General features: G+C 39.8%; 5 protein-coding genes and 1 long non-coding RNA gene across 10 annotated transcripts in view; 4 read left to right on the top strand and 2 right to left on the bottom strand.

Moving 5' to 3' along the window:
• The first annotated feature begins 31,142 nt into the window (after positions 1-31,142).
• znf740b (zinc finger protein 740b) lies at positions 31,143-37,226 on the top strand. Of its 3 annotated transcripts, none has more exons than XM_077603040.1 (7): positions 31,143-31,258; positions 33,062-33,213; positions 33,386-33,607; positions 33,959-34,084; positions 34,182-34,311; positions 34,484-34,602; positions 35,540-37,226. In XM_077603040.1, the coding sequence occupies exons 2-7, from the start codon at positions 33,169-33,171 to the stop codon at positions 35,711-35,713; spliced, it is 816 nt and encodes a 271-aa protein (XP_077459166.1). In that variant the 5' UTR covers positions 31,143-31,258; positions 33,062-33,168; the 3' UTR covers positions 35,714-37,226. The 3 variants fall into 3 exon arrangements, with proteins under 3 accessions (XP_077459166.1, XP_077459184.1, XP_077459174.1); XM_077603048.1 differs by lacking the exon at positions 31,143-31,258 and adding an exon at positions 31,272-31,697; XM_077603058.1 differs by lacking the exon at positions 33,062-33,213 and having other exon boundaries at positions 31,164-31,258.
• Positions 37,227-46,836: 9,610 nt separating this feature from the next.
• Positions 46,837-49,708, bottom strand: copz1 (COPI coat complex subunit zeta 1). Its single transcript, XM_077597558.1, has 9 exons — positions 49,575-49,708; positions 48,914-48,982; positions 48,746-48,827; positions 48,552-48,643; positions 48,029-48,084; positions 47,875-47,952; positions 47,734-47,785; positions 47,625-47,663; positions 46,837-47,229 (listed from the first exon to the last, which is right to left on the bottom strand). The coding sequence occupies exons 1-9, from the start codon at positions 49,590-49,592 to the stop codon at positions 47,182-47,184; spliced, it is 534 nt and encodes a 177-aa protein (XP_077453684.1). The 5' UTR covers positions 49,593-49,708; the 3' UTR covers positions 46,837-47,181.
• Positions 49,709-53,347: 3,639 nt separating this feature from the next.
• nfe2 (nuclear factor, erythroid 2) lies at positions 53,348-57,208 on the top strand. The gene is made up of 4 exons (XM_077597554.1): positions 53,348-53,789; positions 55,009-55,087; positions 55,168-55,287; positions 55,788-57,208. The coding sequence occupies exons 2-4, from the start codon at positions 55,040-55,042 to the stop codon at positions 56,976-56,978; spliced, it is 1,359 nt and encodes a 452-aa protein (XP_077453680.1). The 5' UTR covers positions 53,348-53,789; positions 55,009-55,039; the 3' UTR covers positions 56,979-57,208.
• Positions 57,093-60,925, bottom strand: LOC144072197 (heterogeneous nuclear ribonucleoprotein A1-like). 3 transcript variants are annotated; one of them, XR_013299815.1, is made up of 12 exons: positions 60,756-60,925; positions 60,137-60,253; positions 59,901-60,047; positions 59,608-59,818; positions 59,433-59,522; positions 59,249-59,359; positions 58,921-58,971; positions 58,719-58,832; positions 58,507-58,635; positions 58,377-58,440; positions 57,264-57,326; positions 57,093-57,162 (listed from the first exon to the last, which is right to left on the bottom strand). XR_013299815.1 is itself a non-coding variant. In XM_077597556.1 (11 exons), the coding sequence occupies exons 1-10, from the start codon at positions 60,765-60,767 to the stop codon at positions 58,388-58,390; spliced, it is 1,035 nt and encodes a 344-aa protein (XP_077453682.1). In that variant the 5' UTR covers positions 60,768-60,925; the 3' UTR covers positions 57,888-58,227; positions 58,377-58,387. The 3 variants fall into 3 exon arrangements, 2 of the variants coding, with proteins under 2 accessions (XP_077453682.1, XP_077453681.1); XM_077597556.1 differs by lacking the exons at positions 57,093-57,162; positions 57,264-57,326 and adding an exon at positions 57,888-58,227; XM_077597555.1 differs by lacking the exons at positions 57,093-57,162; positions 57,264-57,326 and having other exon boundaries at positions 57,888-58,440.
• Positions 60,926-61,192: 267 nt separating this feature from the next.
• Positions 61,193-66,628, top strand: cbx5 (chromobox homolog 5 (HP1 alpha homolog, Drosophila)). Its single transcript, XM_077597557.1, has 5 exons — positions 61,193-61,606; positions 61,981-62,161; positions 63,654-63,876; positions 64,024-64,124; positions 65,565-66,628. The coding sequence occupies exons 2-5, from the start codon at positions 62,031-62,033 to the stop codon at positions 65,704-65,706; spliced, it is 597 nt and encodes a 198-aa protein (XP_077453683.1). The 5' UTR covers positions 61,193-61,606; positions 61,981-62,030; the 3' UTR covers positions 65,707-66,628.
• A 2,967-nt stretch (positions 66,629-69,595) lies between these two features.
• Positions 69,596-71,008, top strand: part of LOC144087254 (uncharacterized) — a 3,474-nt gene continuing 2,061 nt past the window's right edge. Inside the window, exons 1-2 of the long non-coding RNA XR_013304676.1 lie at positions 69,596-69,627; positions 69,753-69,861. This is a non-coding gene — a long non-coding RNA (uncharacterized LOC144087254). The remainder of the gene's footprint in view (positions 69,628-69,752; positions 69,862-71,008) is intronic.

The following is a 71,008-nucleotide window of genomic DNA, read 5'->3' as shown; positions in this document are numbered from 1 at the left end:
TTTCTGCTATGGACAAAAATAATAACTATAGAAACAATCAATAACAAGTAGAGCAGGATGTGAGATAAGCCATCGTCTGTATTTATTGACTTGTCAAAGTGTCCCCTAACAACACTTTCCCTGTTTAGTCTTCGTGTGCATGCATGTGTAACACCATGTGTGAGTATATATAATCAGCCTATTGTGGATTTTAGTACATCTTTGCCTGACAGCTAATTAGTTTTGTTGTCTCAGGAGACAACTCAATAAGGGCAAAATGCAGGAAACGGTGGGTCATATTCAGTTGATACTGATCCTGTGCTGGGATCATTAAACCTAACACTAAATGGCTAATAAGATTGAATGAGATAGTTAGCGTCATAAAAGTGATTATTGTATAAGACCAGGTTTGCTGCTACCCCCTTGGGTCCCCTAAGATGAAAAGTCAGATGGTTTTGATAAACAGCAAATGTCATGGTACTTTCAGTAACTGATCTGGACTAAAAATGATAACAAATGTTTGGAGTTGCACCTGGAACAGATATTTCCTAATTCTTGCTTGGACAGAAAAGAAGCCGTGAAGCAAAAATGCATTTATATTGTTTTAACAAAAAAAAGTAAGCAAATTGTCTAAGAAATTTAAATAACTTGTATGAGTTGATTTAGTCATAAATCAAAGTATTACTGTAACTAAAGTCGCTGCCACATGTTCAATTCAAAATGTCACTTGTCACGTCAAGCATGTCTGTGGTTAAGGCAATTGTGCCACAGCTGTTCCTGATTTACCTGGCTTCCAGCTGCGCTCGTACAGAAAGGTGATTGGCTTCAGGTGTGCCTCATGGGGCTGCCAGCTGCACCTTTTAATTGTAATCAAGACCCTTCCATTTAAGTCTCACTATCAGGTCGCCTCTGCACTCCACTCCCACCCATGTCTTTCTTCATTAGTAGCTGGTGGAAGACTTTAATTCTTGTTTGTCTCTTAGTGCCTTGCGATTGGCTGGCAACCAATTATGGGTGTACCCCACCTACTGCCCATAGTTGGCTGGGATAGGCTGCAGCCCCGTCACTCTTGTGAGGATAAGCGGTAAGGAAAATGAATGAATGAATGAAATTTTTTAGATTTTCAATCGCCAGTTTATATTGTAGAGTTGAAGTTGATAAATGTAAGATATTTACTATTCAGTTGATCGTATGAGAATGGAGTCAGAGAAGCATCCGTGCTGGCACTGTCTCTCCTTTTCTGTCACAGAAGCTGTGTTATTGTGCTTCAGACTCCGGTTTGAACTTGTACGGTGCAATCTCATGTTTTCGTGATTCATGACTAGCCTTCAATTTTGTATTCCATGATGAAACCGAAAACCATCCACATACTCTGTTTCTCTTGAGGGATAGCCTCTGCTGGCTCGTGTACTCTTGTTACGACATTGTTTTTTAATAAAGCTGGTGGAAACTTTCCATAAATGATTTTTTTGTACAATTTCAATAGATGGGAATCCATGGGAGTCTTGATCGTTAATTTTTGAATACTCTTTGACTGGATTCTATCATTTAATTGGTGTGTAAAAAGACATAAAAGAGTGTCTTTTTTGTTTGCATTAGGCTACAGTGTATTATCCTTTGTTTTTCTGCACTGCTTTTTAGATCCAGGATCACAAGGGTAGAATCTCAACTTCTGAACATTTAAGAAGCAGACTTCCTTCACTTTGGGTACACTTGCACTGCTGGCATTCAGTATACAACAGGCGTGCCCACACTTTTATGCTTTACAAGCTACTTTTCAAATTCCCATACACAGTATTTTAACTACAATCTAAATTATCTTTAAGATATACCCATCGACCACGATCAATGTATTGGGCACCTATGCACTACAACAACTGACAACGATTCACACCTACTGCCAACTGAAAATCTCCAACCAACAGAGCACACACCTTTTGGACTCTGCGATAAGGTTAATTACAGTTGTCTGTGGTCTAATTAATCAACCATGCTCACCAACCAAAAAGATTTGGAGTATTAGTATACTCTAAATACCATTTTAAGATGAAAACCAAAAACCACACTAACTGGTAATGTATATGTTTATAATATCCTTCAGTTTGCCTAAACATTCTGTTCAGACTGAAGAAAAGCAGCTCTAAAGCATGACACTGGTACCACTGTGCTTGACTGTAGGCATGGTGTTCTTTTGGTGATAAGAAATGTTGTATTTGTTCTGAACATAGGTTTTAAAATTATGGCCCAAAGGTTTAACCTTGATGTTATCGGACCATAGCACATTTCTCCACATGTATCTGGGAAAGAGCTTTGTTTCAGCAATGCAACCCAAGCTTAAATTGTTTTCCTGGTCAGACAAGGCTTCCTTCTTGAGTCGTATCTCAAAGGCCCAGACAGGAGGTTGGTGCTACATCTACCAAACAGGCAGCACACAGAAATTCCTGCAACTCCATAAAGGTTCCTGTCAACATCAGATTATTCTTATAATCAATATTTTGTAGTCTTTGCACACGTTAACCTGATAGAAACTTTTGAACAATGAGAACCCTCAACACATTCTATGGTTCCTGTGTTCTTAACCAGGTATACACCCACTTAAGATGGCATTTTGGCACACTCTTTTGCACAGATCTTATCTGGACCTGGGATGTTTGAGAGGTGTCACTTGGAAAGCAACTCCCTCCACTGGTTTTCAATTGGGCTGATGTACTACAACCCCTATGGTACGCACTGGCATCATTCTTCCAGGGCCAGTTTGATCTGTCTCCAAAGTTGTAATTGCGCTCCGCAGGAGAGAGCCTGCTAAAAAAAAAAAAACGCTGAGCCCGAGATTCTTACTCACCAAACACTGGTTAGAAACCACTATCGTAGTAGAACACCTGAACTTTATTAGGAGTTAATCAGGCACATCTTAAATTGTGGTAGGTGTTGATCTCCATTTAATATAAACTTGAATGTCTAATGCTGACCACAGTGATTGGCATTATTTTTATAGTGTGAGCACATTTATCCAACCACATTGTAGTTGTAAAGTAGTCATACTGTATTTACCCTTTAATGTGGGTGTGTGTGTGTGTGTGTGTGTGTGTGGGTGGGTGGGTGTGGGTGTGTGTGTGTGGGTGGGTGTGTGTGTGTGTGTGGGTGGGTGTGTGTGTTTGTGTGTGTGTGAATTGTAGAGCCCCTTTTGCCTGTTTTTAAAAGTGCTTTACAAATACAGTAGGATTTAGATATACACAGAAGTTCCTTGTTGTCATGCTACCAGCGGTAAGAATTTATGATTAGGTCATCTTGATGGCATTTATAAAAGAATTCTGACCCTCGGGTTTGGCTTACCAGCCAGTCAAAGCCACAAACATTAAAAGCAATGCCTTATAAATGATTTTCCTTCAGTGCATTTTACCCCACCCATGCTCTTATGATATTTCTAATGTGGGAAAGCTTCAATGGATTTTCCTGTTGGCAAGGCTCCAACACCACAGCAACAGTACACTACCAGATGAAATGAAACAAAAGTAGTTCAAACAATATCACTCCATCAAAGCTACTGATGGTGTTGTGGACAACATCCTCTTTGCTATTTTTACTCTATTGAAATGCCATTATAAAATAATGAGCCAATCACATTAAACAATGTCTAGAAAGTTCTACAGCAAAAGTCCTTAAAGTTTCCAAGTTGCTGGTGCCCAAAAAATTATAACTCTCAAACTCGTATGTATTACCTTGACCTCGGAGGCTATGTTCTCAAAATAGATTAATAATATTGGCTTCCAGCCATATAGTAGTCATGCATTTTCAGTGTGGAACACACACACACACACAGTGAAGAAGGAAAGAGCCACATGAGAGGCTATAAGGGAAAGATATTAGTTGCATCCCTCTATCCCTTACCTGTCTCATCAAAAATGATGTGGCTGTATAAAGACCGTCTGCAGACATGGTAAAGGACTCCTGAAGCTCAGAGTTATCACTTGTTGTAACAACGGGCTTAAGTGTGGGAGGCAAAAACAGAGAAATGGAGAAAGACTAAACAGGATATTTGAAGGTAAAAAGTTTCAAAACATAGAAAATCAACACATAGGAAGGAAAATTATAATAGAAGGAATGAAGGCAGAGCTATAATCGATGATGATAAATTTGGACATCTATTAAACTTGGCTCAATCGCAACTATGCTTTCAATTTTTTTCAAAACGCACAGGCACCAAGAGCACTAGATGTAGATAGTGGAAATGCAACTGTCACAAAAAAACTACCCTATGTTGTCTGCGCATCATCATATGTTCTTTTTACACCCTACTGTTACCCACCCAACCCACCAAACACCAACACTCCACCAAGACCTGCACAGACAGAAAATACGTCCAATCACCTCAATTCTTTCACCAAATATAGGCTGTTCTTTCTAGAAAACAATCATGTTCTTCCTTCTTTTTACTAGCAACTTAGTTATGAACTTTAAAAAGATGCAAAGCTATGCTCGTATTTCTGCGTGTGTTTTCCTGAACACTTTGGGGCACTATTTCATGGTGTTACTGAGTGTGACCAGGCTAGGCAGGGAGCAGTAAATGTATGGCTTTTCCATTATAGATAAGAGCCGGCGAGAGACAGGGAGAAGCAGTGTAGTGCATGTCCTTGATTTAGCAACATTGATCTCTATCTATTCTCTGGCCTCTTTCATTTAATATGAGTAAAAGTGTGTGCATATATATGTGTGTGTGAGGGAGGTTGGGATGGTGTATTAAGGGGTGGCCTTTGGCTATGCACAGCTCAGGCAGAGATAAGGTTATCACAATCCTCCTGACTGATATGATTGGCAAGGTGATGAGAGGCCAGGGCAGACCCTTGGGGTTTATTTAACATACACGAGCACACAATGACTGATTGACCTTAAAATAAATGTAATCTTTTGTTTATCCCCATCACAAATGAAGGTAAGTAATATCAGCATGAAACAGCACACATCGAACAGCACGAAGTGACTTCAAAAGCTGCTGCTGCTGCTCCTTGTTATTTTCAGTTGGTGAGGTATGGCTTTTGATAACAAAAACTCTGAAGTGAGATGGCAAGATACAGAGCAAGGGGAGTAGGAAATAAGAGGAGAATGCAAACTCAGGACGTGAAGTTGGGTGCTGCTCCGCGGAAAACAACTGAAGCAGAGAGAATGGGCGCAGGAGAGATGGTTACTCATTGTATACTCAAAAGTTAAACAAAAATATTGGAGAGGAGCGCAGGGCAAGGCAAAGGATCTGTCAGCTTTATCAGCAACAAAAATAAAAAATGATGGCAGAGCGAAATGAGAGGAAATTTCATCATGAGTGATATGATAAGAAGGTAAAATAAGTAGACTAGGAATGTGAAATCAGGAAGTTGCATGCAGCATAAGTGAAAAAATAATCATGTCATGAAAGCCATTTTAAATTATTCATGGTAATCTTAAAATCAGAGAGGGTTCTAATTGAATGTCTTTTCTCTCCCTGGATTAAGAACTAATTTTAGATCTTCTCGGGGTCATTCGGGATCCTCCACTTGTGGTTCTTCCACAAAACAGGTTAGAGGTTTTAAAACCATGGTGTTGGCTCCAGTTTCATGTGGATTTATCGTCTTGAAAGTGATGGATGTGTCAGCAACTTCTTTGCTCTTTTATTGCCGGTGAGACAAGCACTGAATGGGCAGGACAACACAGACAATCTTGAGTTCTGTGCTTGACGTTAGCCTAGAGCACTTTTGGGATATTTATCCTGAGGGCAAATAAGAGAAGCTGTCCATCTAAGTGGGTAATTTGAGCAGCACATTTAATAAGATATTCATGTGAAGAGTTTCACTGAGTAGAGAGCTGCTTCTTGGATACCGAATTCAGCGAGTTTAACTTTGGAAACTAAGTACAACAACGAAGGTAGAACAAATGTAAATGAAATTAGCTCAATGAGAGGCTCGGGTCATTTATATCATCTCCTCAAGTCATTGATATCTAAATGACATCAATTTAAAAAAATCAACAATTAATTTAGTTTGCTCGTATTTATGGGAAAGCTAGATACTTGGTATTGATTATTTTGGATCTTTGTACATTCTATTAAAATTGCATATTCATTATCTAAATGTTCAAAATGATTATGGTGACAAGGGGCGTTATCTCAATAGCACGACCAATGAAGAACTAATGATTACTAATACAAAGCTTTAAATTTTTGCTGCTGAATGGGGGGGACATTAAGTCCTTCCTACTACAAGATTCTTGACCAATCCTTGTGACCTTGAACTTGAATTTCATCAAAAGTTGAGGCTTAAAACCCCATGGAGCCTAGTGCCGTTTGTTAGCTTAATCATCCATTTGTTAAGGCTTTCACTATAAGCTTAAACTGAAAAATGTATTTTTTTCAATATCTTCTTGGTGTGTGAAATAAAATTGAAACTATAAGGCTGGTAGCTTATTAGTCACTGCACTATTCCAATTTTTGTAAATATTTACAGACAAGCAAGATTTGGGAAAAAAATATTTTTAATTGAGGTGCCTAGTGGGTGTTAAATTATAATTTTAGCTGTGGGTTTGGGTTTGCTTTTTGTTCCAGAACTGCACCCTGGTCCTCCAGTTAGTCAACTCATTTTTAGGAACTGCTGTCAAGATCAGTCAAGTGTGGACTCTCTTGAGATTTAATGGTAATGACAAAACTTTAAACACAAGAGTTTATTTCCCTACAAGAGAAAAAGGAAGGGTGTCAGATGAGACGTAGTGAGAAAGTTTGAGGACACATGACACCATATTAATAGAAGGTGTGAAGGTCAGAAGCATCAGGATTGTGCTGTAATTGTGGAAGGCATTTTAATTAAATGGTTTTGAGAAGACTTTCAAGGGTTACAGCCTGTAGGCATGTGGCAGGAACCTAATGTCAAAAAAAACTCACAAAGACTAACGAGACAAGACAAAGAGAGTGCCTGGGTGCGAATGTGTGTTACTCAAACAAACAACTGTACTCCCTTTTCACTGTCTTGGCCAGTTTGTTTAAAATTGTAAAAAAAATATTTTTGCCTTCCTTTTGTCGCCCTATCGCTTAAATAGCATTTTCCTGCTCCCAGGCGACTCATTCATTCCCAAATAGAGAAAATATTTCAGTTTACCATATATTCCAAGTTAGCAAGGTGAGCTTTAGAAGATAAGTCATTAGAGATATGCCCCAAGCAGCACTTTCTTATTTTTTTATTTTATCACCCATGTTAAATCTTGAAGTTAAAGGTCAAGGCATTTGTAAAGGATGTTCATTTAGGCCATTAATGGTAGCGATGAACCACTTGATCTGCCCTCTATGTGGAGTGGGAGTATTGCCTTTCAGAACAGCTGACACAGCTGATAGAAAAGTAACCTATCTCTATGTATTCAAGTTCCCCTTTGTTAGTTCGCCTCCAAGTCTTTTCTTTGTTTGTTTTGATACTCTAGCTTTTTGTTTAGTTTGTAATTCTTGGAAGACCTGCCTTTGTTTGCACTTTGTTCTTTTGTTTTTTTTGGTCACTTTGATTAAAGTTTTGATGACAAATTGAGTTGCCACTACCATACCTGGCCTCCGTTTTGCTGGAATAGGGTTAATACACTTTCCTTGCCCGATCGTGACAAAAAAGAGATTTGGAAATTATAGTATGATTTTAAATGAAACCTAAGGGTAATTCCATACAAAAATTATTTGCTCATTGTTCGCCATTGGAGGCATATCTCCCCCATTGGAAAAGAAATTGCAGACAATGAATTAAAGAACCCTGTAGATTGTCCACCTTATTGGAAAGAACTACACAACAAACAAAGTTAAAAAAAAACAAGAATACCAAATACAGGAACATTTTGAGGCTGCAGTTTTATTTTCGGGTTAGTCATTATTTCTGATAATAAACACAAACGATTGGGCAAGGTCCAAATGGACCCATTCATAAGGATATAGAAATCCCTCTTTGGTGAAAGCAGCAGTGTCACTGCATGTGCCACACAACAAAACGAGACAAACACCCAAAAATCTAAGGGACGTTTTTTTCATGTTGAAATTGCTCAATGATTCAGACAATAAACATAGACGATTGGGTAAGTCAAACATTGACCCATTTGTAGGAAGAAAAATCCCTCTTTGGTCACAGGAGTGTTGCTGCATGTACCTCTGCATTGTTCTGTATGCCCACGCACAACATGCCTTAATTCACAACACAGCTTTGGTCTTGCTTTCAGCACTCACCGCAGTATTGATTGGAGATGGCCAGAGGCTGTCTGCCTATTGATCTAAGTGCTTCCACAAGCATGTGCAGATGACTGACTCACAAAGTCTGTCCACCTCTATGATGCGATGATTAATGCAGAAGATTGCCACGCAGTAAAATACCAGCGCAATTTTACACTCTTGAATTGTTCGTAGCAAAATGTGCCTCGTGAGTGTTCTGCCTGTATATTGAAACGCCGGTTGAAGTAGAAGCCATTCATTTGAAAGAGAAAAAAAGACTAATTAGAGGCCACTTGAATGAAATGTGAGGTAGTCTTTGTGGGCCAGATGATTGGATAGTCATAGTTGACAACAGTAGGCCGACTTTCTGCATACAAAACATCCACATATACAGAACATGAGGCTACGAGCACACGCGGAAATGATCTCCAAAATAGGATTCAACAAAGGCAAAACAAGGAAGGTTCTGCAAAGCTAGATGTGTTGAGACCTCTGACATGAGCAACCATCTTTTGATCATCTGCTCACCAAAATGCAGTAAACACCAACATGCACTTGTACTAAACTGTGTCAAAAAGACTGTCTATAATGCTGTCTTTACCGCATGTGGTAAAAGTGGAATATACAGGCGTTGCGTGTCTCATCTCATTAAAAATCGATAAACAATAGATGTAAGTAGAGAGAGTCTGTGTACATCCAAGAGGCGATCCTTGTGTTTGGGTGTTTACTCGTTACCTGTTGCAGCCCCGGGTGTTAGGTACATATTTAAAGTGCACCTCAATGGGGGAGCTTATTGATGTGGAGAGAAACCTGAGCTCTGTCTGGAAAAGAAATTACGTGTGCGGAGAGACGCATGCATATGAATGTTTGTGGGAGAAACACAACAGGAAATTGAAGCTAATTGCCTCAATGAAAGGAGTATAGATCATTTCCAGCACATTAATCATCTATCAGCAAGAGCTTACATTATGTAATAAATTTTCTTATGTCACTTGTGTTCACATTAAAACAAACGTAAGCACAATATCCTCTCTTCTGTTTTTTTTTTAAATAATCTTCACGTAGCCAATGTGGAAGGGACATTTTTAGAGTGGGTCAAAATTAATCAGTTGGACAAAGAGGGCGGCCCGGTGACCAAGTGGTTAGCGCGTCGGCCTCACAGTTCTGGGGTCAAGGGCTTGATCCCAGGTGGGTCCTCACTGTGGGGAGTTTGCATGTTCTCTCCGGGCCTGTGTGGGTTGTTTCCAGGTGCTATGGTTTCCTCCCGCATCCCAAAATTATGCAGGGTAGGCTGTTTTAATACGTTAAATTGCCCCTAGGTATAAGTAACAGCGTTAATGGTTGTGTGTCTCCTTGTGCCCTCCGATTGGCTGGACACCGATTCAGTTTGTCCTGAAGTAGGGCCAAGTTCTAATCTTCACTAATCAAGAGCAATGGTCTATCTTCATTTTATATCCTATTAACCAAAACAAATAATGCCATTTGTGTCTTGGTTATCTATCTGCTCGACACATTTTGAAAGTTGAAACCATTGATGCATATATAATTTGCTGAAGTTATAAACTATATTTTTCCTTCTCATGGAGCAACGACAACGTCATACTGGCACCTTCATTCAGTGGGTGTTTGTGACTTGTTTCAATTAGCTTGAGCAGGCTCCACAGATCGGAACCAGCATTACTTGCTGCATAGACACAAGTAAGCAAGTGATGCAATGTTGGAGACATGACATTTAACCACCCACTCTTGTTTTAACACTTGCACAAATAAATGCATGTGGCCTCTCTTTAGAAAACAGGATTGACACGTTCGCCTGCAAGAGGTAAAAGAAAAGAAATGGAATCTTTCCTCCTCCCACACATGGTCTCTTTATGGATGGTGTTTGTGCTTTAGAACAAGACCAAGCGCTGCTGAGAGAGATTACTGCATCTGTATGAGCGTGTGTAGTCTCTCTCTAGCCAAACAATATAGCAAGGCTGGTGGAGAGGAGGTACCAAATCCTCGCTTTAGGCTTGCACAGCTGTTTATTTCCTGCGAGTTAAAGCAAAGAATTAAACTTCAGGTCCTTCAGCGTTTCATTCTCAAATAAAGTTAGGACGTTTCCATTGTTGTAAAAGAAAAAAAAAACATCTTCCCTTATAAAATAAAATAAAAAGACTCTACAATGAAATTAAAAAAAGTACTGGGAATTGAATGCTGGAAAAGAATGAAAGTAAAGCAGAGTATTCATTATTTTATTCGTTTTCTGAACTGCTAATTCTCACAAGGGTAAAAGGAGTGCTGGAGCCTAACGCAGCTATCTACGGACGCCAGGTGGGGAACACCCTGAATTGGTGGCCAGCCGATCGTAGTACATTGCAGGGTGTCATTGACACACATTTTGGCTTAGTCATAAAATGAAAAAGTAGGTAAAAGCAAGAAAATAATTGTCGCATCATGGTTGGGAAAATGGCACTACTTTGCAATTGTGACTTAAACTTTAGTAAAGCATAATTTACACATACAGTTATTTGCATTGGTCTTTAGATGCATTACAAAGCTTTCTGTTGTAAAAATACACATTGCCTGTCTGTTGCCGATACTACACCCAAACCAACAGCATAGTTACCAGGATACTTCCTATTTGTTGTCTTAGCAGCCAATGTTGTGCTTCTTTTCAGCTAATTTCTCCCTCATGGTAGGCACTTTGAAAAATAAGTACTATAGTCTCAGTACCTTTACATGGAGCAGGAGTCTACACACCCTGTGTCAGATGCACCAAAGCATCAGAAAACCCATGAGTAGAGATTAGAGGCAGCTCTCCAAATGTGTTATCGCCCTACGTCACATGGAAAATTGAAAGATGAAAGTGGTTAAATTCCCCCTTTTTAAAATGATCCAATGGCAAACATATTTAATACTGATGGTCGAGGGGATTTGAAATCCTTCAACTTGGTTTCAGTCCATGTATGTTGTTGAGTGTTTCCTGTAACGTGACCAAAAACCACATGCATCACTAAATGGATTCCTGTGGTAAAACGCAAATGCCCCTACTCATACATCTTGCTGATTATATGACACACACTAATAGCCATAACAGGAACGTGCTATTATTGGCACATAAGTCAATTGCTGTGTCACTGTCTTAGAGGCAGAATTATCTCAATCATAAGCAACACATGTACGTCATTAAAAAATAAGCCTGAAAATTCATATGGATTTACACAATAATTTTTAGGTGCTATTGAGTTTTTATGTCACAGACTAGCATAGGCTTTTGCTCAAGAATATTATTATATTTAACAATATTTGTTCCTTTCCATTTCTTTGGAAAAACACTTTGATTCATCTTAGGAAAATGCTCATCTCCAAGATAAGGCTCCAGCACCGTATACGTACCCCAAAATCCCCCAAAATGTAGACTGAAGTGTTTTTCACTTGATACTCTTGTGTACATTTACAATGTATGTGTTTCTGATTTTTGATTAAAATATTTTGTAAAGATACTTCCTCAAGGGGCTTTATGTTTAGGTTTGTTTGATATGTAACAAATATTTACTACAAGTGATGAAGCTGGAAGACAATCTCAGAGAAGAGCTTTTTAAGCTGATTAATTCTGCTGCATTCTAGGCTCCTCGCGAACTTCATGCTACTGTGTTTCTCACACTTTCATCAATTTAGCTTCTATCCTCTGTACATTCTATCATATTACCATATTCATTCCCTGTGGTAACATCAGTGACATTGAACTTTTCAAATCTAACTAGGAGTGGTACTTTTGGTAGTGCTGTGCGTGGTCACAAAGGTGGATCCGCTTGAAAGCATAGAGCTCACGTCTGTAGTCCACAGAGACCTGCTGCAAGGATCACACCTTTAATTAGGCAACTTGTGTTCAACGGAGCTAAAGTGGGCACCTTTTCATGTAGCTCAATCTATGTGTACGTTTCTTTAGCCTCATCCAGGTTAAATGACCTATTAGAGTAATTGGTAACCCTTCATCCAAGCTCAAATTGTAATGCAGTTTCATTGATTATAGGGTGACAAAGATATTGGTGGTTCCGCTAGAGACGGTAATCTTTAAAATATCTTGTCTTTCTGGCACCTCAATTTTCTTGGCAGCACTCATACTTTTCAGAGGTTCCCCGGGGAGAACATTAAAACTCGACACAGGAAGGTCAGAACCCACCAGGGATTAAACCCTCAATCTCCGAACGGTGAGGCGGACGTACCAACCACTGTTCTACCGGGCTACCTTTCACAAATAGTTGAAGGGTAATTGGAATTTTGATCTGATCTGTTTAAATGTGTACGCTCTACATAAGACTTGAAAATACTGCACAAATAATTATGCATTTTCATGACAAAGTCTAGTGTGTATAACAACAACAGTAAAATCTTTAAATATTTAATATTAATTTATCAAGATCCTTGAAAATATGTGAATAAAGCGTCAACCTAAAATTTACAGCTGCACAGAATTAAACCAGCAACAATTTTGAAAGATCAACAACTGATTTCAGTTATGGTGCAGAGAGTTTTTTTTAGATCATCCTTTAGTCGGACAAATACACAGTACGTATAACTTTTTTCCTCCACTGAGCAGAAAGTGGAGGGAAGGCAATGTTTGCATAGAGGAAACAGAATGAAACTTAAAAAACTGCAAGGAAGATGAAGCAGAGCAGAATGGAAGATGGAGGTCAAAGACAGGACAGTGCTGTATCCTGGGAAAATATAGGATTAGGGAGGGTGAGTAGTGGCACAGATCAATATGACAATAAAATAGAGGACACGTGGGTCTGCTGAAGTCAGTAGACTTCGAGAACATCGGACAGAAACATTAAAGAGACGATGCAATGATGGCAGGCGGTCTTGAAGAGTCCGCTATTTGCATTCTTAAATTATACTGTTAAATCAGTTCACGCAGTTAGTGGGAGTCCCTGATGCCCGAGGCTTGCTTGTGAATGCCTCCAGTGATACAATGAGTCTTGCTGTTAGTTTTGTTTTTCATTTCAAGCCGAGCCAGACTGGGTTTTAACCTGTGCCCGCAGCTCGCTGCAAGCAAACAGCGTGAATAGACAACTGCTGACAAGAGTTGCACTAGAGAAACCTCTAGATGTTCATTTGAAATTTATAACAAAGCAGCTGTTTTCCTAGCTAACGACAAACAATATCCAAAGTTTTATTAGGAGCAGTCACAGACTGGCGCTGCTTGCAGCAGAAGACTCGCACTGACTTACTTTTAGAACAACTCAAGGAAACTCCAAATAAATAAGCTTCAGCAGATAATGCTGACTTCAAATGTGTACATTATATGAATCTGAAGCCTGATGGTTGTAGTTTTTTCTTATATGATGTTATTTTGAAAAGTGACGCTATATCTTCCCATAAATCTACCATTATTTTGATGTTCATCTACTGAGTTTCAAATCTTTTAAGCACTTTTCTCTGAAAATTTGCATCGTATATTGCTGAATAGAGACTTGAATCACACCCACTCATGTCACACAAATTTTTATGAATGAGACATTGGCGTTCAGTACACACTTTTTTAATATTGCCAATAAAAAAGGATGGCCTAGAGTTCTTATTCAAACTATACACTGTTTGTTGTTTGTGATTACCAATAACCAGTGCACAATCTTAAGGCGTTAATCCACAAAGTTTTTATGAAAACTATTAATTAACTCTAAAATAATGAGTCCACTAAAAAAACACTTGTTTACTCACCATGGTAAAAGATTTAGAGAACATAATCTCGTTGCAGACAGGTTGTTTTAAAAATAACACCTATTTTGAGCAAAAACGCATTGGTTGTTAACATGTCAACAGATATTGGTAGCTGCTGACATTTTCTGTACGATGCATTCAATTCAGGGTCAATGCAGAAATTGGTTTTCATCCAAGCGGATTGCACCCCCGACTTGTCGCTTGACTGACAAACACACTAAAGTAGCACTTGATCCCATGACAGCAAGACAAAAACAGAGAGGATGTTATTATACTCAATGCTCACTATTCACATGCATGGTCAACAATGTTGGGAAGAAATTTGAACTTTTTCTCTTGGTTGCCATCGGGATTCGAAATTTCAACGCTCCACCGGTGATGGCTTTTTGTGGGGGTCGCTGTAAACAAATTCAACTCAACATAGAACAGATGATCTAATTTGGAATGAAAGCTCAGAGTTCATCAATTTAAGAGTTCAGACTTTGTGGAACCTACTTTCTGGAACATACAAAGAGTGTATGCACTCTTTGAGTGTGCTTTGTTGCTGTTGAACTTATCATAGTGGAGTGCCTGAAGAACTCACAAAATGGTCTTATTTAATTTCTTTTTATGATTGCAATCCCACTGCACTCATCTAGTACCAATGATCCGATTGAAAACAGTATTTGGATTGACTGATAGATTTGCCTGCTTCATTCTGCTGTTAAGAAGTCCATCCTTTATCTTGAGCCATAGACCAATGTGAGGTGTGGATGGAAGCAATTGAATTAGCCCCACTCACTGTGGCCGGCGGCGAGTGATGTGCGGTTGGATTCCATTACACAAACTCTATCTAACCCAGACAGCGGCCTACCTAAACCTCATATCCCTGACACAACTCCATACATCAGCCACAGTCTAATACTCCCTAATAGGCAAGTAAGGGCCGTGCCCACAAATTTACCACATAACCAATCCGTCAGATTCACAGTGGTGACAATTTGGTTGTCCTTTTCTCAATGCAAACTGCATGCATTTAACTGTATTGCCACTGAAATGGGTGATGAAGATACTCAGTATGATTTTTTACTTCAACAACCCAAGCATTAGAACAATTCCTAATGAGCAATTGAGGTTGTTCTTTTTTTGGCTCACATAGAAAATGGTGAAATGCTGGCAGTGTTCAAACACTGTCAATAGTATTCAATAAATCATTGGTATATCTGCAAGGATAGAATGAAATACACCACTAACATCATGCATAAGGTTAAAACATGACCTATATGTACAATTGGTGACAACACTAGTACAAGAGCAGACCTGTGGAGATCTTTATGATCTCACTTTGTATAAGTCATTTTTTGCCTATTTACTGCTACCCGGATGTCAGCAACTCCTCACCAGGAGCACATTAAACCTCCATCGGTTTACACACATATACGCCCAAATTCATGCACATCTGCCTGTGGCTTAATCGTTGTAACGTCTCTATGTGACGCTGTGCTCATTCCTCTCATTTTGATCCCGTGGCCTTGTTGGCACTGGCATTCAATTTAGCTGTCATCCAGGCGTATGCCTCAGTCACACACTGAGGCCATCTACACACAGATACACACAAATGGATTTCCCGTCAGGACAGTTTGAGACCAATCAGAGCGTGGTACCGTAGCATGCCCTGATGGGGGGCTAAAGGCCATCAAGGGACTGACACACACAATGAACTACTCACTTTGATCCTCTCCACACACACGAGGACCCCAATTGTGTGTGTTTGCTCTCTTCGGCGCCATCAGGATGTCACCCAATATGGCTAAAGCGAAGTCCCAAAGGAACTAAATAGCATCTACTCAGTTTTCTCGAGATCAGCAGAGTCCCGAAAAGAGAACTGGAAGGAGCAAGATACTGGAGAAATAGCAATAAACAGAGACTGACAGGGATTGAAAGTGTGTGTGAGGGATTAAGATGTTTCTCTAGACTGGAGAAGAGGCGTAATGCAGAAGGGAAGAAAAAAAGAAAAGTTTTAATCAATGTTTACACATAGATTGTGTGAATTTTGATTTGGTTGATTAAACTCAGTCTAGAGGTGAGATCTTTAGCCAGAGCCCAAAACTCGAACTAACCTGAAATTGCTGCAAAAGAAAAGTATACTAAAACAATGGGTGGATACTAAACTAAGGAATACTTGTTATAAAATAAATAATTTGGAATTTTGGATAAAACAGAGAAGGCGCTGTAATGTCATTGCAATTGGAGGCGGAGCCGCAGAGCCACAGCATCTGTTCTGCCAAATTTTTCACATAAACAATAAGTACAGAAACTTTTAGGGAATGCATTTTTATTTTTACACTAAATATAGTGCCATTTCTGGCATAACCACACTAGCCAACAATAACCAACATGCCTAGTATGTAGTGTACTTTTTCAATTTTCAAACACTTTTCAGTTTGCAACATCAACGCGCATCCTGTAGAAGTGGATATGTGTGGGTGTGTAAGCCTGAAGTCATTCACAAGTCTTTTCTTTGGTGTGCTAAATAGCACCACCAATTGCTGTATAAAATGATCATAAATCATCTTCTTTACAAACAAATTCAATTAGACTCTCATCAAGGGATGATTATTTATTTCTCAGCACTCAAAAAGGAGAAAATGAATATCTAAAGTCATACTCCTGAAAGGCCTACGCTAATGGCCATTTTTCTCCAAGTGTGCAATTTTGTATATTACAGGAGGCTAACACGGCTTATTGCCTGTTGACCGCAGAGCTATTTTAGGGTATGGTTTAATTTGTGGTGAATGATTGTGATAATTATTTTGCTGTGGGTAGATGATTGTAGTAATTAATTTGCTGCAGCTGGATGATTAAGGGTTGCCCATGTCCCGTTGTGACACGCACTGTTCGGCCGATTAGCACCATTGCGGAAAACAGACCTTACCCGTTTTCATAACTGCAGCCGAAGCTAAGTATCACACTGTAAAAAATGTTCTCAGGTATAGAATTGCTGTCGTTCTCCGCCCCATCACAACGATCCTAAGCGGCCCGCACCGATGTTCAATGTACCACTACACTATCAGCTGGAGTTATTATATCAGTGGGGAAAAAGAAACCACACTTAAAATCATATCCTTCTTTATTACAAATCCTGTGTCTGGCAGAGTTATTTGAACAATTTTGGGTTAACTGACATTCACACCAATTGATGTCCAATCCATTGTAATTCAGCCCCCTCAGATTAGCGTTCTATCGGCGCCAATAGCAGCCAATGAGTTCAAGAAGTGTTAGGTGTAAACATGAATTCATGTCTAGCCCTAACTATAGAAAACTGCTCAGGAGAGGCATTGTCTTTTTGGAGAGTTCTCCAACACAGGCATGGTAAGAAGCTCTGCAGGCTTAAAGCACCCACTTTTATTAGGATCACATGGTAAGCATGCATCATTTCCATAAAAGAATCAAATTTCACAAAATGATCTAACTGGGTTACCCCAGGCATCAAACTTCAGGCAGCCAAAATGGCTGCTCATTGCTTATCAAAATGTAATTCAACGTTAACGAATGACATAGTATAAATTAGATAATTCGTTTAACACAATAACTCCAACAATTTCCTCCTCAGTAATATGAATTTTGCCCCAATTAAATCTTCCCTTGTTTCCAATAGCGCACGAACGTCCTCAACGTGAAGGTGTGACATAGCATAAATTAGATCATTTGTTCCAACAAGAAACCAAAGCTTGCAAGATGCAGTATTGCTTTTGTGGAAATATTTTGTGCGTAAAGGTGTGTTTCTGTTTTTCTCGGTGATATGAATTTTGCCCCAATTAAATCTTCCCGTTTCCAATAGCGCACGAACGTCCTCATCGTGAAGGTGTGACATAGCATAAATTACCGTAATTACTCGAATATAACACGCAGGTTTTTGCAAAATAATTAATTCCAATAGTTGGGGGTGCGTGTTATAATCAAAAACTTTTTTTTTTTTTTTTTTTTTTTTTTTTTTTTGTGTCTTGTTACATGGCCCTTAGCCTGGTGCTTTTTCTTGCCAAATAAATTGAATTGAAATTGAATTGAATAAAATAAATTACAAATTTTCGATCGAAAAAAGCATTGTCAAACTCACTTTGACGCACGGATTTTACGTCATCTCGTAGAGCCGACGCACGGATTTTACGTCATCTCGTGAAGCCGAGACCACCACTGCCCCCCTCTAGCCTCGTACCCGTCTCAGTTCACCCTCTCTCAGTTCAGTGTTATAATCAATAACTAAAATAAATTACAAATTTTCGATCGAAAAAAGCATTGTCAAACTCACTTTGACGCACGGATTTTACGTCATCTCGTAAAGCCAATCGGATGATGTGTTGTGGGAGGAAGAGGAAGTGGATGAAGGAAGCGTGGACGTTGATAGGATTCTCAACGAAGAGATGTATGAGAGGACAGACAAAGAGAGAGAGGAACTTTTCATTTGAAGGATTCTAATGAATAAATTTGTTTGAACAAAACAATCGTGAAACGAAGAAAAAAAGGTAAGATTTCTGATTTTCGTCAGCGGGAAATTTTAGGTGCGCACTATATTCGAGTACTGCGTTTTTCCAGATTTTTTTGGCCCAAAGTTATACCTGCGTGTTATTTTCGAGTGCGCGTTATATTCGAGTAATTACGGTAGATAATTTGTTCCAAAAAGAAACCAAAGCTTGCAAGAGGCAGTATTGCTTTTGTGGAAATATTTTGTGCGTAAAGCTGTGTTTCTGTTTTTCTCTCAAGATCAATATTCAAAGCTCTCTTATCAGTCAAATTCATGCTGACTTCCACTAAAAATCAGGAGAGTTAATGTCTTGTATATTAAGATAGCAAGAGAGAAATATAATGACAGCTTTTCAATATGAGAGGAAGCTCACGTCAGTCAAATTCGCCTTACTAATTTGTTTCCCCGTGACAGCCCCTGCACGTAGACAAGAAAATGTGTTGCATTTCTTGTTTTTTGCCTGAAGCACTTCAACTTCTCCAGTGCCACTAACTTACTTGCAAAGGTATGATAACTACTAAAAGCCAACTCTGAAAAGAGTACAAAATACATTGATGCCAATGGCCTGCATGGACTTGACATGCTCTGTGGAAGTAGAATGGATTAAATCGGTTTTACTCAATGTCTTAAATATATTCTCTCCATATATTTTATTGACAATTTCCAGCTCGGGCCCTCTTGTTCTTTCTACTGGAGAATATAGTAGAAATATTGCCATTTCCATCCTTCATTGGCGTTTCATTCCCTGCGGTCTGGGCAGGATTGGTGAGGGGGAAAGCTACTCCGTTCAAGCAAATGAGACTTGCTGCTCAAATGAGAAAGAATGGCTTCTCTAACAGCAATATTATGAAACATACAGCAATGGTGTTCCAGGCACATTAGCAGGACTGATATGACGTTATTCGTCCGACTGGCGGAAACAATGAACTCTGGCTAACATTATTAATCGTTATCGTGAATCTATTTCTCATCTGCGCTATCAAATGAGGTGGGAGAAAGGAGGCAAGATATTTTTATTAAGCTGTGAAAAGCCTCATGGTGCTCCAAAGTTCGCACATTCATTCAAAAGAAGAGAGAAAATGGGAAGGAAAACAGCACAAGTCAATGGCGGGCGGCTTTTTATCACCCTTCTGTATGAGAAATGTATTAATGCGTGCAATCGGTGATGGACCTGCTTTATTGAGAAAGGGAGAAAATAGGAATTGGGCTTTCCCATTTGCATCACTTCATCAGAGCTGAAAAATATAAGGTGGCCCCATAATGAAAAGGACAGACAGTTGGAACGAATATTTTCAGAGGACTGCAAAGAACATTTAACTGCTCAGGAGTAAAAATATTCTGATCGCCGAAATGCGATTCTTCAACTGCAAAAGCCTGCTTTTGTAATAGACACTTTACTGTAATTACAGATAAAGGTGGTATTTTAGGGTTATTTTATGACCAATATAAACTTGTCTCAGCCAAGCCTCTTTAAAATTAAAATTTCAAAAATGGCCTTTTCTTTGCAGAATAAAACTCCACATTTGTTGCATATATATATGCCTTTATGGGGGATGTCTCATCATAAAAGAGTTCTCAAGCATCATTTTAACTTTCCTGAATAAGCAAAATAATTTTAAGATCGACCGACAATCTACAGAATTAAATCTAAAGAAGCCTTTTGTTTCAACATTTTTGTATGTTTTGTTTTGCCCTAATTCAATGGACATTGTGCTGATCCTCTTTGTGTGTTGGCCTTGGCCATCTTGGGGCAGTACATACCCAGAAAGAGACACGGGGCTCTATTTGGGTAAATAGAATAAGGGTTAAAACCTTCCTAGAAAAATGACATCGAAGCTTGACATGGCATTAACTTGTATCCATGGATGGTTGCAAGCACACATGGTCCAACTTGTCAAATGACATGATGAGGTTGTTATAATTAATGTGTGAGAAAATCACTTGCAACCCGAGGAGAGCGTTGGACTCCTCTAATACCTTTAACACACACATCACATGGCGTGCACTCGTGCTTAATGGAGCCCTCATATGGGTTATTGATTGGGCGGACCGCGGCTGGATTAATTTATTCTTCCAATCAAGCTTTAATTAATAGCAGGACGCTGGTAAGACCTCCATTAAAAGTGGTGGTCATTACTCACATCAAGACTATAGAGGAAACCAATATTCCAAATCGGACCTTTGCTCTCTTGTCCTTATTCATGAATCTTTTTTCTCTATTCAACCAAGGACAAACAAGAAATGTCTTCTATTTGAGAAGAAAAATACAACAGTATTACAGTCATACATCAGATATTAGAATAATCATAAAGGAAGGCCTATAAAAAACAAGGTGCCAAACATAGAAAATAGACAATTGGAACATTTGCCAGCTTACATTCATAATATAATGAATCTCACCATGTACGTAGTAGACATGAACGGTGAATATTAGACCTTCCTTAGGTGGGTGCCATTACTCGGTCGGGTAGTATTTAGAAACACAAACACAACCGTTCTCTGTAACTGAGATGGGCTGTGAGTACTAAGTGCAAGGAAGAGAAGAGAGAGAATTTAACAATTAGTGCTCCTAATGAGATCAGGGTTATCAGATGACTCGCCAGTCACGGATGATAAAAAGTACACTAATTCAGTTTGTCTCTTCCTCTCTTCCGCTGGTTCTCATTGCTTGCAAAAAGATTGATAGGAAACAAAAGAGACAGGATAACCTTTATCTGATGCTCTCAGTTATATTTGTAGCATAATTCTATTTCTGTCATTGGGTACACTAATAGTATGGAAGAGAGGCCATTAGGGAAATAGCGTGAAAATCTCTCACAGATCTTTGTTTATGTTGAGATGTTTGACTCGCAAAATTATGCAGGCATGAACAAAACTACTTTGGAGGATCTTTTTCATTTTGCACATGATAGAGAGAAAAGTGCACTTCTCTGGCTTTTCCCGAGGTTTGCTTTATAGTGGTAGAACATGAAATTACAGAGTAGACCAATCATTAATTTTTACATCGGAGTTAAATTACGGAAAAGAATACTTTATCCAAACAATCATACTCGGGCACACCACTTTGATGACTATGAAATATAAAGTTTATTTCAGCATAAACTTTCAACAACTGAGGCATGCTAGAAGACTGCTGGAAGAAAATATCCCTCAGCATTACAAATAACTGCACAAAAACGCTTTAATTAGGTGCAAGCTAAAGTTAGTTCCAGGGTAAATCGTCACGCGTTGCACCATTCTACTACTTTAAGTATTTCCATTCAGTAAATGATGCAAGAGTATAAAAAAGTCAAGCTCTCTGAACGTGTACAATTACAGTGTCCCTATACCCATCCCAATTTACAAACCATTTCTCATCACTGACCTCATTAAAAGAGCCTAATCATTAAAACAGATTAGGAGACATTCCAGTTGAGAGGAGAACATAACTTATCTCATCACTAATTCCACCAAACACTGCTTACGCCATGGCATTAGCTGAAACATAAACACACACTCGGTTTATAACAGTTAGGCCCTGTAGTTGGCCTATTTGAGGTCTCAGTGATGAGTTGCTCTGCCTGGCTGGCTGAATTATGAAACACTGGCCTTTAGCACAGGTGAGCAAGGTAGTTTTCTAGGGCGTAATTTGATAGAGGGGGCGTTCTGGGAAAAAATAGAATACTTTGGATTATGGTAATTTTGCTATGCTTCCTAAACATTTTGTAACATATGTGCATTCCAATATGGTACATTGAAAAAATATAGTATATTAATTATTTTCAAAACCGCAGTCATACGATATTAAAAACTTTTAACATGAAATGGTCCAAACCTTCATTTGTATTTTATTAATCGATGAAAGGAGGACATATGCATATAGACTAAACAGCCTTGAGCCTACTTGTAAAGTGTGCTTTTGTTGACATGGTAGATGGAGTCCTTGCAGAGAAGATGAAGAAGTCTTTGATTCGCTACTATTTTGCTTTCTTTGTTTGAGAATTTATGCAGAGAGTGGTATTACAATTAAATATAGAAATTTAGTATACATTAAATGACCTCAAAATATTAACATAATGTCATGTTTGACAGACAAAATGATCAATTATATAGTTTAGGTATTTCAAGATTAATTTATAAATTATTAATCATAGATGATAAAATTACTACTAAACAAAATATTGATAATCGATCAATCGGTTAGAGCCATTACCGAATACAAAATTATTCAAATCTTGATTCAGCCTCTTATATTAAACATTTGATTTCCTTCTTTTAATCTTTGTCATTAAATAAAACGTGGCATTGGCAAATATCTGCTTTTGCTTTGATCAATACATTCCCCTTTTTCCTGACACGTTATGAACCAAACCTGTGACTGAATCGCAATCGCTTCATTTAGAATCGATAAAATAATCAGTTTTTTATTTTTTTCATTTGGCAGTCCTTGTTCAGTCAATCAGAAAACACAAAGTAGAGTACTTATCTCCTACAAGCTTTGTTAGATCTTTATATTTTCAACTATTATTCCACTCAATGGAATAATAGTCCAGTAGACAGGAGGCTAAAACAACTGTCTACTGTCAAAGAATAAAAGACTATGAGTTGAATAATTGATAAAGCTGGGTCGATGATGATATGTATATATCATAGTTTCGTATTAAGGTGAAGTATCATTTGAAAATAGCCCAAAAGAAACTGTATTGGTAATGGTACACTATTGATCAAAGCATATCTCTTGTTAGAAGTTCCACTATTGTCAACAAAGCCTGTGTTGCCAGAATGCAAACAACGATTTCTCTTATCATAAAAATCACTAAGTAATACTGCATTAAAAAAATTCAACATAATCACATTCTTAATTCATCATCCAAAAAAAATATTTCTTGGCAAATCAAATCAGACTGTATAATCCCATTTCCAATGAAGTTAGGACATTATGTTGAATATAGAAACAGAATGTTTACAGCTTTACAAATCACGATCAATTCATATTCATTTAAATAAACTAAAAAGGCAATATACTTAATGTTCAAGCTGACTAAATTTGTCAAATAATCATTCACTTAGAATTGCGTTGCAACATCTTCCAATAGAGCTGGAAAATGTTAAAAGAAAAGAAAAAGAAAAACTGAGTTGAAAGTTGAGGAATGCTAATCAAACACCATTTTGGAATGTCCTACAATTGAGCAGGATAATTGAGAACAGGTGAAGGGCATGATTGAGTAGAAAAAAAGGCTTTTTCCTCAGTAATTGGTTGTTTTTGTATTATGTCTTACATAAAGATTAAATCAGCCTTCTTGGCAAAAATGGTTGGTGGCTAGGATTAACAGTACTTTAAGCACGTCTTCGAGTCCTGTGTAGTAATTACTTTTTTTCTCCATTTGTTTGGCCTCCAAATGTTATCAATTTGTATCTTTTCCACATTTTGATTCCAGCGATAATGGATGATGGACAAAGGCTGATCTTAATCTTGTAACGCCACTGGAAATGATGGAAACAATCTATATTTCTTTTTAACAAAGGTTTAGATTATCTACGATGTTATTTAGACCCAGGCGTCATTAAAAACTAAAGCACCGCGTTAAAATAGCAGACAATATGTCCCAATGGTGGTTGTAGGACATAATATTGGAAGCACAAATTTAAGAGGCCATCTGCTTCGTCAATAATGACCAGTTTGGGAAAGCACTTTGGTGGAATCTGGCGCTACCAGCGTGTAGCAGGACACAACAACCTTCTGCCATCTGCATGTTAAAACAAGTCTGCTTACCAAAACATCTGTAACACCCGAAAGACAAGGAACACTGCAATGCAAGGCGATTGATGATTAGTATTTTTCTATCGTGTTAGGTGAATCGTTTTGCATTCACACCACAGCCTTTTCATTGAACCACTTCCGACATTTAACTGCATAAATTACTGAAAATATTCTCATACATTTATTGTCAGGTCTGCAGTCGGCAGTATTGGTAGGGCGTGTTTAGTTTGTTTTTTTAATAAAGATCTTAGTGAATCAAATATACACACGTGAGTATTGATAACTTAAAAAGATTTATTTAATTACATTTTCATACAATACAAAACAACATATAATAAACAGCCAGATTTAATAATTGTAACTTTTGGCATTTAGTCACTAAAATGTTTCGTGATTATGTTAGGTGTAATTGCATTTTTTAACAGATCTTGTGCACAATCAGGACCTTTAACTTTCGAGCTTTTGTACAGTGTAAGTAAGAATTATTCCTGTATATGTTTTTTGCCTTTGTTAGCGGCTAATTCAGTCGCAATTTAATTTGGTAGAAGAAGCAGCAATGTATTAACAACCTCATAATGTAATAATTTTCAGTAACGGTTTTATTTCCCTCTATAAATGATAAAACTATGGTAAGTAATAACAGCCTTGATTTGCAGGAGATTTATTGTGTGACAATTCTGCCAGACTGTGAAATAAATCTACATGTCAGAATGCTGTAAACAATACAGTTCTTTAGTAATTATTTCTTTGGCAGTAGTATATGCCAGCAAGTAAGAAAAGTTATATACCAGTGCCTTTCACAGACGGATGACAAGGAGCTTTTCATGTTTCACTAATCACGGACTCATTCATTCACCAATGGTTCTGCTGCCTTGCAGGCCACTGCCAACCCATTGGGAACATTTTAGAGTTCAGTGTCTTGCCCAAGGACACTTTGACAATGGGCAGTCGCAGCCAGGAATGGAAAAGCTGACCTTTTGGTCCCCATATGACTCGAACTAACAACTGTGCCATCCCTTAGCATTCTGTCAGGGAGAGTACGAAATCTAATGGGAATTAAAATCAGTAAACAAACTCATAATCTAAGGGAGAATCTGAAAATGTGAACACGATGCACACATGCTTTCTATTATGAAAATACACCATATGTCGTGATTGAGACCACATGAGGATTCAACACACACTGCATATGAGGTGCAGCCACGCAAACATTGGTCACGGAGCAAATTAAACTCTATACTCAGTTTTCTGCACATTGAACTCCTACTAGATGGGAATTAACTGCAATAATGTCTCCTCTGGAGAAAATGGAAGGTGCTGTGCTTAAGCAGTGCGGCCGGGTCGACCATTTTCCTCTCATCTTAACTTTGTTACGCGGAAATATAAAATTGCAGGGCATTAGGGCAGACACATTCAGCAGCCTTTTATTGAGAGATGCTTTTAGAGCAATCTAATTCCTCACAAATGTTATAGCACTCGAACAGTCCATGCACACACTCACTTTTTCAAATCTGACTGGACTACGAGGGGAGGAGACGGTTGGCATGGCATTTATGACAAACAGGCCTCTCAAATGGGTCCGTCTGTTCCCTCTGCGCCCGCTTTATTAAACATAGAGAAAGAGACTAAAAAGCAATAGACAAGCAAGATTGCGAAACAGACAAATTTGCACCTCACGCTCGTTTTTCTTTGGGCCATATTTCATTTAGCAAGCTCTCCCTTGAATGCTTCTCTTCTCTGGATGTGCTCTTCCATCGCTCTCCTCCCATCCCTCTGTGAATTATTAGGGATGAGAGGAAGTCATTCTCTGTGTGTGTTTATTAGTATTGATCTAAGCACCATTCAGCAGACGTTTCTTGCTGATTTGCTCGCATTGGTTCTCCCTCTCCTACTTATACAGACTGTGTGTTATAGCCCCCCACCCTTGCTCATCCATCTTTGCTCTCCACGCCCACCCCCGACAAGTTTGGACATTATGCTTTGTCTGCTGTGTCATACTGATTTACTGAATATTGTGGCTACTATTAATACTGCCATACACACAGACACACAACTAACTGGCCAAGACAATCATTAAATTTAAGTCTGACCGGCCAGAGTATTTTATTGACCAATAAAAGATTGAACACCCACACACACTTCATTCTTGCTGTTTGCTTGCTATGCTCGGACTCATATGCATATATTTATTCTTGAAGGGATCACTTTTTTTTTACTACAGCTCACATGCAACATTTTAATTATTGGGTTGCTTGGAGGTGAGCACAATGGAATAATTCGGACTGAAATATATGACAAACCCTAAATGACTGAAATGCATTATCATATTTTGTCATCCTCCTTTCTCAGTTTTGCTACAATTTTACATTTTTTCAAACCAAGGGGGATCATTAAGAAAGCTGACAAATTGTATTGATATCTACTTGTATCTCTATGAAAAGATGTGCTTTCCTTCCAATACATACCGAATGTTTTATTTGACAAATCTACATGTTAAAACATAATGTATGCTTTTTACCAGGACTGCGACTGATTCAGAAAATTTAAAGGCAAGAAGAAAGGAAAGAGCAGATAAATGGGGGGAAAAGATCAAGAGAAAACATCAAATTCTCTTACACAAAGGAAGGCTTTTGAAAGGTGGTTTTGAGGACAGGGTATTATATATGACTTGATATTATACACGGACAAATTACAGTTCATTCATTTTCGGTACAAAGGTCGCGGGGGGTGCTGGAGCCTATCCCAGCTGACTTCGGGTAACAGGCAGGGACCACCCTGAATTTGTGGCCAGCCAATCGCAGGACACAAAAAGACAGAAAACCATTGACACTCATACATACGAAATATTTAACCAGCCTATGCTGCATGTTTTGGGATGTTTAAGGAAACCAGAGCACCCAGAGAAAACTATGCAAGCCCTGGGAGAAGCCCGTGAGTGTAACAAAACCAAGCATCCATCGCAAAGAAAGCCACCCGTATGGCGTGATAATGCAGCAGACCAATGACAAGACAAACTGATTAAGTATGGTCATTTTCTCCAATCTGCACACACAAATCACTAACCTGAATCCTCCCAATCCAATATGTCGTTAACTTTGGGAAATCAAGAGTTATTGGCATCTCTGACCTGCGTGACCATATCAGTTAGTCTGGGCTAATCGAGCGGCCATTGATGATTAAGATGCCTGATGTGGGTGCCTAATAGGTTGTGGAGAGGATGAAGACAAGGTGAAGAGAAAGAGGAGCGCTGCAACCAGCCTCCCCCATAACTCACATCAAGCATCTCCAAGAGGCACATGGGGGAAAAAAAGATAGAAACAAGCTGATGTCTTATCACAGAGACTTGAACGTCCACTCAGAATACTCTAAAACCGCAGGCAGGAACTCTCTTTTGACAATACTTATGCGTGAGTTAATAGATAAGATATCCATTAAGTTTGCTCTAGTCGTATACATTCTGTGCTGGGAGTACAACACAGTGTCACAATAAAGTATTAGACTACCTAGCCCTGGATTTATTTGGATCTCTCTTGAGATTCATTTTTAACTCCTTAATATTGTAATTTCTAGCTAGGTAGTGTATAATATGGACCTAAAACTATATGTTTTACTCTTCTGTACTAAGTCACTTGCTAAGAAATACAAGATTACTGTATTAACTCTTTCAGGTAATAAAGACGCTCTCTTCTGGCGAAGTATGACCAAAAAGAAAAAAAAAAGAGGTTTAAAAGAAAAATTACACTGGAGATGGGCGCAAATAAGCCACCTGATGGTTTTTCTCATCTGAATTTGATGCAAGCAGTGTGGGATCGTTACCCACTTGATGACGGTGTAATTGTGAGAGCGAATGGTTGTCTCTCTCTATACGTGTCCTACGACTGAGTGGCGGGGGAGACTTTTTGCACCGGTGAATCGTAATATAACATAAACAAATTTAAATGAACTAGGATTATGATGCAGACACACTCAAAAATAAGTTTAATCTAACCTTACACTAAACTTAATTCTAATTTTGTTTTACATTTTTATACCTTCTTCTCCCGGCCGGGTTGGCTGTTTGCCCCGCCACCACCCTGACTTTCACTATCAATGGGCTGTTTGCTTTTGTATTCCCTTCAAAATATTCCGAAAACGATGCACACAAATGTCCTCACAATAGGATAACGCACGACCACTTGCCAACGAGAAGTAATATATACTCCTCGTACTAGCGATCGTTACACCATGCGCGCTGAGTGACGGGAAAAAAACACTGAAAAAAATGCAACGCTCCTCCCAGTGCTTGTAGATATCTGTTATACACGAAAGAGATGCGGCAAAAAAGACAAACAGCCTCTCATGTCTTGGCCACCTGGTTTTCTCGTATCTCGAAATTTGTCTCGTATCTAGAGATAATTATTTTCTCTAAATTTTACTCGTATCTCGAAATGCTCGTATGTCGGGGTGCTCGTATGTCGAGGTACCACTGTATTATATAATACATTGTAGTCCTTGTTTTTCCCCTACTATTCCATCTTACTTGGTGCACACACTCTCTCGGAGGTGTGGTGTGTAATAAAAATCACCATAATGAACTATAATCATGAACCATATTAATAGTATGTTTTACAGGTCACTATCTGTTATGGGCCAATACTGCCATATATGCTCTCTCCCCTCCACTTCCCACTCCTTGTGAATGTGAATTATATGCAGTTGCGTGTTAATCTGTCCTGGATATTAATTACATTTCCCATTAACATTTAATAAATACTTCCTTGGTGGGTTTGCTGCTGAGGGAACTGGGAACCTCATCAGAAATTAGGCCCTTTAATTGGCCTTCTACTGCACAAATGGCTTTTTAATTAGCATCCAGTTATCATGTCTGCACCAACCACACAGCCTGGGTTGATCACTACATGCAGATGTGCCAGTTTTTGCTGAGTGAGGGCATGTTTAATGGCCTGAGGTAGCCCAATCGTTGCATAATGTTTCTCTTTCATAGCTGAGGGAGGCAATCTGTGGGCTGCGGGCTTGAGCTCAATAATAAGTGATTGTGTTTTACTTGCAGATAGTTCCACACTTGACTTTTAAATATATTCTGACACAGGAGTCAGCTCCCTTTCTTTAAAATATGTGGAGTATATTTTAAGCTTCGTTTACGATACTTATACAACGTATGATAGAAAATTAGCCTGGAGAGAGCCAGAGTTGAAATCCATGAAATTGAAACAGCATCTCCTGGCAGCCTTATATGACTTGTAGTGCACCAATGGCCTCACTAAGATAAAAAGCTTTTGGCTGTTGTACAATAAGGAACATTTCCCATGCCTACCTCCACTGGGAATGATCGTCATTATCCTTTTTCTCACACCCCCAAAATTCTGCTCAGTCAAAAATCTAATGTCATCACTTTTGTCCATACTGAAATGGACAGCCTGTCTTCCCCTATTCAGATTGTTCATATTCTTCTATCTCTTTTTATCTATTAACAAACGTATAACTTGCACTGACGGCACGGAGATCAAGTGGTTAACAGGTCCACCTCACAGTTCTGAGAATGAGGGTTCAATCCCCAGTGGGTTCCGACCTTCCTGTGTGGAGTTTGCATGTTCTTCCCCTACCCGCATGGGTTTTCTATGGGTGCTTCGGCTTCTTCCCACTTTTTAAAAGCACACATGCTAGGCTGATTGACCACTCCAAATTGTGTGTTGGTATGAGTGTGTGCGCGAATGGCCGTTTGCCTCCTTGTGCCTGCGATTAGCTGGCAACAAATTCAGGGTGTCGTCCTACCAACTGCATGCATCTGACTGGGATAGGCAACCCTTGTGAGGATCAGTAGAGCAGAAAAATAATGATTAACTTATAACTTACAAATGGGCTAGTGCATTACATTTGTGGCCCAGTTAAACAAGTCTGTGGGGATTGCATATACATTCGATTTAATATTTAGCTTGCAATCAATGTATCTGTCAATTGTAGCTGAATTATATTTCCAAGAACATTGAATATCATCAATACATTCCCAGTTCCTGCTATTAAAAAAATGTAGTTGGTCTGAATGAGGAAAAATAACAGGTGCCTGCTACTAGCTGATTATCTCAGTTACATTTAGTCAAAACATGTCGAGGAAATAATTCTGCGATAAAAGAGAAGCACATAGGCAAATGCTGCATTTAATAGGAAACTGTGTGATGTTGACAAAGGCCAATTTAGAAGGATGAGAGCTCCCTCTCGAGGTAAATTTGAGTTTGCACCAAACACATGATGTCGATTAACTGACGTGTATGTACATTATTTTGTGCTTTAAAATATGCGTAACTTCTTGACAAATTAATTGTAGTAAACTATGGTTGTTTCCACCTTATCCAATGTATTTGCAACTTCTTTTTCTCTTCTGTCTTTTTGTTTTTATATTTTAATCTTTTTAATTCACTTTTTTCGTATTATGCATCATGCACACCAAACACATTGTCTAACGTTTAGTCATGCATCATTTTACAAAATCTGGTGAAACTACATGGAAACGAATTAACTTACAATTATCTTTAAAGCAAACTTTTTCTTTACTCTCACCTCAAAATACCTAAATGATGACCATTTAGTCTGTATGTCCAAACTGCATAAGTTGCATGAAAGATGGATGAATGTATAATATAAATGATGACTGAAAGAAGTATATAAGAAGATAGAAAGACAAATCTGCTTCCTTTTTTTTTGCTTTAACATATACTTGAAGCAATTATGTACGAATAGATTGTTTACCAAATACGTGTGATCTTAATTACAGCCGCTAGATGTCATCAAAGTCTAAAGTCTCAAAACTAGTTATTTTAAACGGTATATTAGAGTATAATAGTTTAGCATTTAGCATTAAAAATAAAAATAAAACACACACGTAACTATCTTTTGTTTACGATACAAGTGTGTCCTTGTTCCATTAAGGTTGACAAAACTGTTGACTATTACTGTCAGCCGTCCCTTACTAACATGGCCGCAAATGTAGGTCCTGTGGAGCCGATCACGTGATCCTACCTTTAGCCAATCAAAACCCTCCCTTTGTGAACACTTCCGGTAGCGTTTCCTGTCAGTGTTTGTAAACTGAAGGGAAAAAATTGCAAGTGCGTCAAGTATAAATCTACAAAACTGTAAAAATTAAAAGGTAGGTAGTCTCTTCTGGAGCACAGTTTACCCGTGCGTGTATAAGCCTTTCACAAGTGGGCTGTTTTCTAATTTGGGAAGGTTCTGGCACAGGTTGGGCTAGTATTTGTGTTCGGCTGTGAACCCGCACGCCCTGCCTGGTGTGCGCCTGCTTGCTTGCCTGCCTGCCTGACCGGCTGGCTGGCTGTTGTCGTGCCGTCTGGGGGCGCGAGATGGGGGAGGGTTGGGGATCGGGGTTTCCGTCCTGCTAGAGTTCCCCCAGAACCGAACAACTAGCTAGTAGCTAGCCAGCATATACGGTTTCAATCAGCGTGGATTCTGTCCTTTGGCGTCACCCGTTCAAAAATATGTGCCTCTAAAATCAAAATTGGCGAACCAGAAGGGGTCTTTTTCTTACGTTTGTTACGTTGGAGCGTCTATAAACGCCAACCTGTTTTCTGGTAAGTTGCTAGCTAGCAAACTTGCACAGTTGGAAATGTGTCATGTTTACTTGGGTAGAAAGAAAAACTGCAAAAACACGTAAATTTGTAAAATAACAAGATTACTTACAAACTATGCGTATGCTATAAAGTCCCTAATCATGAAAAAATATTGAGGCCCGGCATCCACGATATGCAATCAAAGTAACTCATGCTTCCAATAAATGATGAGATTGTGACATTAATTTTAAAAGTAGATTATGAATTCTTACCTTCTAATGTGCTGCATTAGCAGATGAGTCATCTTCGATCTGAGAAATCACCATCAGCTGCGAGAGTACTACAACTATTCATTTTACTTAAGTAGTGTCTTTGACTTCCTATTTTACAAGTATTTTATTTCAGCAGCTATCGTTACTTGTCGAATCGGGAACTTATATAGATCTAGATATGAAAATGGCGATGGGGTAAAGTAGACCCCTATATATCGTGCAAATTCACCTGATGGTGGACTTTGGCTTATCCCCTCTATTAGTTGATATTTTTTCCCATGATGAAATACTGTCTACTCTACAACATAGATGAATTTGTGCCCTAATGGTTCAGTGTATCAAAATGTAGTATATTGATGTATATATAAGAAACTGTATATGTGTGTGTGCATTCAGTACACGGTAATATACAATAGCATTACAAATGGTATGGTTATGGTTGGATTGGATTGGATAACTTTATTCATCCCGTATTCAGGAAATTTCATTGGTACACAAAGTTTTAAATATTTACATACATTGGGGTTGCTCGTTTAAAAATTTACATCGCAAGGCAAAAAAGGCACCGGTGTTCTATATAGTCTGTAACCGTTTATAATGCTATGATTCTCTTGCTAAAGTTTTGGAATCATATTCATGCTCGTTTAAACCATCCACAATTAAATTAAGTTGTTTGTGGCTCCTATCCCCACGTGGAGGTGGTAGTCAGGTGTAGTCTGAAACTTTTTCCCAAAAATTTCATTTTGCTTCACAAACTTGAGACTTCCTATGGGACTTCTTTACTTTTATCCTTGCACTCTCACTGTCAAACTGCCATATTTCCCATATAAACTTGTTTTCATTATTATTGTATCACTAGTCTATCTGTGTAAGAAATTATCTGGTGTCTCTCCTTGTATTTTGATACGTAGCTATAGTGTTTTTTTGTTGACCCCCCCAAAAAACTATCAATGTGCATCAAAACGTTTTTTGTTTGTTTATTTTTGCCTCATAACCTGCACTTTCAGTCCCACCCCTATTGTGCGTGCCAAATTGATGAACATTCTCATATAAAAGCAGAATGTTCCTGACTTAAGCACGTATAGCTTTATGTTGTCATGCCTCTACTTTCAGGCTTTGGCCTCCATGATTTGGGTGGGTGTGGTCTCCTCTGTTAGCCCTCACCCTGACTGAGGTCAGCTCTGTTCCCCCCAAACACACACAAATTCAAAAGCACGGCGATGACACACCATTCAAACAACTCTGTTCGAGACCATATGAAATGGGTCAGTGGAAGTCTCTTCATTTGCAGAATCAAAATCCTTTCAAGTTGTCTCCTCAGCCTGAGAGGCCTTTCATTGTCACGTTTACTTCCATCGCTCACCCCCTTGTTCACTCGTTCACTTTCCCTAAATGGAGTCCCACGATAGGCTTTGATCTTACCATTTGTCTTGTTAGGCCGGCTTGCTGGGCTGCGAGGCAGTGCTTTCCAGCATGGCCCTGATGCAGGCCAACAACATTCCAGGTCAAAAGAAGATGTCATCGATGGGTCATGGACACCGGTCAACGTCTGATAGCCACCAAAGCCACTCGCATCATAGCCACCACGGGCACCAAAGTCACCATGCACAAGGAAACAGCCACGCAGGTCATATGTCTTCGGGGAGCTGTCCACCACTGGTGAGCGAAACCCTCCTGGTTGCATTTCATTTTTTTTTTTAAAGCACCAACAACCTAAACTTTATAAGCCATGCCACCCAAAGCAACGCTTTGATCAGAAATTGTTAAAAATACAATAATAAAGGAGTTGCAATGAATAAAAATGGAACAGAAAAGTGCTCTCAATTTTAGGACTTCTAGGTCCTAGAGGTTTAACCACCAAACATTGGACAGTGGTTGTTGAACACATCAAGAATGAAAGTGATTTTTAAAATGTAAAGAACAAATTTATTTATTTTCTTACCACTTTGATTAGAGTTTGTTTTGATTCATAGGCTGTAGTTTATTTTGTGCTTTTATTTTCTCTCAAAGTTGATCCAAAAAGATGGCGATTACCACACCTCGAGAATATTGGATGGGAAAAACATGCATACCGGCCAGAGTATGCACGTCAAGAAAAAGCACAAAAAATCTGTTAAGGTTAAAGAGGAAGTACGGGTATGTTTGAGCCTCCCAACCAATGCACAATATTAATAATTCACAACTGCACTGCCTTGGGATGTGTGAACGATAGTCATTATGTCATCCATGGTAGCCTTTACTGCAGCAACTCGACATGGATGACGACAGTGCTCTGAAAGTCCAGAAGAACTTCATCTGTGACCACTGCTATGGCGCTTTCCGGAGCAGCTATCACCTCAAGCGGCACATACTTACACACACGGGTGAGCAACATTAACGTGCTTTTTTATGATTATTAATGTACCACAAATCTTTCCGCTTTAAAAATGCTACAGGCAAAAGGCCGAAAGAGAGTTCTATGGATATATATTTTGGGGGGTTATTTCGGAGAAATATATACAGCTTTTTAACATTTTTCTCTGTTTACATCTGCAGGGGAAAAGCCTTACGCCTGTGACAGCTGCGATATGCGCTTCATTCAGCGTTACCACCTGGACCGACACAAGAGGGTGCACAGTGGCGAAAAGCCGTACCAGTGCGATCGTTGCAATCAGGTTAGTCTGACTTACTGACCTCCTTAAGTACGGTTGAATATTGTCTAAGGAGAGGATATGTGGTAACTTAGCTGAATTGTCAGATAGCAAACAGCCTGACACTGGTGTTTTAAAAATTATTCATCTGCCAAATTGCTGGTGGGAACTGAGGTGAGTTCACTGCCACCAAAATGCACTTGCTTGATTTTGTGTAACAGGAGAGAAATGGCCATCAGCACCCCAATAGTCATGCAACACACATTTTTCAAAGATGTAGCAGAGCCCATGTAACACACCGCTCATTGCTAAAAGGGCTTTCCATTAGTACTCGCACGTTCCGGAGTAATTCCTGTCCAATGATGGTGCACATAGTTCTGGAATGACATTTGTTTTCACTTAAACTGATAAAGACGGCGTACAAGCGCCCCAAATGAAATAGTAGTCAACTGTATTAATTTACCTACTGAATCAGAACAAACAAAATGGATCACTGATGTGAAAGCAGCCTTAAATAGAACATGTCACGTAACGTAAAGAAGGCTATGAGATCTCAATAACAAAAATAATTCCACAGGGTTTGTATTTTTTTTTTTGCCTAATAAGATAAATCTTCATTTGCTATATGGACTGTGTTTTGTATGTCCTTGGGTTTTCTTTGTGTATGAAAAATATTACTTTGAGGAACTGAAAGCTTTGTATGTGATAGATTTGTAAAAATCAAGAAAGAGGCAAATACGCTTACCACACTGAACACTAGAATAGTTTGTAAAGTGAGATAGATCATTTACAATCCATGTGTGTATAGGGTGGGCCACCAGAGGGCAGTCTCGGTGTCGAGATGACTATTTCAATGGTACGGTTCTTATGGGACCTCATTGAACAGTAACTCTTGTGGGGGTTTTGGTTTAAAGATGGCACAAATATGACTGACAAGCATCATTCTCTACTCGGCCCCTAGACCTTCTCACGGACAGACAGGCTGCTGAGGCACCGGCGCTTGTGTACCGCCGGGATCGGCAAAGACGACAACCAGTGTTGCGATAGTCGATCATCTGCGTACTCGCAGGGGACCTCCGGCCACACGGCTTCGTGGAGTCCGTTACAGTCTTCCAACAGCCGCCTGACCGTCTGACCCCTAACATCTTCCCCTAAAAGACCGGATAGACAATTGGCGACTCCGTATCATTGAGTGGCAAAGTCACTAAAAGCCAAACACAACTTAGATTACACAACTAGGCAACGCAATCAGACTGATGGTAGTTGGATCGTGACTTTTTGTACCTTTTTATTGTCTTCTCCCTCTCATCATGGGAAAAAATAGTTCTCTCTCTCAAGGCTCTCTTTTCACATCACAAAGGCAATAATGGATGATATACACTCTTGTTTTCTCCTAGCCTACTGAAGACTCTTAAGAGCGCTGCTGACATGCGATACACTAACGGTGTTTTTGATAGTGTTGGCTACTGTATTGGACAGCACCTCTTTGATTTTCCTGCTGAGCTCAGAACTGTAGTCCTGTGTGTCCTTTGAATTGGTCCAGACTGAAGACCAAAACAATTTGCCACAAGACTCCCTTAACGTGCATTAAGAATTAAGAACCCATGTGATACTGTAGGTTTTGTGTTGCAATTGAAGAGTACATTTTACTCTGTATGAATTAAAGTGACCTGGAACAATCAGGTCACAGTACATTAAAGAAAACAATTTAAATTGCAAAACTAAAAGATCCGTAATCAAATCCAAGTATACGTAAAGTCCACCTTGATTTTTTTTTTTTAAATCAGCTTTTTTTTTCATCTTTGTAACTGCATTGAGGAAGCTCCTTTGACCTCCTGTGTGTTTGTCTTGTTTGTGATTCGATTGTCAAGCTCAGCCGTCACACCTTTTCAGACATTTTCAAGGAAGGTGACGAGAATAACTGTTGAAGTCGAGCTGTCGGGGTGTAGTTTCAGTCCGAGACAATGAAACGGTCACCTCTGTTTCAAATTGATTGAATGTGAAGACACTGTGCCATTTCCTTTCATCTGTAATCCCAAACAGTTTAGAATCTTCAGTGAAGATGATGTGAAAGTGTTTTTTTTTCTTCTTTTCAGGGGGCAATATCCAACTTTACGTCCTAGCTCAATGTGTAAACACTGAACTGAAGGGGTTTGTTTATTTGTAGAACTTGAGTTTTGTTTTGTTTTGGTTTTTTTTGTCTAAGATGGGCTATTTTCTTTTCCTATTAGACATTTAGTTCGTTTGCTATATTTAGACAACAGGAAAATAGTTGCGGGGGCTATCAATGATGTGGCCCTGAACTGATTAAGTTAATAAATATTTAAACTGTATTAGCTGTAGAAACCTTTGTGTGGGACCTACATTCCAAAAATGTTCAATTATTTACAAAGGTAGGCTGATTGTGTGATTTGCAGGAGGATCGCCCTTTGATTTGGAAATAGAAATACAAAGCAACCAGTTCTTATCCTCTAGTACATGAATATTTTTTGTCTTTTCTTTATTTGTCTGCATTTAATGTATCAAGCCCACTTTTTATTAGTCATTTTTAAGGGTGAAATGATGTACATTTTATAGCTGATGATACTGCATTATGCATGGCGTTTTAGGGCCCCAAGTCTCAATAAAACTATGAATTGATTTTTTAATCAGTGCATGCGGCATTGACTTATTAAAATATTGATTTTTATTTTTAAAAGACATTCAATGTCAAATTTCTAGAGTGCAATCATTTTGAAATGTCCTTGGTGGTGTAGCATTGGGGATCCAGGTTACACCTCGCTTCAAATGCGGGTGTAAATTGTCTGGCTATGTGCCAGATATATAAAAGGAAAGGTCACATCAACCCTCTAAATCAGGGGTCGGGAACCTATGGCTCTCAAGCCACATCTGAGTCTTTTGAAGAGCACGACTGGCTCCCAGTCAATTCCGACATCTTAGGTGAGGACCCGACATATTAATGAGCTGTGATGACTGCTCTTGGTATAGGCACATTGATCTCAGCTGGCCCCTCCTAACTTGGTGCCAAGTGAATTTTAATATTTCTAAATGTGTAGGGAAAATAAACTATACAATCAGTTTAACTTTCACTAAACCTTTGGGGCTCTCAAATTAGCGCCAATTCCAGGAGAGCAAAAAACCCCAAACAGCTGCCCAGGGTGGCTCATCTTATCTCGGCCACACTTATGCACGTCCCCCGGTGGTGGTTTCCACTTTCAGCAAGTATTTGTAATGCCAAGCCATGTTTGAATTTGATATTACTTACCCAAGTGGTGTATGCGTGCAATTTGACAACAGATTCTAAATCTGAGTCACTTCTTAAAATTCATTTTTTCTCCTGGATAGCTCTCATGGAATAAAATTTATACATTTTGGCTCTTTCTGTCAAAAAAGGTTCCGCGGCATAAGTGATTTTTCACCTTATAAGCAATACCAATTAGTTCCACAAGAGGGAAATGTCTCTTAGGTTTTTCTTAGGTATAGACAGGGCTTCAGTGATGTCATGAATGCAGACATGGTGGTGACTAGATCCAAAGAGTGCACTTTTTGAAACATTCCCGGGAGGTGGGGTCAGGACGATTAGATTCACACACAAAGAAATACGTAGCAGTCAAAATATGATTCCTCCAAGGGGAGGAAATATCGTCACTTCAACTGTTTCCATGTGTTGGATTTTATAAAGTCTGGGTGGTGCAGCTCCTAGCCCTTAGCGTTATTGACCAGTTCCTTAATTAAAGCATGAGGTTTAGCTGCATGAGATCGGCCCGAAGGCTGGCGGGAGTGCGCTCTCTCCCCTCACGGGAGACATCCCCTCCCTCGACCGCCTGATTTACAGCACCCACAGGCCCTCGGCACTTAACAATGGACCTCTTTAAGTGAGGAAGATGGGGAGGAGATCTGAAAGGGGGATATAACACTCCATCTTCATACACAAAGTGCAGAAATCATCCAGGTTTGAAATCATCTCGGTGAGACAGGGCGATCATGGAGTCGCTCCGGAGGTAAAATGTACGAGTACTGCCCAGTGTGCAGACTGGGGGAGACTGATAGTCGGCTCTCTACCTGCTCACCTCTCCTGTCAGAGGTGTAAAAAATGGGCTCTTCAAAGAGAAATTCCACCCACGGTGAGTAAATCTCATCTGAGTGGAGACAGCCGGCCTCAGACTGTGCGTCTGTGCCTCAGCACCAGAAATATTTGAATTGGCTCCTGTGAAATGGATCACAAAAACACGGAACGCTTCCCAGTCATGCCTGTGACTATCTCCCTCGCCCAAGGTGGCGAATAACCTTTTCAGCGCGGTGAGCTTTGATTAATCATAGATTGAGTGCTTGGCACAGGAATCCATCATGCACTTGAGGGCTCGCCTCGCCATGTTCATTAGCGATGATATTAAAGCTCTTCTGCGGTCTCCGTTCTTATCAAAATTTATTTTTTCTTTTTGGGGGTTGCCCGTTAGTTCTCTTCGCAGCCCAGCGAACACATGCTTTAAAATCCCTGTAATCACACACATGAAATGCCCTTACAACACTCCATTTCAGCAGAATAGAAGTCCCAGAATGCAATGTAACAATGTCACCATGCCTGTGAGGTCTCTTCTGCATTTTAATGGGAAGCAATTTTGCAAAAATGCAAAGAAAGTGACCTGCTATACTTAATCCTCAGCACTTTAAACAGCCTGAGAGATTTTCCATAATTTCTTGTCAAACCTTCATCATATAAAGAATGTGAATGCATTACTTATTAATGATTACCAAATATTGTAATATTCTTTAATAGAAGAGGTTATTATTCAGAGATCAATTATGTATGTGGTTCAATTGTGGTGCACTTTTTACCCACAGGCAAAGTATGAGATGTCATAGGTATAAAATTACATGGCAATGAATTGCATATCTTTGTGTAGTGTTGCCATTGCAATCAATCTGAGAGACCTTGGCCATGCCATTGGTCCAATTAGGTTTGAATATGTTTCAGACAGTGATAAAGTGGTTATGACTTTACCTGTAAACACGCACAGACACACACCATTCAAATTATTTTTTTTCTCAGACTGTTGACATCATTAAATGAATTTTTCCACCCTCGAGATGCTCTGTTTAGCATTCACTGCTGACACAGAGACCTGTTGCCTTCACATTTGTCTTCACTAAGTGAAAAACATTCTCTGTTGGCTTTAGATCAGGCCAATGGCTTGGCCATTGAAGATTATAGTACTGTTCCATTCCGCTTGGGGGTGCGGTGAGGGGGAGTCCCGAGGTACTCTCAGTCTATTTTATGTCTCTATTCATTTTCATGGTGAAACACTACAGCTCAAGCACAATAGGATTTGTTCAGATGTGAGAAGACGATATATATGGTGTGTGTGTGTGTGTGTGTGTGTATATATATATATATATATATATATATATATATATATATATATATATATATATATATATATATATATATATATATATATATATATATATATATATATATATATATATATGTGTGTGTATATATATATATATATATATATATATATATATATATATATATACACACATACATACATCTGTAGACTTTATCATCCACTTATGTTTATGGAAGGCAAACCAATGGAATGTTCCTGAGTGGCATTTTTTTTTATTAAACATTAAACGCTGCAACATCAGACAAGGAGCAAATAACATAACACGAGCTCAAACACAATATGTTCCATGGGCTAGAGAAAAAAAAGACAACGGTTATCTGAAGTACAATTGCCACTTGTGAACTTTTGCACAAAAGGTATATTATTTATTAACCACAATGTTACAATCGTTAAATTATTAAAATGGGTCAAAAAGGCAGGTGATGTTTGGATGAATTTCAAGTTATATATTTCAAGGCCACCCCCATAAACAACCTTCATTATGTTAAACAGTACATTCTCTTCATCATTTAGTTCAGTTAGAAAAGTAAGAGTGTTGCGATTGACAATCCCTTGACCTTTTGTCACTAAGAAGTACTGTACGTGTGATGTCATGGTGATAGATGAAGGTACCAATTCTCCGTACAGTAGGTGCCTACATTGCTTTAAGGGAGGGCTGTTTTTCCTTCAAGGTTGTAAAATGTTTCTCATGAAAAGAAAGAAGTCATGCATCTGCTTCTCACGCTTTGTTTTAATTAGTTCAACGCATTTTATTTCTATGGGACAAAAAAAAAAAGAAATACTACAATCACTTTAAACAGTGGCCTCTCTTGCAGGAACAATGTCAAGAACATTCCCATTCAACAGGAGTTGACATGACATTGCTCAGCCAGCTGTATCCAGGGTGTGTAGATTTTTATGAAGAGACCTTGGTGTCACGCCAGACTTTCTCATGCATCTGCTTTGGACAGGTTTGGGCTGAGCTGCCATTGAAATGGACAACTCCTGAGCCCTGACATGGGTGGCTTACTTGTAGTCAACTTGAGAATTTAGGATAAATGCCACATATGTATATTCAATGAGGCCGATTTTGTATATTAGCTATAGAACACTTCCTATTAAAGGAATATTGGAGTCAGATTACTAACTTGAGTTTAATTGATTTAGAGACAAAATTCCCAACACTATGTTGCCTCAAATTATCCCGTAGCACAAGTCAAGGCACTCCTTACAGTGGACAAAGCCCGATATATTGCATGGGCTTTTTTATATGAAGTGAAAATAAAAATGTCTTGTAAATCTGACACAACAGAAAGACAGACCGTTGTTAACTTAATTGCTAAATTTGAATGACAAACTTGCTAAGCCTTTTCAATGATGCTTGGAAGCCATAAAAATGAAGGTGTTTCTACTCTCTTGAGCTATGTAGGTTTGCTCCACTGTCAACAGTGAATCAAATACCATATATAAGACGACTTGATAAGACAATATAAGTAAGTATGCTCAACTGAAAAGGATATAATGCTAAATTAATTCTTTACCTTCCATAATACTTTTTTTGAGTCTGCTGCTTGGGTTTTCAAAATTGAATATATGCATTTTGAAGATTAAATGATTTCAAATATGGGTTTATTGCTGCTAGATTGGACAGGCCTGTCTGTGAACCGTAGCCACTGCAAGAGAAAAATACATATCTTGTTTTTTTTGCAACAAGAATTTATTGCTATGATGACAACCAAAAATGAATCACAGATGAGATGGGACAGGAACTGATCTTAGTTGTCTTCTTTTCACATTAAGAATCCTCCTTGTTTCACACGGGACCGTGTACATTTCTGTGACCACTGTGGCTTTTACAGAGGGGTACTAAAAGTTTTGAGAAATTTCGAAGCAAAAAATCACCCTCTGAAAAAAAAAATCCCATTCAGGGAGTCTTGTCACTTGCATAGCACTCTCAAAGGTACCGCTTTACACCATAATGCTATTCTTTCACAGTTTAGGAACAACAGTACTGTTTCCTTAGAGTCCGATATTGAGTCTATTATGCAGACCATTAATAGAGATTGTACCTAGAGGGCCAGAAATGGATCCCTGTCTTATCCTATATTCTAAAGAACTGTTTTTGTTTTGTTTTTAAGGCGGCTGCACACTGGAGCGTCTGATCTTCCACGTGATGTGAAATAGCAAGGCGAAGGATGTGATATCCAAGGGAAACGCTGAGTGAATTCACCCGGAGGGTTGATAGACAGGGCAGGGGCAGCCGTGCTATTTGCCCATGGAAATTTTCACAGATCAAGGTTATTGCAGGGCCAAGCTCTTGCAAGGATGGCCAATCACGCAGACAGATGATTGCGTGGCATGGCTGTGGCTATTTGAGCACCTGATACAAAATGTGTCTTGAGGTAGAGAAATGAGTGGCTCTGCAGGCGCCCTACAAATCGAAATCCAAGGTTAGGGTTTGGGGTTACATCGACGGGGGCTACCTCTTACGCAAGCCCGGTGCACATTTTTCTATCTTTCTCTTTGCTCGCAAGGTCTCTTGTCCCCCTCGTGACGTCGGAGCTATTATGCTGGAGCACCACCTCCCTTCGGGGATAAGACTTTACGATTGCAACCTGACACCGTTTCTGTGTCCTATAAGCCACTGAGCTGTAACTCACTTCAAAGGCAGGAGGCATCAAATCTCAGTACACCCATAAATTAAACTGTCAGCTTTTGGCCAATGAGAGGGAGGCGCTAAATCAGAGCTGTCACACTGGCGGCCAATGGAAAGACGATGGTAGTAAATCTGTCATGGCCGTCTCTGTTAACAGTGTTGTGGTGTGGTTGGGGTATCCACGGGGAGGGAGGGTAGAAAGTGAGTAGATGACGGAGGGAGGGGCAAAAAGAGAGCTCGGAGGTATGCCGCACTATAAGATCCTTTCTACGTACATTCTTTTGCTGATGCTGCTGCAGAAATACGTGTACATTTGGGTCAAAACAGCTAAGGGCTCACAGAGGATTTTTTTTCTACATAAAACAAGACTAAACATAAAATGGGAAAGAGAAAAAAAAAGAAAAAAACAGACTGGAGAAACCTCGTAAAGCTTTACGGCCACAACCGTGCGTGTGCGCGGGCGTGAGTGTGTGCGCTGGCTGTATTGACTGTCTCCAATGAAAATGACTGATAGTGCTTCTTTAGTACTGTTTTGCATCATCACTGGTCCAAAAGTGTTGACTGTTTGATAACAGTAGTAACCCAGGAATCCCGTGCTGTCATGTCACAGCACCGGCAGGATTACGGCCTACTGGACTAGTGGGTCAGAGGGGGCAGGGTCCATTCCAGATGGTCCCCAGTTGTATACACGACCTTATAGATCTGCAAGAGCAAACCTGGGAAAGAAATCCCTGAGTCTGTCTACGGTCAGCTCCATCCAAACGGCTCCAGCGATGAGTACTTTTACATACAGAACAAATCCATTACCGCGCTTGAGAAAGCATGCATTCTGGAATGGGCTGCGTTAGGGAAAGGAAAATGTGGGGAATCACATTGAATATCTTCGGGATTAACAACACCCTTGGTGGACCACTTTAATTTTCCTATCAGAGTTGGACATTTTCATGACATAAATCTAACATGTATCATAAAAGAACTGATCTCGCAAAGGCAACGCCATTGCAGTCCAAAAGGGGAGGGAGGGAAAAAGCTGTAACTTAACAAAGCCCACAATTTTATTTTTCACCAACCTGTAACGACATCCAATAAACCAAGCACACTCACGCTGACAGTTTTATCTGACGTCAACAAAAAATAAACATTAGCATCAAAATTTACAGTCATTTTTGTCATTACAATGAATGCTCCTTTTTTTGTGTGTCGGGAGCATAAACAGCTTGCTGAATTATGGCAAAGGCGGGCAAGAGTGCAGCGGTGAAGGTGTTGTTTTTGGCCGGCTTTTCCAGGAGTAGTCGTGATTCTCCGTTCTATGGGAATCCATAAAGAGACCTAGAGAGGCCAGCGGGGGCCATAAACCACGTCAGGCCGCAGAGTTGCTGCATGCAGGCCCCGGGCCCATTCCTCCTCTTTCTCCTCCTCCTCTTTCTCCTCCTCCTCTTTCTCCTCCTCCTCCTCCTGCACACATGCACAAGCGCGTGTGCTCGAGTCTAACCTTTGACGACCTTTTTATTTTAATTTTTTCAAACACTACACTTTTTCTCCACTATATCCCACTGTACTTTGACCTATTTCACCTCCTTTTAGTATTTCCCTTTCTTAAGTATCTTTATGTGGACATCGCCTACTGGATGGAAATGTCTGAGCGTAAAATAGCCTTGTTAATTTTAATACGGCCCACCGTTAAATATCACGAGGGTCATACTCTTTTTTTTTTTCCCCCGTACGTGCAATATAACGGCACTTGTTTTAATGCATTTAGCGTATTAGATCCCAAATATAGTGCCATTGTTGTTGTGCTCAATGTTGTTACTCTTGCACGCGCCACGCTGTCAGATGGCCGCTCAGGCTCATTGACTATGACATAAAGACTCAAAGCTTAAAGATGATGATAATTTATTGACTAATTCACACAGTGCACTCTCAAATTCACACTCACACCAAAAAGAAAGAGAGAGATTGTGACTGAACGCATCGATCATGAGGGGTCTAGCCCACACGTCTCTGACAAGTTTACTGCATTGTTATGTACAGCGTGTCAGGCCGTGGTGTTTCAAACCGTTCTCGCCATTCTTGTATAATTAATATAAATTACTGTGCGGCTTTTTTACGAGGCTGCAACTGTAATTAGCGGATGGAAGGAAGTCGCTGAGCTCCCGGCGGTCAAGCGAAGCTAATCGAGATGAATCAGAAAAGCGGCCAGCACTTGTCGGCGGGATCTGGAATTTCATCTAATCACATTTACGTCCCTCCTAACCTTCATGTCGCCACCCCCGTGCGCCGGGACATAAGCTGTCCTCGTCCTACCCCCCAAACTGGTGTGATAACAGTAAAACAGTGCAATAATGGAGTCCATTTAGAAAGATTAGCTCTCCCCTCATATAGCTGCTTCAGTAAAACACTTTGCATGTTGCAAAAATCTAGCTTCCATTCATGCTTTCATCGCTGCTCATAAAGAGGCTCTCATTCAAGCTTCTGAATCAGACTGGAGGCAAGCCAAGGTGGTAATAAGCCCCCATGGGTCAGAGCCGATAAGACTTTCATTGACTGCTTATTCCTGTGGTGGATATGCGTAAAGGCCTATGAGAGTGCTTGGGCTGCACAACATTGCATTGCTCAAAGTCACCAGTGAGTGTTGCAACTCCTCCCAAAGTAGTACCCGCAGGTGATTACTCAAAAATGTCAGTTATTTTCTCATAAAAATGAAAACATTAAAAGTCACATTAAAAAAGGCATGTGCCAAAAAGCAAGCTTTGTGACCTTGCAAAAGGGTCTCGTGTTTTTCTGCATATGTAAAGTTTACGTGATTAAATAAACAGGGACTGCTAAATTCTAGCACTCAATGAAAACCCCTATTGAGGGGTTGGATAAAATTAACATGAGATTAATTGCTCTACCTTCACATTTACACACAAATGTCATAGTAACACCTAGAGAGAGATAATGTAACATTTGTCGCTGAGATATGTTCTTTCTTACATGGAAAAATTTGTTCATTTAATCGAGTTTTATATTTATATTCCAAAACCACAGAAAGTGTTTAAAACTATAGTAAACATGGCAGTGTCCTCTAGTGGACAGATATTACACAGCCCTTGAGGTACATAGTAGTACCTTGTATACTACTACATTAATATATACAAATTTGATACATGTGTAACCTGATTCTTCTTGTTTTCTAATACATGTCTTTGATATTTGTGATTACATAGTCCTGTTCTGTTTTGATATTCTGACATGCATACTGATCCAAACAATTAGCAACGATCAAGGTTATACCGTTTCACTGATGGAATGCCAATTAATTTTGTTTGATCCTTTTCACTAGTGCGTGAAGTACATTTTACTCCAAGCTATAAATTTTTATTTCTCACATTAGGCCCTACTTGTTCCAGTCAAATTATACGATAATGTGTTCAAAATGTTTCTGGGTGAATTCATCAATTGTAAAGATATTCCCAGTTACAAAAAAATGCCTTAAGTACTAGACTTCTAAATTGTAACAAAATAACATGCTGACTGACAACCATGCTTGCAAATTTGTAGGCAACCATTACACATATTACAGCAAGTTTGTCAACATATTGAATTTGTAGGTACCTTTCAGGAAGAATGCATTTATCTATGATATTCAGCACATTAGGTGATTCTGCTGATTCTTAACCTTTTACGTGGCACTCATTTAACTGACAGGCTGCCATTGACAGCATTAGCCATCCAATCCATTTTGATTGGCAGAGGCTAAGTATATTTCTCAGTTTTTAATCATTACAATGTAATTAATTTACTGTGTGCGGCCCAGCGGATGAGTGGTTAGCACATCGGCCACACAGTTCTGGGCCCGAGGATTCGATCCCAGGGTCTCCATGGACTTACGTGGGTTTTCTCGAGGTCCTCCGTTTTCCTCCCACACCCCAAAAACATGCAGGGTAGGCTGGTTGAACACTAAAATTGCCCTAGTTGGGATAGGGCACAGCACCACCCGCAACCCTTGTGAGGATAAGCAGTTCAGAAAATTTATGAATAATTTACTGCTAATTTGGGCGCTATAAAATGAAGGGAGTCTCCTTTCAACTCTTGCACTGGGAGGAAAAGGACGACAGATGGCGACCTTGCTTTTCTGAATTCGCAAAAAGACAAAATCCAGAGGTGGGCCCTCTTGAGTCGTTATTCTCCATGAGAACAAGAAAGGTTCACGACAGTAACACAGTGAAATGTCAACCGCGTCAAGAGACATTTATTCAAATGGTGTGATGACAAATGGAGGGAATATGAAATTAACCTCTGCCGCCAGCAATGTCATGACATTGCATTAGGATAAATGGATGATAAAAGAGGATGTGGAATGTTTTTCACCACTATCTAAGCAATCATGGAAAGATTGGCTGGTTTTTAAAAATGACAAAAAGAGAGCAGTTCAACCCCAATGAGGGAATGTACACCTTTGATCTCGTTATTCTATATCATACAGCTGTACAGAGAGACCTTACCCTACCACCCTCCAAAAATACGGTTGACTAGATTCGTGACTGTAGGACAGGCTCTTTGTTGCTCCGACTACCGCAGAAGTGACCACTTGATCTGTTCTTTTGCAGACTGAAGCACCTAAGAAAACCACAACAACATGTTTAGATAAAAGGAAAAAAAAAAGATATCGAACTAATTGCCCACCGTGTTCTCTCCCTGCTTTTATTGCACACACTTAAACACATTTATTTTCAATATAAACTACACATGCTAATATAGAAAACGGATGCTAAATTGTTTTTACTGAGATTACATCAGTTTCAGAAAACGTACAAAACAAAAATATATATAAGATGTAATCATACACAATAAGCTGTCCATGCCTGAGCACATTTGAAAGATTGAGTAGATGAACATTGACAGACGCAGTTAGTGTGACCTAAATGATGATTATTATGGTCTGGTTGACTATCATTTTGCTTTGTCTGTTTTTGTCACTTTTGTGCAGTCATTTTTTGTTGTGTGTTACCAACCTGGGTGACCGTCTGCTCTGTCAGAGGCACATCATCCCCCTAAAAGAAGATTTTTTTTAAAAATTAGGACTAAAAAATAACAAAAACAAAGCAGAAAGAAGGTGCTTACTCGTAAGGCCACACGGTGTACAACTTGCTGAGGGTCACTCTCAAGGATTACCCTGGAGGAGACAGCCAGGCAGTCAGTCAGTGCCACAACAAAATCAAAAGTGGCGCCACAAAACACTGATGAAGCCATCGGTTAACGTACCCTCCATCGACAATTTCATCCACAGCAAGGAAGAGGCCCTCCATATTGTCCAACAAGGCTCTGCGCTCAACATTCTTTCTGAAATTTCAGAAACGCCGTTAAAATTTTTTCCCCCTAAATATTAATATGTTACATAAAAATCTGGATTGCTTACCTCAACATCTGACTGAGGGAATCAAAAAGGCAGTTTAGAACAGCCATAAGCATAAGCTGGTGAGGTAAAAAGATTATATTAGATTGTAATATCCACCCTTGTTGCTTTTTCTGCCATGTTTTTGATATTTATTATAGTTAAAACACTCAGTGAATCATCTTCCATTTGATTTAATTTCTCAAATATTACTGTTTGCCTGCTTTATGATATGCATGTTTTACTGAAATGGCTGTTCCATACAGCCAATGATTTATAAAAGGAAATCTTGAAAATTATCAGTTGTGCCCAAACTTATTTACAACATTGTTAGAAAATAATGCGACAGCATCATTAAATATATTTTTAAATTGAAACTATTTGGACATGTGTAAACAAACACCTTTCAAGGAAAGCAGTGCAAAAAAAATATTAGTTATAAAAATGCATTTGATGAACATAATGCTCCTTTCGGTTGCATTTTAAGTTACACGAATTTATCTCCACTGTATAAATTCTCAACTATGATACTAAAACATGATCTTACCTCATTTTCATATGAACTTCCAATAACATAAAAGAAGAGATCGATGTTGCTTTTGTAGACCACAGTGAGGCCTTCCAGTAATGCTATCTCACCTAGTCACAGACAAATATTACAAAAATATTATCTTCAAATATTAATGAGAAAATAGTGTAGCAAACTGCAGTTTCTTCAGCTAGGTGTATTGTAACTCTTACTGTCAGTTCTGTGTGTTTTGTTGAATATGTTCTTCTCAAATGCCTTCTGTTCCTTCACTGTGGGGTATGTGTCATCATAATACTGTAAATAATTATTAAAAACAGATTGTTAATTAAAGGCACAAGACATAATCTGCCAAGTTAAAATACAAATACATGCTCGCATACTTTGGCATACAGCCTGTCTCCATCGTTGTCCAGGATGAGAATTGCTTTCACGGTGTACAAGGATGGTTCCTGTTTAAATAACACATCGGTACAGTGACAAAAATGAATTCATATTTCAACATCAACTGGTTAAATTACAGCTACTCTTTCAGACGTCGACAAATTGCCTTCATTCCGTAAAAGTAACAACACTAGAAAAATACTTTCTGTCTTAATGAGTTGGTGATCCCATTCTTAATTCTTAATGATCCCATTGACTTTGATTTGCTTTGTATTTTGTGCTTTTTGCTTTGCTTGCTACTGTCACAATGAAATTTCCCGAATACGGGATGAATAAAGTTATCCAATCCAATCCAAAATAGCTTGACAGAAAAAAATACTTTAACAAAAAACATGTACCGGTGTGATTTGTTGTTCGTGACGTTATGCCAAATATGAAATATGAAACCTAGGCACTTCCACATCATCACAATTTACTAAACCCGAACCGAAGGCTAGCTAGTGAGAACAACCATTTAATCAATTTTACTCCTAGGAAGGCTAAAAAAACTCATCCAGTCTAGACCCGCGGTATTGCTTATATTGATAGGCGTCTTGGTCCGAAAACAAAATCTACTTGAGCAGAGCCATGATGTCAAATAGAAATAGGAAGCTACATTACCAATATGGGAGTATCCATCTTGTTTCTTGTGACTAAAACCGTCTAGTGGACGCGTTGGAACCCACGTGACACGTATAGCGAATAAGGCTCTCTTCTATTGGCTGATTGACTGAAACAGGAAATCAGGTTTCCCGAGGCACCACGTAACAAATGTAGACGCTTAAAAAAATATATATTTTTTTTTTTTAAATATTTTTTTTTAAGTTGAATGGTTTTGAAATTTTAATTAAAGTAATATAGTATAAAAAATAAATAAATAAAATAAAGAAATGTTATATAAAGTAATCAACGTTTAAGATTACGAATCTTGGTGTCTATAATTATGATGGCAAACAAATATGCATTATTCACTTTAGTTTAATCGGTATGGAAGTTATTATCATTGACTATTATACTATACTATATGTCTGGGGTAGCAAGTGGAACTGTGGAAGGCTCTTCCACCGAATGGCAGAAGGTACACTTGACCATTCATTCTAGATTCTACAGAATATGAGTTTTGTTCAAATAAGCAGGCCAAAAGATGGTGGCGAGACAAGTGAAAAACTCCAGATTGTGGAAATAAATAATGCAATATTGCATGGCCTTCAGCAGGTGAGTGGTTAGCGTGTGGGCCTCACAATTCTGGAGTCGTGGGTTCGATCCCAGTTCGGTCCTCACTATGTGGAGTTTGCATGTTCTCCCCTGGCTCGCGTGGGCTTTTTTCCAGGTACCCCGGTTTCCTCCCACATCCCGAAAACATGCTGAGTAGGCTGTTTGAAATTTCCCTTAGGTATGATTGTGAGTGTGAATGGTATTTTTCCTTGTGCCATGCGATTGGCTGGCGACCGATTCAGGGTGTCCTCCGCCTCTGGCCTGGAGTCACCTGGAATAGGCTCCACCACCCCCCACGTCTCTAGTGAGGATAAAGCGGTTCAGAAAATGAATGATTGCAAGGCGTTCATGCGAAAATTCTGTGAAATTTGAACAATAACTAAAGGTTTAAATGTTGTGAACACAAGGGGAAATCATTAACATATTTTTAATTTCCAAGGACGACAGAAGCATGTTTTGTAAAGTTCACATGTGGATCATTTTAGTCTGAATATACTCATCTTTTTTCTGTATCCTCCTACATTCAACCAACTCCAATTATCCTACCTCCCACTTCTGGGAAGCATTTGGGAAAACCAAGCCAATGGGATTTTCCCTCTATCTCAGTCTATAAATGACATCACACTTTGTCCTGACTGTAAGATTTTTCAACGTTGGATTTTTAAATAAAGCATGGAGCTATATCGTGGTAAAGGCAGCGGCATTGTTTTATTGTTGAGAATGCAAGTATTTCAATTCAAAACAACATTGCGGGCAGCCATCATTGTTCGCAATGTTTATGTAAAGTTTAACCAAGGATTTAACATTTGCCTCTATATTGATAAAACACAAAACAATCCAGTGATATCCCTGAATATGTTTTCTCCTTCAGATGTCAGGGGGAAAAATATAAAAATCAATAAATGCGTTACTTCTGCTTGTTTTGTAAGAAAATTTTAATTCTAGACTGAAGTTAGCCTCTTTCTGTTTACTGTACACAAGCACAGCCCCAACAGTTTCTTAGTTCCCTTCCGTCGAATCAAGTCTTAATTTTATCAGCATTAAGCAGAGCATCCGGTAACCAACATCCTCCTTTCTCTGCCTTGCATTTTCATCACTGCATACAAGAATTCCACATTTAGTCATACAAAAGGAAGCCTATCATTGTGAACACAAACTACAATTCTTATAAAAATGGCCTGTTGTTTAAAATTCAAATTCAATTGGAATAAAATGGTTCTCATATAAAAGGACTGACACTAAGTGGAAAAGAGTGCTGACGAGTTCCCATTTCAAATGTTTCTCTCTCTCTCGCTAAGATAGTATAGGAAAAAGACGAGAATGACAATTTGAATTGTAAGTGAAGAAAATGTCAAATTTAGCTTCTCTATGTGTGTGTGGCAGGGCCCATGGCAGGTATGATTTAATCCTCTATTTAACCTTCTACGCAACATACCAATTTACCTGGAATTGGGGTTTCTAGATAAAAAGACCCAAAACGGGGAAACTAAAATAGACTCTACTAGAGAGAAAATAGAATGAAGAGGGTTTTTGATCCAAACCTAAAAGTATAAACTGCAATTAACAAGACGATGTTTTATTTTAGGTCCAACCTGTGTGAACTGTATTACAACTTCATATAAAAATGAACCAACCTACCGTCTAAATATCATTACGAAATCCAGAAGTTGTTGCAAACCATTATCTTCATCGAAACACCTTGAAATATGTGGTAGGTTTATTGTGACATTTCGTAAACTACACATGAAGTTCCTCAATTGCTGCAATTGGAGTTCTGATGTGTGAAAACCATGCAGCAGCCATGCAGAACCTTAAAACAAAGCTTCCTATTAAGATAATGCTGCCAGTAAATTTCTAATTAAACACACTCTAACCCCACAACAACTCCTACTACCAAAATGGATTTGTGTTAATTTGTCTTGAGCATGTGTCATAAAACCGCTGTGCCAAAAAAACAGGAAATCAGAGATCAAAATAAATAAATAAATAAATAATTGAAGCAAACAAACAAAATGGAGGAGTGTGGGTGTTGACCTGGGAACTGTGTCCATATCCAAAAGTTCTGCGGTCACAGTAATAGCATGCTTGCGTTGGCCGCCTGTGGTGTTGGTGGTGGTGGTTGAGTCAGGGGCTCAGTGCTAGGAAAGCTGGGAAGTCCTTTCTGGAAGTGCTTGGGAAGTCCCTTCTTTGATTCCTGGTAGATGTTCACCTTGCCTGACTGTGTCAGCAAAAATAAATATATATATATATATATTTACAGTATTATTATGGAGTAATATTGGAAACTAGTGGGGTCAGACAGAACTTTATAAAATAAAAAAAAACACATCCATTAAATTCTTATGTGTAATTATTTCTTGATTTTTCATCACATCATTAACCTTTTTTTTATTGGCCGCACATTCAGTAAATCAGGTTCAGTAAATCTGCTTCTTGCCCTTATTTCATTCTGAGATCAGTTTAATATGGCTTGGATCCTGGTGTATCTTGTCGTGCTATAAGTTAAAAGACTGGATAATAACACACTACTGTTCAAACACCAGATTCTAGTGCAGGGGTAGGGAAGCCATGGCTCATGAGCCATATATGGCTCTTTTGATGGATGCATATGGTTATCTGCTAACCTGTAAGATAAAATGTGGAAACCACTGGTGACAGAGCTGAGTCTCGAACACAGCAATATGTTGGCACACCACTGTGGCGGCGCTTTAATTTTTTTTCCATTCCTCTCTTGTGCATGCATTATCTCATCGATGCTCATTGATTAGCAACAGTGTGACAATAATGGTAAAATAATTCGCAGAGCTTTTGTACTTGTTTTTTTTTAATTCGAGGAATAACGTTTAAAAATATGATTTGTTTATGGCTCGCTCTGTCAAAAAGGTTCCCGGCCCCTGTTCTATTGAGAGAAAAAATACGACCAAGATAAATCACAACAGCACTTTAAGTTGTAAAATCAATATGGACAAATTATTATTTTATTCTTGCTGAAAGATTTTAATGGTTGCTTATGTAAACACTCTTAACGTTCTCCACTCTCTCTCTCTCATGATGCTTGCTTTGCCAGGTAGAGGAACAATGCGTTCTTTCTTACCTGTCGAAGGGTGTACATTCCATTTGTACTCAACTACGTCTTAAAGAATTCTTCTTCTGACTGCAGGTGGTCCACCAGAGACATCGTCGGGGAGGATTTGAAAGAATACAGTTGTTCAGTTACACTTTGTTGTTGTTGTTTTGTTGTCCTTCCCAGTAGGATGATAATTGTTCACATATTTTAAGGGAAGCTCACTTCAATGCTGAATCATAGACATGGTTCGTGCCAGACTATTGGTTTGTGGTTGGTCATGTGGTGTGGGCAAAGGGGAAATTTGGAGGTTGGGGTTCGAGCGTGCTATTAAGGATGCAAGACCCGCTTTAGAGGAACATTGCTTTTGACTGCTGAGAGGACCATCCCATTCATGCTGATTGCTCACTCAGTGGCTGAGCACAGACAGACGGACAGTTCGGATAGGAAACACCACCTCAAGGAGTTGACACAATTTTGTGCGAGTCAAAGAGTCCAGAGCTGGATGGCGCTTCTCATCTGAAATGGTTTTCACGTGAAAAGAGAATGTTGCTCAGGTATGTTAATTCATACATTTAACTGGCCTATATTGCATGATTTTAGAAAAAAGAAAATCATTTATAAAGAATGGTAATGATACTTCAGTCATATCGCACAGGGCAATATGAACTGAATTGTTGTATTCACAGTTTATTTTCAAGTTTATTGATTGTAACCGATAAACACAATTATACCAAAAGTGAAGTAATTTCTGTAAAATCCAAAAGGAAAACAACTTTAACCTTCATTGATATGTTTGTATTCCTTACTGATGTGGCCCATTGATACTATATTCATATTTTGTCTAAATAATGTTTTTTTAATACACTATGGGAAACAATAATACATTTGAATTCTGAATAGGATTTATTAGCAACTGATACATCCATCACTGAAATTACCCGATTACTTGAATTAAAATCAAATATAACTGAACTAAAACTATGCAATTTTGGCCACTTGTTGCACTACTATTAATCATATCTATTGTTCCTATCAAATGAGGATTTATTCAATAAGCCTATGCGTATCAGTAGTTGCAAAAGAGCCAACATTTTCTTCATGTCCAACATTCACAAGAGTTTTTAAAGCGCCAGTCTGACAAGAAATATACACATTTTCCCATCAGGCCTCAAACCAGTCCTGCAGAATATTCTGTTTCCCTGCAGATTGTGTTATCACTGGTTGGCACAGTTGATGGGAGGAGCCAACTGTTCAGGAACCTTCAAACGTTTAAAAAAAAAAGACAAAAAACAAAACATAAAACTGCCACAAATTAAAGAATAACATTTGTGAATGCAAGGCCCTCCTGGCTTTGCAGACATGTTTTTGTAATTTTTATCTACATTATAACAGTGAGGGCAGCACGGCAGGTGAATGGTTAGCACATCGGCCTCACACTTCTGGGGTCGAGGGTTTGATCCCAGATCGGTCCTCACTGTGTGGAGTTTGCAGGTTCTCCCTGGGCTTGCGTGGGTTTTCTCCAGGTGCTCCGTTTTCTTTCCACACCCCTAAATTGCCCCTAGGTAGGATTGTGAGGATGAATGGTTGTCCATCTCCATGCACCCACCGATTTAGGGTGTCCCCCGCCTAGTGCCCGTAGTTAGATGGGATAGGCTCCAGCACCCCCCGGAGCACTTGTGAGGATAAGCGGTTTAGAAAATGAATGAATATAATAGTTAGGTTAGTTAGAAGTATCTTATAAATGTACAGTTAATGTTATATGAACTCTTTAAGGTTGAACTACTGCAACAAGAGGGTGTGTTAAATGTGTTCAACAGCGAACTACGTGGTTCCATCAAGGAGAACTTGTGAGGTAGGTTTGTTGAAGACTTTTAGAATCAGAGCACAGAGAGTGCTGTTTTTTTTACAATGATTTTATTTTGCTGTTTCAAGGTATTAGACTACACCTCGAGCAGATTGACTGCTAATTTTCTTGGGGGTCGAGCACATGGATTCCAGCACTCAGACATGGATGCAACTTGGCAGGAACTCATGGCCATAACAGAGCTACAGGTAGGCTGCATTCAATCAAATTAGCACCTTTGGTCAAATTGTAGTTTATTGAATGAAGTATGAAAACAGTCAGTTTTCTGTAGATTTTAGAAATTGGCCCTTATCCTATCAGTGAAGTCGTTGCTCTTTTCTTTACACAGTTTATCTGTCCATTTTCAATTTTGCTTATCCATATCAGGGTCCTTTTTTAAAATTCTAATCAGCTTTCTGTATTTAAATATATTTAAATATCTACTAGTTAGCAAGATTAGGCAGGTGTTAGAGTGATTCATATGAGTTCATCAAGTATGTGATCCAAAATCCATCAAAAGTTCAAGATCAGGTGAATTGAAGTAAAGGTTGCGGTGCATTCCGGGTACAACCAGAGATTTAACATGACACATTTCCTAAACTGTGAGCAGTGTATAACATGACCTGTAAATGTTTATATTTAAAAAAATGAACAGTAATTCATAAATGACTCTATTTTCACGAATTATATTGCTCTATTTCTCTTGCAGGGCTTAGAGCCCCCCGGTGAAAGCTCTTACGAAGGAACACAATACCAAAGCATTGAGCCAATTGCTTCTTTGGGCACATATGGAGCCGCTCACTGCCAATCTGAACCAGCTGCTTTTGATGTGGCCACTGCAAAAGCATATGATGGAGGTTACTCCGATGAGGCTGCAGTCCATCCACATCCTGGAACCAACACGCATGCACTCAATGAGCAGCCTGGACTACAACTCACCCAGAGAATGCTGACCACCTCTTCTCAGCCCCACCACTCGCATTTAGCTCTCACAGAACACATGAGCTCGTCCTCGGGTACCAGAAGACCCAGTGGTATGTGGACAGCACCCAGCCAAAGTTCATTTGCTCATTCCGGTGATGATCTGGAGTCAGATTCTGGTCTCTCTCTGGATTCCAGTCCACCCTTGACCTCACCAGAAACTTCTGCCATTGTGGCATCATCCATTTACAGGAGTGTGGAAATGGAAAGCATGGGCGAACACTGTACAAGAGGGCAAAACTACCCCCCAGAGTACCAGAGTCAGTGTGACTTTTATCTTCACACAGCTCCACAGAATTCACACCTCACAACCCAACACCACATGAGCCATTTACAATACAACACATTGAATCTTCAGGCAGAGAAACAGACTCTAGGTGAAGTTTACACCTCTGGGTTACCCAGCAGAGGGAGTTGGCAACATGTCATGCATGCTAAACGTCAGGGGAGCATCCAGACATTAGGAAGTAGGGATGAGAGACGGGCCATTGCGTTGAAGATTCCTTTCCCCATGGAAAAAATCATTAATCTGCCAGTGGATGACTTCAATGAGCTTCTGACACAATACACTCTGACGGACGCTCAACTGGCACTGATTAAAGACATCCGGCGACGGGGCAAAAACAAAGTGGCGGCTCAAAATTGCCGCAAGCGCAAACTGGACACCATCATTCATCTAGAAAGAGAGCTGGGTCAGCTTCAAGTTCAGAGAGACAACCTGGTTCAGGAGAGATTAGAATTCCAGCACAGCTTGTCATACATCAAGTGCCACCTCAGTGAACTCTACACAGAAGTATTCTCTCACTTGAGAGATGAAACTGGACAACCATATTCAATAGATGAGTACTGTCTACAACAGATGGGAGATGGGGAAACTTATTTAGTTCCTCACACAATGATGAACACGCTAGAATGCTGAGATGTGGAATCGTCTTCTGAGAGAAATATTCATGTTGTACAGTCAGATTGTTAGCATTTCCATTGGGGACGTGTTTTGTACCTTTCATGTTGAGCAAGTAAAAACAACACCAGATTAAGAAAATAAAACTTTATTTTTCAAAGAATATAAAACATGTTTTCCTTTAAAACACCTCTCCAGAATCCTGCAGGGGGGAAGGCAGTGTTAACTTTTGCTTACAGGGATTTGAAAATGTAACATCACATTATATACTTTTACATTTACACTGTGCATTGCTAGTTGTACCTCTTGATATCGACTGCCATTTATACAACGCTGGTCCCTTGATAGCGCACACCTGCAGGTCACCTGAAATAAGAAAGTAATTCAATGACCAAACTCCTCAGTATTGCATTTCAATTACCAGCATGCAAATGTATTGTGGGACAAGATAGACCCATTTACCAATTCAGAAGTGGGACGGGAACAGTTTAATCATTATTCTGCGACAGGCATCTGACTACCATGACTACATGTCAAAGCAAGGTGTGCTAGCATCAGTAGTTGAGGTCTGGTCTTACCTACAGGCTGCATTTAAGCCTTTGTAGCTGCTGCCTGCTAGACTCGGGTTCTGTTCTCACTCTCCCCTGCTTCAATGATCCTGGCGATGATTGCTACTTCTCTCCCTCAGCTGGCTTGCATGGCTAGCCTCAAAGACTGCATGTAAGCTAGCGTCCTCCAGATGATCTGCGCAGCACTCTGGGGAAGTCTGTACTCACTTCATCCAACCCTGTCATCCCTGAACCAGTCGAGGCCTACTGCACCGATGCTCTCATTCCTTTCTGCTCACAGCAGAGATTGGTCTTGCTCTCAGCTGTTTGCAGCAATTCTTACCCTTTTCCCAGAACAACTAAAGGAGGCTAACATGAGTTCTTAAAAAGACTGAAAGTTTGTTTATTTCAGCTCAACTTGGATGCAGTTACAAATAAAACCAGAGAATAAAGGACAAAGTTATCTACATAAAACCCTCATTGGAATGCTTGCTTTCCAGAAACAGACTTGGGGAAAAAATTAGGGTAAAAAAAAAATCAAAAACAGAAAAATCACTTCAGTTTAATACCCCCATGATTTTTTTAAAAGTCTATCATACGACTCCTGCGGCAGCTGTAATCTGTCACATGTATGGCTGAGCAGATTTAGGAGGTAAACCTGCTGCTGCCCTGTCACTTCCTCTCCTCTTGCTGTTACTTCCTCTCCTAAGTACTCAGCCCTGTTGAACAATACGGAACAACATTGTTAACTGTGCACTGACTCCATACGACCTGAGATCCAGTGGATTTTTTTAAATGCGTATGAGACAACTGAACAACGCATCCCACTTGACGACAAAAACGGGCAGCCATGCTATGAAATACTCACCTCATGTCACTTTAAAATCGTCCTTGACGTCCATAGCCACTGTTCGAGCTTCCCCCATAGCCTCCTTGAAACCCAAAATAAACCGAAATTTAGTTTCTCTTTGTACATTAGTTTGTGTCGAGTGATTTACCATAGCTCCTGCCACCGCCGCCGCCACCACCACCACCAAAACTGCTCTTCATCGGGCCAAAGTTAGAGGACTGGGAGTCATAGTGACCCATGCCATAGCTTCCACTGCTACCTCCTCCTCCACAACTCCCTATGACAATGTTACGTTTATGCAATTGGCAAATGTGTTGGAGTCTAACAATTAAATTAAACAAATAGAGGGACGATATTTACCGTAACCATTGCTGTCATAGCCATTTCCACCATAGCTTCCACCACCTCCCTGGCTGTAGCCCTGGCTATAACCACGGCTCCCGCTACTGCTATATCCACCAGGGCTTCCATAGCCTATAAACAAAATCACCTTTGTAGTACAGCAAGCAGTCAAAAAAGCTTTGGGGTTCAGAGTTGATTAAGTGGGGGGGTTTAGACTTACCATCACCCCCATTGCCATTATAATGGTTGTCTTGATATCGACTCCGACTACCTGCAAGTAAATGGGCAAATCAAAAACAGATACAACAGAGTCACCAACTCACTACCTACCAGTCATTGATTGCAGTAGACATTAAAAGGGTGCAATGTGCATGTTTTGTACTTCAAATAAATTTGCCTTAATTTTTCAGGAGACAAAAGAAAAAAATATATATATACTTCGAACACAGAACTCAACAGTTAAACCAAAATTTGGTAGTGAATAATCAGTTTTGACATCTATTGCCTCCTACAGTAGCCAATTAGTTATTAAGGTAGATATTGCTTACCCTGGTTAAAGCCTCGGTCATAGTCATAGGGTCTACCTCCACCGCCACCACCTCCTCCTCCTCCTCCGCCACCACCACCACCGCCGCCACTACTGCGTCCACTTGAAAATCCTGTTGAAGTATTACCCAATCACATTAACCAAAAAATATCCTAAGTAGATTGATGTTGTAAAAGCACGAGTACCTCCTCTCATTCCTGACGATTGCATATCCTGTCGTGGGAGGGCCTTCCTAACTTCGCAGTTGTGGGAGTTAACGGTGTGGTATTTCTGGACTGCAAAAAGGAACAAGCGTGTATCGTGTGAATTAAGGTGCGGCTGTTTTAACTATCATCCAAAGTTCACGTAAATTGTACTTACTGACTATTCTGTCAACTGCGTCATGATCATCGAAAGATACAAAAGCAAAGCCTCTCTTCCTCCCAGTATTGCGGTCATTCATAATTTCGATGGCCTCAATCTTGCCAAATTGCTCGAAGTAGTCGCGCAGGTGTGATTCTTCGGTGTCTTCTTTAATGCCGCCCACAAATATTTTCTTCACGGTTACATGAGCGCCAGGCCGGTTGGAATCCTGCAAAACAGAGCCAATGATTAAACTAAATTGTCCTCACTGTTTATTCAAGTCGCAGAAGTTATTCCAAGGGTGCTCATACCTCTCTGGAGACGGCACGCTTGGGTTCAACCACTCTTCCGTCCACCTTGTGCGGACGGGCAGACATAGCCGCATCAACCTCCTGTACCGATGAGTAGGTGACAAATCCAAAACCCCTGGATCTCCTGTTATTTGTGTCTCTCATGACCTGCAAAGGGAACGGATGCGGAAGTCAGTTCTGTGAATCAATGGACCGGCACATTAATAATATAATAGGAATAATAATAATTGACTTACCACACAGTCGGTGAGGCTTCCCCATTGTTCGAAATGGGCCCGCAAACTATCATCTGTGGTTTCAAAGCTCAATCCGCCGATAAACAGTTTGCGAAGCTGCTCGGGTTCACGCGGAATCTAAACAATGGGACACAGTGACGTAAGTTAACAACCGGCATCATGTTCTTCTCTATATGTATCCTGGCAGTAGCGTTCGCCGTTTAAAATGTTTTGCTTCTTAATTAGATTAGTAAACACGGAATCTCGACATAAACAGACAGGGTTTAGATACAGCAGTGGTTGGGGGAGGGAATCATCGCCGCCATTACGCCACACCAAGGCTTGTTTGTTTCGATGCTAACGCTGCTGACGATCATATCCGCTTAAAATTTGTAATACATTACACAGGACACGTTTACAAAATGTTGACGGCCCCGAATAACAATAGATAACAGGTCATCAAAATAGTGACAGTACTGGAATATCTAGGTCGAAAGAACAAAAGAACACGAGGCTCGGGATATTGTAAAATGGCGGCGCTGCGGTTCGTGTCACCTATTTCGGAGGAAATATGTAACAAATAAAAAAGTCGCCAAGTGGATCGCCTGAAGCATTGTAACAAATATAACGAGGTACTCACGTCTTTAGACATCTTGCAGGATATCTTTAAACGACAACTTAGATATCAATGAGGAAGGTGAACTGCGTCAGGCAGGCTTAGACTGCTTCTCAACAGTAGAATAAATAGCAGCAGAGCTATCGCTTCACTTAGCGATTGGTCGGCGGTTCCCGCTGCGACCTTGCGTCACACAAACGGCAGCATTCATTGATCCAAATTCTGTCAATCATTAATAACGTCCAATCGTAAACGAGGGGGGCGTGGCCGCTGAGCCCAGCAAACCTTAATATTCGTACAATCGAATGTGTTCAATTTTTATGTATCATTTTAATAAAAAGTCACATTTGCACATGCACATGTATATCAACGAATCAATGGAAAAAAATATTTTGGATTGCAATGCATTGATCGTAATTCTTTTGAGACGTTGACGCTGGGCGTGTAAATCGCTGCAGTGCTTATTGTTCATACCGATGAGCATTTATCTAAAGCACTTTAATATATAATAACCATGCCCTTTGTTAGTAATGCGTTAACCATCGAGTTTCGACTAATAGTGACGAATGGGTCGCACGGATTGAAGGGACGAGGAGATTGAGAGAATATAGATCACTAGCTGACCAAGGGGCGGATACGTTCATTGTGAGCATTTAAGGCGCGCTTTTCACGCACACAAGCAAGCGCGCAAGCACCTTTACGTGGTTAGGCTACATGCTAAGTTAGCATCAGCAGCAGCAGCGGCAGCATCAGAAGCAGCAGCGGCATCATCAGTAGCAGCAGCAGGAACAATAACAACAACAATCATAATAGCCCAAAAAACAAGCCGATCCCGCCGGCAATTCTTTAAAACGGACGTTGAAGGCAACGACAAGGTAAGGAAAAAAACGAGCTCGCTTAGTCGCATCGTAAGCTCATACAAGTAGTAAAATGTTATAGTGGTGTTCCGTTTGTTAGCTGAGGTCCATTTGAAGAGCCACTTAGCAGGCTGCCTGCGTTAGCACGTTTCTCAGCACTGCCCATTGATTAAGAATTTACTCATTTTCTAAAGTCAGCTTCTCTTCGGAAAGTCCGATACCGCTTTACCCGAAGATTATTGTGTTCCGTAAGCATTCTTGTTTTTGCAATGCTAACTCGGAGCACAGTTAGCCTATTCTGTGGTGGACTGAAACAACACGGGGCCGTTTTCGACTGCAATTTTGTTGCAAAGCTAATTGTTATGTTTACAATGTTTTCTTTTCTTTTTCAGGAAGTGAAAGATAACCTTGGGTAAACCTCCCCTGCGAAATTCACTTTGCAATGGGCAAAAAGTCTCGCGAAGATGAATCCTCATCATCGGATGAAGAAGAATATGTTGTAGAGAAAGTGCTGGACAGGAGGGTGGTGAAAGGCAGGGTCGAGTTCTTTCTCAAATGGAAGGGTTATTCAGAGTAAGTATTTAATTTATTATTTTTTTGATCGTTACAATTTAACACAGGGGGCGCCGTGGAGGAGTGGTTAATGCGTCGGTCTCACAGTTCTGGGGTCTAGGGTTCGATCCAGGCTGGTTGAATGCTCTAAATTGACTTTAGGTATGAGTGTCTGTCTCATTGTGCCCTGCGATTGGCTGGCCATCAATTGAGTGTCCCCGCCTGGTGCCCGAAGCTAGCTCGGATAGGCTATCGCACCCCCTGCGACCCTTGTGGAGCAAAATGTTTTGGAAAAAGGCTGAATGTCAATATAACACACACAGACTGATCGAGTGGGTGATACGTGAGCCGTGATCTTGTTTATCATGTGATCGTTGTTGGCCTTGCCAACACCAAGTTATGTCTAAGTTGAGTAAGAAGCTCCTTCATTATCTTCATTTTTATATATCATTCCCCAATTAAGTATTAGACTATTTTTAACTCAGCAAAAATGACTTCCTTTCCTTAATATAATCTATGTGACTTTCTTTTCTTCAAATTTTATGACAATGTGAATATTCTCATTCACCGAGGTCATATCATTCTCCTGGCATTGCAACTGGACTCTTCTGAATTTCTTCAAAGATGTTTTGTCTCTTATCAATCTTTTGGAGGCCAAACAAACACAATTGTACTACTACAGATTGAAGGCTATGATGAAGGAACACGGAGGTTTACTGCCTGAGTCCTAACTACAGGCACCAATAAGTTCACCAATCAGACCTGATACAAAGAAGCAAAATCAGGATCCAAGGGTTGCTGATGTTCCTTGTACACAATGCAAATGATCAGTGCCTATAAAATAAGTTAACATCTGTATTAATCTGAATAAGGAACACTATTTACATAAAAAACTAAGTGTCACCCTGAATCATCTTGGAGCTTTTATAACGATAACATTATCAACGTGTTGAAAAGTAGTATTCAGTTAAGCTGGTCATCAATAAAGGCATTCTGGTTAGTACACGCATACTTTTTACGCAAATCCAGTTAGAATCACAATGCATTTGTCTTCATTAAGCAGACGCACAACAAAATTCATACTATGCAAAAGTATATGTTACGTAATTATAAAGTCATAATATTTATAAGTATTATTAATATGTTTTCATGATTATGAATGGGGAAAAAATAGGCAAAAGAAATATATTGAGAAAAAATGCATTTAAATAAAGAAAATTCTAATCTACACAAGAATTGAATTTGTTATCCTTTTTTGTTTCTGCTCCGAAGAACATTGAAATGTCTTTGAGAGAATCAGAACAGTCCGTTTGCAGTAATTTTTATACCTGGAGAAATTTTTTTTTTGATTTGGCAAGGTCAGGGATCAAAAACTTTAAAGTTCCTTGCTTTAGGTGAGAGAATGTTCGTTTAAATGGTGTTCTGTTCTCACTTAAAACAAGTTTTGGCGCTTCCAGTTTTATTTATTTTTTCTTGGCCCGCATAAATATCCTGTTGTATTTTTTTTCCTCAGGAAGCACAATACATGGGAACCAGAGAAGAACCTGGATTGTCCAGAGCTCATTTCGGAGTTCATGAAGACCTACAAAAAAAGTGCTCCCGCCACTCCAAGTAGTAGTGGAGGCAGCAAACCCAGCTCAGCCCCGTCGGGACGTGCAAAAGACTCTGGTAATTCAAAGAAAAGGAGCTCGGATGATGACGAGGAGGGTGGAAGCAAACCTAAAAAGAAAAAGGAGGTAAGGAATGCATCATGACTAGTTGTTAACTCTACACTGGTTTAGATTGCACACATGCAATATGATGGGGAAACATTTATTATATTAACAATGAAGCAGTAGCTTGTATTTATTTATTTATTTATTTATTGTTGCTTTGCCTTTCAGGATGAAATTCTGGTGGCCCGTGGCTTTGAGAAGGGTCTCGAGCCAGAGAAAATCATCGGAGCAACAGATTCCTGTGGTGATTTGATGTTCCTAATGAAATGGTATGTATGTATGTTCTTTCCATGTCTGTTTCTATGCACATTGATGATTTTTATATTCTTGTGTTTTCAGTTGTCACTTTCATGTCGCAGTATTTAATAGATAAAAAGACACATTTACTCTTATTCATATGATATCATACAGTTGTGGTCAAAAGTTTACATACACATGTGAAGAACATAATGTCATGGCTCTTGAGTTTCCAGTTATTTCTACAACTCTGATTTTTCTATGATAGAGTGATTGGAACAGATACTTTGTCACAAAAAACAATCATGAAGTTTGGTTCTTATATGACTTTATTATGGGTTAACAGAAAAAGTGATCAAATTTGCTGGGTCAAAAATATATATACAGCAACACCCAACATTAGCAATTTTGGTGACTTAGAAAGTTGTCAGTGAAATGGGCTTCATAGCATGGTCTCTTAACTTTTTTTTGTGAAAGATTATGACTGACTACAGCTGGTGACTTCTGTGAGGCCATTTAAATAGGGCTCATTGGATGCAAACGCATCTCCATGGACTGAGAGGCTGCCGTGCAAGAAGGAAACCCTTGCTCCAAAACCGGCACCTTAAGGCTCGACTGAAGTTTGCTGCTGATCACATGGACAAAGATAAGACCTTCTGGAGGAAAGTTCTGTGGTCAGACAAAACAAAAATCGAGCTGTTTGGCCACAATGCCCGGCAATATGTTTGGAGGAGAAAAGCTGAGGCCTTTAACCCCAAGTACACCATGCCTACCGTCAAGCACGGTGGTGGTAGTATTATGCTGTGGGGCTGTTTTGCTGCCAATGGAACTGGTGCTTTACAGAGAGTATATGGGATAATGAAGAAGGAGAATTACCTTCAAATTCTTCAAGATAACATGCTAACTGCCAAAGTCAACCTAGAAAGGTTCACGTAGTACTCGCCTTTATTTAATTATTGTTCCCTGTTAATTTTAACTGGCAGCAAAGGGTGATATTTCTCAACATTGTGGCTGACTTGGCTTGATGAAGATTGAATCTCCTCATTTTCTGAACCGCTGGAGCCTATCCCAGCTGACTTTGGGCCAGAGGCGGGGGACACTGAATTGGTGGCCAGCCAATCGCAGGGCACAAGGAGACAAACAACCATTCACGCTCACACTCATACCTAGGGGCAATTTAGTGTCCAATCAGCCAACCATGCATGTTTTTGGAATGTGGGAGGAAACCAGAGTACCCGGAGAAAACCCATGCAGGACCGACCTGGATTTGAACCCAGGTCCCCCACTGTAAGGCTGACGGGCTGATCACTCAGGGGCCGGGCCTGAAGATTGAATTATTCTGTTAACTTCATTTTATTTTATGCAGAATATCGTGTCTTGACGAATGCAAACTCACAGACTGCCAGCCCCCGCACTTAAAACGCATTGCACTTCTAATGCTGTTAATGACAGCCTGTTTTTGTCGTCTGCAGGAAAGATTCGGATGAGGCCGATCTTGTGCTTGCAAAAGATGCCAATCAAAAGTGCCCACAGATTGTCATCGCCTTCTACGAGGAACGCCTCACCTGGCATGAAGACGGTGACAAGAAGGAGAAGGACGTCGTCACCGCGTGAGTGAGTCACTCACCTCCAAAGGAAAGGAAAACCTCTGCGCAACAGGGACAACCTTGAGTCAGACATTTTTACTCCCCTAACCATATCCCATATTCTGTACATTGTCCAACAAAAACGCTAATACAGTGGACACAGACACAGTTGAGACCCATAGCTCTCTTGACATCCATCCTTTTACCACCAGGTGTTGCACACACACACTCACAAACACACACACACTCACAAACACACACACACACACTCAGACACACACTCACTCACACACTCGCATACATTCACACACACTCACATACATTCACACACACCATACATACATTCACACACACTCATACATTCACACACACCATACATACATTCACACACACACATACATGACACATTCTGCATTATGATAAGTTGCAGCATCAGTCACCTGGGATTGTGGTCTGCCACCTTGTGGCTGGAAATGTTCAACAGCTTAGTTTCTGGACTTGACATTTTTTATGGCAAGTCTGCAGTTATCATTTTTAGCAATCAGTCATGAAATCACAAATATTAATGGGTGATCATTTGATGTTTTTACCTTAAGCTCGAGAATGTTCCATCATCAGATGTTTCTCCAATTAAAGGAAAACATTTGATTAGCCAACATTCTTCTGTGCTTCTTGTCATTTTATCTTTGCGGATAAAAATGTTAATCCAAGATGGGTGACAATTTTAAATGGGTGTCTTGTGTTCCAAAAATAGTTTTAGGGCCAAATATGTTTTTACTGAGCTTTATTTCGCTTAGCAACAAAGCCTGCAATAGTTATGGTGTGACTGTCTTTTTACATTTTTTTTAAACATTTCAAACTTTTTAAACAAACAAGTGAGACGTTCCTTTTGTGATGATGTTACAACAAAGTATGGCAACATACTTGAATAAATTGTTTAGATGTCAAAATTGCTGCTGGATTTTATTTGCCAATGAATCTCGAACATTGCGAAAATGCATTCCCCTGATAATTGTGCCAATATCATAGTTGACTAATTTGGTTGAACTGCTGAACTAAATAGGAAAGCAAGGAAACAAAATAATTGTGCAGTACTACAACCGTTTGCAATGTATACACTAGTCAATGTCTTGTACCAGCCTGTATCACCAGAGGGTGTCACCATTGGACAAAATAAAGCATATTCGTTTTTCCTACGTTCGCATTTGACGTACGTATTTAAATTTGGGCCCCTATCTCAGCTGGTCTCTCAAAACTCATCACATCTCATTTTCTGAAACGCTTAATCCTCACTAGGGTCGTGGGGTGTGCTGGAGCCTATCCCAGCTATATTTGGGCCAGAGGCAGGGGACATTCTGAATTGGTGGCCAGCCAATCGCAGGGCACAAGGAGACAACTAAACATTCACGCTCACACTCCTGTCTTTGGAATGTGGGAGGAAACGTAGTACCCAGAGAAAACCCACAAGCCCAGGAACATGCAAACTCCACACAGGTGGACCGACCTGGATTTAAACTCCGGTCCCCCATTGTGAGGCCGACGCGCTAACCACTCAGCCGCCGGGTCGCCCTCATCTGTCAAAACTGTTTTTCCACAATGTCTATCTGATCAATTCATGGCTAACACTAAAGCTACTAGCAGTAATACTATCAGTGCAGTGTGGGATGAGCAAATGTTAACAATGAGTTTTCCACAAAGCCTAACCAAATTCAAATTGGTCCCCTGATATAATATAACTGTCATTGAAGGCTTCTGTTAGCTTTGTGGTTAAAAGAAAATAAACTGCAATGATTTTAGATCCTCATGCTCTTTAGGATTTCAACACCTCCCCCTACCTTGCCTTCTCTTGCCCTTTATCGTGACTCTTTAGGCCTCACATGGCATTAAAAGAGCTGCTCAGCTACACCTAAAGTAATGGAATTTCCCAAGCAAAAAACCCTGTTATGCTGTAACTGTAATGCAAAGGTCACGAGTAAATTTCCACCCTAAGGGACCATTAAGCTGGGCAAAGGGACGAAACGGCAGGCTGTTTTATACTGCTTGGAACTGACAAATCCTCACTGGTAGATTTGGTCGGAGGGGAAAATACCGTGGCATTCAAGGGAGAGCTGCTGCCCATGTCTGGCTGCAGGAGTGCAAAAGGAATCACTGAGCTAAAACTAAATGTCAAAATGAGGGAAATGTGGGAAAGATCCCTCTGTGCACTTGCAGGCACTGCAAGGTATGTTAAGGGTATTTTTTTCGTTAGTAATATGTCAATGCATTTATTTGTGAAAATAGGTATTAAAACAAATACTGATGTGCACGCGCACTCACAGTTGCTAATGAGACAAGGGACCACATGAACTTTACTTTTTTGTTTTACTTCTCTTTGGAATAGGGGGTCACGTGTGCGGAAGTTTAACAGAATTTTTAGTGCAAAAATACGTTTTTACCTTTGGTGCTTAATTGCATAGCCTCGACAAAATATAAAATGAGGCCATGTCAACAACCTCGGTGACAATATTGTTTCAAGTTGAATATATTATGGAGGGAAAATGAGTATACGTACATTCAAATGTTATTTTTCCCCCCATTTTAAACATAGTTATCCAACATTAAAGCCATTATAGAGAATGAGTAGCGAAAACATTGTCCTTTTTTGTTTGGTTCTCATAAATTATAACTTGTATACAATATATTCCAATTCGTAGATAAAATGACCTCTTGATTGTGATTTTCTTGACCTTTATGCTCTCATGGTTCTGCAAAGTCTGTTTCATAGTGTAAAATGTACGGTGTTTTTTGGGGGAATATTCTGCTGGGTTATTAAAAAAAAATTAAAGAAATAATGCTTGTGTTAAATGAAGCTCTTTTGATTATAATTTTTTTTATTTTTGTATTGTCGCTGGACATTTTCGCTTTGTTGTGCACAGTTTGTTTTATTAGTGGGTGAATATAAATACATACCATACATATTTTTTGCAATAATACCTAATCATTCTTTTGTTGTCTGTAGCTCTTTCAAATCCATTTCAGTTGTCCAATCCAGTTTGACTGGGGGGCTAGCAACGATCTTGTCTCGCCGCTAATGGCAGCTAAATAGTTAATACTTAAAAATAAATATATTTTAAAAACTTAATCATTATTACCTGATTCCGATCCTCTGAAAATGACATGATCGGGCCTGATTTCAGATCACATGATTGGATCTGGGAAATCTCAAGACAATATCCTTGTCTTGTAATGTGCTTAAGGAACAACCACACATGTTCACATGCCTGTTGACTTCTATTAGATTTCAGAGCCGTCTCAGCACTTCAAAAACACTCCCCGCCTCGTGTTCCTAACTTGCTGCACAAATGAGTTCCACAGGGTATTACCCGTGGCAGCAGGGGAGTCTCCTCTTGCAGCACATTACACCAAATGAGTGTTGGGGGAGCTACTGTGCAGCTGTGCCTTGCAAAGCCGCTGCTGCTCAGGGCCTAATCAGTGTTCTGTGGCGTGTTCGAGGGGTCCCGAAAAACAACCAATGAACCCTCAGTGCGACACAAAGCGCAGGCCATTTTGTGCGCGAAACATGGCGCTCGGCGCTCGATACAGTGCGCGTTTGTCGATGTTCCCTAATACCGTGATCATGCAAGCACATACTAGCCACAGCTGCGTGTCCATTACCTTGTTGCTTCCTGATATAACACACCGGTGATGACTGGTGCACTGATCTGTGTGAAAGAGATTGCAATGTGATGCACTAATTTGGGTGGCTATCAGGCTTAATGTGCAGTAAAGCACCAGACACAAAGCTGGTTCGTTCCTAACGCCCTCCCTCAACCCCCATCTCTCCCCCCAGCCGCTTTGCCACGGCCAACCCTCTGTTGGCTCCGTTCCCCTTGCACACTCCCGACACCACCCCCATTCCCTCATCTCCTCTCCACCACGGGGAAAGAGTTATAGCCGCCATAAAAGGCAGGTAATGCATTGTTAACTAATTCTGCCTGCTCAGAGCTGATATATCCTCTGCTCTAAATCTCAGCGCTTCCAATAAAATGCAAATGCTAATGCTTGCCCTCTATGAGCTGATATCATTTTTAACAGGCCAGAGGTAAATGCTGGAGACAGGCGGGTGAGCCTTGTGAGGGGGGCGTGGAGGATTTTTGGCACCCTGTCAGGGAGGAGACCACCAGACCCATCAGACCCTGGTCATGTGAGTTTGAGCATGCAGATGTGGCTAAAGGTGCTCATGTGAGACTGAAACGGCACATATTTTACAAACTAGCTGTCCCTCTGCAGCATGTGTTAGAAACCTTCCCTTCAAACCTGAATGGATTTTTTGGGCGGGTCAACGCCAAGGCCTTTTCAGCCAAACGACATCAGCAGGAGAGCAACCAATTTGCCTCCAGATGTAATGCATCATATTTCCATCTTAATTGTAATGTCGCACTTCATGTAACCTTGGGCTCCTAAATATTGATCCACTTCTGGATTTTCAATTATCCCGTGCCGTTTTTCTGCCAACCGGTAAGGAGAGGTGATTTGTGTTCCTTCATATCTGGAGGCTTGTCCAGTAATTAGACCATAAATTAATTTGCGGAAAAAAAGAGAGAGAGGAGAGAAAGAGAAAGATTGAGCGTATTAACTAAATCCACTCTAGCCTTCACGCAGTCAAAGAAACCACAACGGTGTTTTATTCAGTAGAAGATAATTGGATTACAAATTCCAGTGCCATAACTTTCGTGTGTCCCCCTCTTTTTCTTTCATTGCTGCTGCTAATGATGGTTGGTAAATCTACTCCTCAATACATGTACAGAAATCATATCCTTGCCTAATTGTGCCTAATTACTGACTGGGCTGCAGCAAAGGGTTCAGGAGGAAAAAATGGCTCTGTTAGTGTCAAAATGTGTGAAATCTGCAGTAAAATGGGCTTTGGATCCTGCAAACAACCCCGCATATGGACACAGACGGCTATTGTGCGATATAAACTTAACTCTTATTTACTGCACAGCTCGAGTGGCAGTTCTATAAAACGCAAAGGCATCTTGATTGGTTTTAAATTGCGGCCACGTGGTCTCCTATGAGATTCGCTCATTGTGTCCCGCTGCCAAATTACACATTGTGATTCAGGCTGTTGCTGTACTGTGCCTGACGACTGTGACTGTGTTTGAAAATGCCTATTAGACCTGCTTAACATCCTCACTTTTAGCAATTAGGAGAAAAAATGATGCAAAACAATGGCTTCCATTGGAGGGTGGCAAATGTTAAATCAGCGGGGTCTGCGCTTTAAGCACACGCGATAAAGTTTTGTTTTCTCCAGAGGGGATACTTTGCTTTGGTTTAGAATCTACTTATTTTGA

The sequence above is a fragment of the Stigmatopora argus genome, chromosome 1 (assembly GCF_051989625.1).
Source record: "Stigmatopora argus isolate UIUO_Sarg chromosome 1, RoL_Sarg_1.0, whole genome shotgun sequence".
Classification (NCBI taxonomy): domain Eukaryota; kingdom Metazoa; phylum Chordata; class Actinopteri; order Syngnathiformes; family Syngnathidae; genus Stigmatopora; species Stigmatopora argus.
This window is presented reverse-complemented; position numbering and strand designations above follow the sequence as displayed.

Excerpts from the sequence above, each read along its gene's own strand:
- cbx5 (XM_077597557.1), top strand. The coding sequence starts at position 62,031 with ATGGGCAAAAAGTCTCGCGAAGATGAATCCTCATCATCGGATGAAGAA. Across the intron at positions 63,877-64,023 it reads AACCTAAAAAGAAAAAGGAG|GATGAAATTCTGGTGGCCCG; the intron begins GTAAGGAATGCA and ends TTTGCCTTTCAG. Across the intron at positions 64,125-65,564 it reads TTGATGTTCCTAATGAAATG|GAAAGATTCGGATGAGGCCG; the intron begins GTATGTATGTAT and ends TGTCGTCTGCAG.
- LOC144072197 (XM_077597555.1), bottom strand. Across the intron at positions 58,972-59,248 it reads TGACCGAGGCTTTAACCAGG|GTAGTCGGAGTCGATATCAA; the intron begins GTAAGCAATATC and ends ATTTACTTGCAG. Across the intron at positions 58,636-58,718 it reads CTATGACAGCAATGGTTACG|GGAGTTGTGGAGGAGGAGGT; the intron begins GTAAATATCGTC and ends ACATTGTCATAG.
- copz1 (XM_077597558.1), bottom strand. Across the intron at positions 48,085-48,551 it reads GAAGTTCATATGAAAATGAG|CTTATGCTTATGGCTGTTCT; the intron begins GTAAGATCATGT and ends TTACCTCACCAG. Across the intron at positions 47,230-47,624 it reads CAGAGCAGACGGTCACCCAG|GTGCTTCAGTCTGCAAAAGA; the intron begins GTTGGTAACACA and ends TGGTTTTCTTAG.
- znf740b (XM_077603040.1), top strand. The coding sequence starts at position 33,169 with ATGACACACCATTCAAACAACTCTGTTCGAGACCATATGAAATGG. Across the intron at positions 34,312-34,483 it reads GCACATACTTACACACACGG|GGGAAAAGCCTTACGCCTGT; the intron begins GTGAGCAACATT and ends TTACATCTGCAG. Across the intron at positions 34,603-35,539 it reads AGTGCGATCGTTGCAATCAG|ACCTTCTCACGGACAGACAG; the intron begins GTTAGTCTGACT and ends CTCGGCCCCTAG.
- nfe2 (XM_077597554.1), top strand. The coding sequence starts at position 55,040 with ATGTGTTCAACAGCGAACTACGTGGTTCCATCAAGGAGAACTTGTGAG. Across the intron at positions 55,088-55,167 it reads CATCAAGGAGAACTTGTGAG|GTATTAGACTACACCTCGAG; the intron begins GTAGGTTTGTTG and ends TGCTGTTTCAAG. Across the intron at positions 55,288-55,787 it reads TGGCCATAACAGAGCTACAG|GGCTTAGAGCCCCCCGGTGA; the intron begins GTAGGCTGCATT and ends TTTCTCTTGCAG.